General features: G+C 42.5%; 2 protein-coding genes across 3 annotated transcripts; one reads left to right on the top strand and one right to left on the bottom strand.

The window, feature by feature from the left end:
• Positions 1-29,200: 29,200 nt before the first annotated feature.
• On the bottom strand, positions 29,201-32,034 carry tmem74 (transmembrane protein 74). 2 transcript variants are annotated; one of them, XR_013772256.1, is made up of 3 exons: positions 31,996-32,034; positions 29,916-31,383; positions 29,201-29,710 (listed from the first exon to the last, which is right to left on the bottom strand). XR_013772256.1 is itself a non-coding variant. In XM_079275429.1 (2 exons), the coding sequence occupies exon 2, from the start codon at positions 31,314-31,316 to the stop codon at positions 30,474-30,476; it is 843 nt and encodes a 280-aa protein (XP_079131555.1). In that variant the 5' UTR covers positions 31,317-31,383; positions 31,996-32,034; the 3' UTR covers positions 29,201-30,473. The 2 variants fall into 2 exon arrangements, 1 of the variants encoding a protein (XP_079131555.1); XM_079275429.1 differs by having other exon boundaries at positions 29,201-31,383.
• Positions 32,035-39,390: 7,356 nt separating this feature from the next.
• Positions 39,391-45,297, top strand: trhra (thyrotropin-releasing hormone receptor a; the record flags this gene model as incomplete). Its single annotated transcript, XM_079276005.1, has 2 exons — positions 39,391-40,203; positions 44,854-45,297. The coding sequence occupies 2 exons, from the start codon at positions 39,391-39,393 to the stop codon at positions 45,295-45,297; spliced, it is 1,257 nt and encodes a 418-aa protein (XP_079132131.1).
• Between the last annotated feature and the right edge of the window lie 26,792 nt (positions 45,298-72,089).

Consider the following 72,089-nt stretch of genomic DNA (forward strand, 5'->3'; position numbering starts at 1 on the left):
AACATCAATGAAATCTTCATTTTCAAACTGGCATCAGTAGAATTTATGGATCCACTTTCCCTTTGCAAAAGTTTTTCTTCTCCCTGCTATTGCAGATGCCATGACCGCAGCACCGAGGTCATAAACTCAGCACATTTAAAAAGCATAGCAAACACATCACACACACACATTTTTATGTGCATTTCAAGTCAAACTGACGAAAGGAACTATGATGATACTGCAGCCAAAAAATGCTTTTGGGCATATTTGTGGAAAAAAGTATTTGAGCTTCAAGCCTCTGGGCGGGTGTTTCCCATTGCTAGGAGATGCCCCGTCAACTTATGCGACTTCTCACCATAGACTGTGTTTAAATAGATGTACGACTCGTCCACGTTTCCTCCCACTGTATCGAAGTGAAGCCAAAATATCTCTGATACGGGAGCTGCCATCTTGAGCTGCTGACGTCATTTGGAGCTAGAGTCTGCGCAGTAATAATCGGGCGGTGGAGCTCGGTATCGAAGTATATCAGATCTCGCCCCAATCACAAGCCGAGCACGGCCACAGCTTGTTAGTGAGAGAAAATCCCATCTGTGTGATGCCACACCCCTTTTTATTTTAAAGCGTCAAATAACCAATTGAAGCCAAACCTACGCCTGAACGTATATCAGTGTGATGGGTACTGCCTACAGTGACAGACAGACAGGGCCCATATCCCGTCCGTTAACATAGAGGGGCGTGGTCGATAACCTGTACTGCAGCCAGCCACCAGGGGGTGATCAATACGTATTGGCTTCACTTTAGGGGAGCTTTTGTATTACAGCATGAAAATAAGCTCTGCAGCAAATGACTGTTAATGATGTTTACGCATTTCGCTCAGCAAGATAATCTTCACAAACAAACACCACATTTGAATGATTTTCATCTGTGTAAATACAATCACCAGAAGTAAACAGCTGACGTTTGGCAATTAACAAACAACACCACGGTCGCATGACTTCACTTCCCCACCACGAAGCAGCCACTTTTTTTTAAGACACGTCAACGCTTCATACCTCACCAGTGAGACATTTACTGACGTAGTTTATATCGTAGAACAAAGCGTAACCAAAAGGCCATTCAAAAAAGACTGGTTCACCAGTGATCACCAGTCTGGACCAAAAATGCACCCCCCCCGGCTGGAACACCAATGTAGGAGGTGCTGTCACTGCACTAAATGAATACCTAGAACAAAAAGACTGTCTGTCTGCTTTTTGGTAAGTAAAATCTTGCACCAAATAAATACAGAAGTAGAAGCAAACACAAAGGAGCCGACTGATTTCTTAACACATGTGAACTTTATGAGAGCAATTTACAACATTCTGAAAATTTATATTGTAGCAAACAACTATTTAGAGATATGAAGTAATGTCTACCTGAGCAGGAAAGGAAGTCGCTCTCCCTGTTTGTTCTTACCCAACAGCCTCGCAGGCTTTTACTGAGTGTGCTTCATGTGAGTGTACAGGACTGTAAAATACATGTATAGGCATTTAGTTAGACATTAATAAAAAAAGACAACCTACTATTTGTGTATTATGTTATTTTCATTTATTTAGAAAATTCCTATACTTTATTGCACTTAAACTGAATTAATCCTATCTACTGAAATGATAGTTGACATGCTATCATACACTTTAGCCTGTAGTGTAGTTAGTGTTCTTCACTTCGATTGGCTTGGGTTGTCGTTCTGGTTTGGGTCAAGAGTGAGGAAGCAGAGAGATCTCCAGAACATCCTATACACGTGTGAGTCCTTGTCATTTTTCTCATGTGGGTAAACTGTTAAAACTTAATACATATTCGGTAAAATGTTATAAAAATGCAAACAGTTTAATTCATGAACAATCTGAGTAAAACTCAGTACAGCGGAATGAATGTGAAAAGCAGTTAAAGGTGTAATTTGTAAGAATTACCCACTCGTTTTAGCATGCCAATGTGTCACCTGGCTTGCAGTGCTAGCGCGTGTCAGCAAGATGGCCGGGGTTTTCTTTAGCTGGTTTTGCAGTCTCACAGTTTAGGATTTGACTTTTAGAAATGTAGCACGCAAACCCCGGTTTCCCCTCAGGTAAACACTGTTAGCTCTTTCAGCAGTTCTTTTGAACTATTAGCGCTGTTAGCACCGTTGGCTATGAGCGGCAGGCTGAGACGTCGCCATGTTGAGTCGTTGAGAGGTTATCGAAATGCTCCCAATCTCATATTATGCACCTTTAATTTCAGTTTGATTTAAGAGCTGAAACGATTGGCTGAAATGAATCAACACGGGAAATAATTGTTAGTTGCAGCACTATTAAGCAATTCGAAATATGCGAATCATTGCACAACTGAAGGTGGTGAGGGGAATTGCAAGCTAGGATTTGTGTAAAGTGTTATTCACTGTGAAATAATCCTGGTCACACATCTATCCACACTACACTGTAGCACGCTGTATCCTGTGATTATCATTTACCACTCATACATTTTTACTGTCTTTTTATATTGCCTGCATAACACCTGAAGTACTATAGTTTAATTATCTGGCAAGTGCCGGAGACTCCCTCGAAACTGATATCCTATACATTTCGTCATTCCTAGCTTCGACTTTTACGTCTCGCCCTCAACACTTTAGGATTTATGGAGGAGCCATTCTAACGTCCACGAGAGGTTTATGAACCCCAGTAAAATGTTATTTTGTTCAGTCTTCCAAATGGTTAGACCACAAACCATCCAATCGTGGCATTAACAGTCACTATTGACCTGTTTTTCTGCTGCGGCCTGCTCCCAATGGCACCCAGTCAAGACACTGAAGACAGGCCTCCAGCCCAAACCTTTGCTTGGATGGAGGGAGGAAACTGAGCCAAGCACCGCTTATTCTCCAATAGTCCAGAAATTTTGGATATCTTCCATCTTTTATTGGTTCAGGCCTTTTGGACCTTTGCCTTGATCACAGCATCAAACCTTAAAGTTTCTGGGATGTTTTCGTGTGAACCAAGGATCACACGAGGTCAGATACGTTCGAGCATTCCATGTGGTCCGTGCCATGTGTGTTGAGAGAAAATCTCTGTTCGACACGCTGTGTCAAAGGAATGTTTACTCTTGACTGAAGTGAATATGGACATAGGCAATATTGACCAACGTGCTGAATTTTATGATTTTAACATTCACCAGAATATTGAACTCTATAAAGTTCTCAGATTATCATATTTCTGTCAGTAATAACTTCGACATTGTCCATTATTTAATTTAAATGGAATTCTCCATCAGATTGTACACTTCAATAGAAATTATATATTTAACTTGTCAATTTGATGTCCTGCGTGAGTTTCATAGTTATTCATATTATGTTTGCCCATTATTATCATCTTACCGCTGCACTTTGGTTTGAAGCCATACAGAATCATATTTTTTTGCACAGTTCTGACTCTTACTTATGATTGAAAATGACATGAGTGGAGACAAACTATCAAAGTGTCTCCATTCGCATCAATTACAATCACAAGGGACAACCTGTATTGTAGATACACTTCCACGAGGTTATTTACAAGGACACACTTGGCGATATTCCTCCTCTTCAGATGATTGACAGGAGAGGTTTTTCTTCTACCTAACTCTGAGTGGACAAATGTTACATCGCAAATTCAGCTTTACTTATTTTTATCTTGGGAAAACCCCGGTCTATTTTTGTCCATCAACAGCATATGCACTGTTATCATTTCCAATGAGCGATAAATCCTACGTCGGTCCAACAGACAGAGTGTGGTCTCCTGAAATTTGGCAGAAAAAGCACAACATCTTAAACTGTACAAGTGAGAAATACATTTTCCCACCACAAAAGGATTACATGAAGGAGACATGACTAGAAACAGGCAGTGGTTTGACATAGAAATAGCACAGTGGAAAGTAAGGCCGTTGTGGTTGGGGTGGTGGAGGGCTATGCACTTTTTGCCTTAACTGCAGTGACCCAGGTTCAATTCTCAACTCATAACAAGAGAGCTTCTACTCTCTTAAATGTAATCCACTGGTTTTTATTATTATTTAACATTACAACCCAAACAATTTTTAGCTGCTTGACCTCGACCAAGTCATCTGTAATATCATTTTTATTTGCCTTAGCCTGATGTAACACTGACCTTAAAGCTGCTATAATCAACATTGCCGTATTGACAATGACTCAAATGATATAATGTGTCGTAGTGACAAACCCGCAGGGTATTACTACTCTGCTCTTCTCCTTTAGCTTTATGAAGCTTTTCAGTGTCTCTTAAGTTATTGTTTTTGTTTTACAGCCCACAACTTTAATGTTTTTAAGCTCTGATAAACCCACAGATGCTACCTGCTTGGCACCAAACAGAGAGAAAGTTAGCGACTATCGGGTGAACAAAGTGAAGAGTTTAGCTGCTAAAGAGCAGAGAGCTATTTCCCTCAGGAGTTGGTGGAGACCAAAGCAGAGGTAAAAGTGAATATTGGACTTGCATAACAATGGCGTTTGTTTGGCCTGTGTCATTCAAACAAACTGTGGCGTGATTGATCTGTTTGTGTGATGAATTTGTCAAGTGTTAATGTTGAACCAGAAGATACTGTAAAGCAACTGACAGAAAAGTTGGTTTCAACGTGATCTCATCCCTCCTCCTGTCATATTTTATCCCTTGGGCAGAAGCCCCCTGCGTCGGGTAGCCTGTTGCATAGTGTCTTGATGCTGAAGGTTATGCCTGGTTAACGTTGTGAAATGAGGGCGGTTAAGTTTAGGCAACAAAACTACTTCACAAAAAACATCCTGCTTTACCTGAATAAAGTACTCTTGTAACGTAATGTAATCTATGTGACTCAGTGAAGCGTCACGTCACAGAATATCACTGGACATAACGTGGTTTCACACGGGGCACAAACATTGGGTCGCCTGAGTAAAAGCCACCAGCTCTCCCTCCCGCCCTTAGCGGACATCTCGCACTTAATACCGCGTCTGTTACTCTGAATGTATAATGATGACGTGGATGGGTTTACGTTGGAGTCATTTGAAAGCATGTCGCCTCTCATCCAGACGCTAAGGAGTCGTCGTGCATCGGTCTCAAGATGCTACCCACGCCCTGGGAGTGACACCAGGCTGCTTCTTTATTATTTATAACAGATGTGTCTCAACTAACGCCCCAAACTATTTCAATATTATGTGTTTTCTAGTCAGACCACGATTAAAGATAAATAATCCCTTCCAACAGAGTTTAGTGCAACATGACGGACTGTTAGTTACCTGAATCATCTTCTCTAATTACAAAAGATGACAAAACTGGTGACTGAATGAGTTACCTGTCAGAGCCTCTGGTTGTTCTTCAACCAGAGTTCAGTCTTGGTTCTATCTTTGGAGAGCAACTTGGCAGGATGACGCTGGGTTGTCCAGTAATTACAAGGTTGGCGGTTCGACCCTTGGCTTTTCTGCCCAAGTATTCTTGAGCAAGGCATTGAACCCCAGTTGCTGCTGATTGTAAACGCGTGTTGTCCGATAAGGTAGAAAGGTGCTATGTGTAAACGGCGTTCACTTACTGCACATTAGTCTTTTGGGCATTTGCAGAAACTTGTGGAAGAGGAAAATAACATTTAAGCTGCATCATTGTATACCCATGGGCTATTTCCATGAATAATGTCAGTTATTAAACGGGAGAGCATGGTTTAATGGTGACAAATCATGATGAAGTGGTAGGGTGCCTGGTCAGAACTGATCCTGATATAATTGGAAAGCTACAAAATGCATTGACACAGGTGTCCATATGTGACTATGGATTGCTTACTTGCTCAGTCAGTTACATAGAAATAAGTTTCATTTCATTCAAACAAAGTAAGCAGAATCACAAAATATGAGCATTGTAAGAGTCGACCTCTTAATTTCCATGTTCCCCAATTTAAGGCACATTTGGTGCTGCATGGGTGAGTTTAGTCCTTGGAAACTGCTGCCATGGTCACACACACACTGTCACAAGTACATTTCCATGTGTTCTCTCCTCAAGGCAATGAATCAATCAAGCTTGCATGCTATAAAAGCAAAAAGGGTGTGTGATTATTATTGCACTAAATACGATGTTGTCAGAGAGCCATTTTTTTTTTTGCTCTGCTGCTTCTTTTACTTCTGGTCACAGATGAGTGTTTTATGGCCCCACGGCCCCTAGCGCATGGTCTTGATACAGTAATGGGGCCCCCTCACATTCCCGTAAGACTGCTTTTCAAAACAGACTGACATTGTAATTATGCCTGGCAAAGGGCTATGACGCAGCATGAAGCGGTGCGGCTATCTTCGTGCAGCCTGTGTAAAAACTCCCAGAAGTGTGGGGCCACATGGCTGCAAGAAAGACCTCTTCACCAGAGCTCGCACGACCCTCGCTGATGACTCGGCCAGTGAAAACCATCCCCCCTAAATTTTAAGTTCTGAAATAACAACGAAGAACAATGGAGGCGCCAGGCCGTAACCCACGCTAATCTGGACACACCTAGTGCAGTGTTCAACTGACGCTCGGCACCCTATAGTCCGAATAGCTGCAAGTCTGTGGTGTCAGTATTCAAAGAGCACGGGAAAGACACATGAAAAGAGTGTGTGCGAGTTATAGGGTGGCTTATTGGACCCCGTCTAGAGACCCTGGCCTGAGCAGAGGTCCAAGCTGTGAGGTCATCCAGACAGAGGGTAGAATTTTACAACGCTAGCGGGCGTCGCTCTGTGGGTGGTGCACAGCAAGGACGGGGGCCAGCTTATTTGCTGTCATACTTGTACCCACATATTGGATTCCTGTGAAATAATATTTGGGTTTCCTGGTGACTCCTCCTTCCCAGCTTGGCCCCAGAATCCAGGAAAAGCATGTGAAAATATCAAAGATAGGGTCGCAAAAACCGACGAGAATGTGTAACAATATAGGCCAAACGTGTTTCCCTCTATTTCATCCACTGAGTGTCTCTTGCAGCCTGACAGTTTGATTTATATGTAATTTATTCTGAAATGACATTCGGAAAATAATTTATCGTGTTTTCTCAGTGAAATAAACCATGTCAGGATGAAAATAAATGACTTTAATAACAAGTTACTTGGGAATAATATATGTCTGACTGCATTGCTACCATTGTGTAAACTTTCTGCAAGGCTCTTGTCACCTTTAGGAATTGTTTATGAGGAGAATAAAGTGTAAGCATGGCACTAAAGGTGATCTATGAGGAGACATCCTCTTAAGACGGAGGCAGTAATGGAAGAGATGGTTTGCCGTAAGTCTGTTACAGATGTGATCAGACAGCTTTGGGCATTCACGTCTCGTCTTGCAGCTTCTTAACACTTACTGGGTTGAGGAAGGGCAAGGGACATCACGTATGAAGTGAGTGTGCCCCTTTACTACGGTAACTCCCAAGAAGCCACAGAGCACACCCCAGGGTCCGTCTTCAGTCCTTTATATACACTTGCCTCTAAATCTCAGATCGTTTACCAAGTCCTGCTGAAGGAAATGTCAAGTTGTTGACGCTAGTGCAATCATTTTCCTAATTTTGCTATTTTTAAATTTGCACCCGCTAATCGTGCATTAAAAGTAAGCAAGTCGATACACTGAATTCTCAAACAATGAGTCAAGACTTTATTGGAACCAGGTCTTTATTTGAGACAGGCTGTTATTTTTAAAGTGTGGCCATTTTCTCATAAATCACCTATATTTATCAGTGTGTGTATGTATATATATGTATATATATATATATATATATATATATATATATATATATATATATATATATATATATATATATACATATATATATATATATATATATATACGTGTATATACATATATATATATATACACATATATATATATATATATATACGTGTATATATATATACATATATATATATATACATGTATATATATATACATATATATATACATATATATATATATATATACACATATATATATATATATACGTGTATATACATATATATACATATATATATACATGTATATATATATACATACACATATATATATATATATATATACGTGTATATACATATATATACATGTATATATATATACATATATGTATATATATATGTATGTATGTATATATATATATGTATATACATGTATGTATGTATGTATGTATGTATGTATGTATATATACGGTATATATGTATATATACGGTATATATATATATATATATATACGGTATATATGGGCCACTCTACCGAATTCGTTCAAAGTGCTGTCCCCCAACAAGAAAAACTATTTAACAAAACAATTAAGTATTCAGACAGATATTTACTCAGAATGTGTTGTGGTCTATTTAAACCCAAGGCATTAAATTAGATAGTGATAAGCTAAATATATACAAAATCATCATTTATAGGGTACTTTCTATTGGGAAGTAGCTGTCCCCAACCCTGACATCTACATTTCAATTTCTGTAAATAACACTTAAAACTATTTTTAGATTTTGTTCAATGGTGTTATTTGAAAGATCTTTATGATTTAAGTTTAAACAGAAGTTGTAAGATTTAGATTTATTTTGGGTTTAATTTTAAAATTAAAAAACTATAACCAAAAAATCATGCCCCCAGTTTTCATGTCACCACCGAAATATAAGAGTTTTAGTCCATTGGCTGAGCCTGGTTTTTAGCCACACCCCTGCATTTTTGACCAAGCAGTGACACTGCATCCCTGTCCCTCGTGGCTGAATGGTAAGCCATCCACTTGCTAGCATTCTTTAGTTATGCTCAAAGTTAGCTAGAATTTTCACTACCGAAACATATGGCAAAGTCTCTCTTTCCATTCATTCTCACTGGGCCATTTTCCGTTCTCATATTCCCATTCCCTTTGAATCAAACTTCATTTCATAGTCTTATAAGATTCAAATACAAGCAATACTTATCATATCTCGCCCAATGCCCTTTTATTTGATCCGTTATCTGTCTGCAGGTGCCCTTGATGTCAAAGTCATGCACAACATTAGGCGAAACCGCTTTTATTGACCCGACTAGAGGACAAGATCTGGTACACAGTGGACAAGGTCCTCACCTTAATCCCTCCACCAGAAAACATCACACAGAGGCATGTCCAGATCAGCCCAACGTCACACCACGATGGGCTGATCTGGACACTCTTGGGCTGTCCAGATCAGCTCAAGAGTGTTCACCGCAGTATGTGGAAAAACTAGATTTGTGAATGGATATGTGATGGTGTCTGACACTGAACCTCCTTAAACATACAGTACAACATAATATCAGTTATTAGTCAATGTTTTCTTGTTCTCTTTTACTGAACCCACTTGGGTCATTTTCCATTGATAAGTAATGTTTGTACTTTAAATGGTTCTGGATGAACAATTGTTATGTCTTCAAAAATCATTCTACTGACCACAAAACATTTGTGTTTGTAATATTTCCAACCTAAGGCATGTTATGAGTTAAGATTAAGCAATAAGGTTGAGGAAATATGATACAAGCTTGCAAACAAAATACTGTGGTCACAACCAAAACAGTGCAGTCATTGCCAAAACACTGGATGTTTTGTAAAAAATAAAGTATATTTAGTTATCAACTAAAATGTTATGATACTGATTGGTTTAATGTATGTTCAATTGTATCAATCATCAACTCTGGAATCAATATGATCAGTATTATGCATTTTACAAAGAAATATTGCATTTCGATTTTGACGAAGTGTATAAATTTAACTTAAAAATTTGGTACAAATCTCATTTTCATTGATTTAATTGTGAAAACCTTCAAGAAATATTTGTAAAAATACTCTTCAGAGAAGGGAAGGAAACACAATCTTAACAGGTTAATAATAATAATACCTTTTTACTGTAGTGTATTACTATGTTTCGGTGGTGACAATTTTTGGGAGAGGAAAAACATTCCAACAGTCTGAAAATACAATATAAAAATTGACTGTTCTTTTACTAGATATGTGTACTTTAGATATGGTACAATATACATACGGACAAAGTTTTGGGAATAAAACATAAAAAATAATAATAATAATTATAATAATCATAAATTATACAAATTGTCAATATTTGTGTTTTTGAACGATGTACCCAGTAATGTGTGTAAAATATGATATCTGCGCAAAATATATGCTTTGTGTGCTCGTCTGCTCGTGCTCTCTGTCTGTGTGCACGACACTCTGAGAACGCGCAGCTTGGGGGGCCTAATCGTTTTGGCCCAAAAGAGGCGGGTCTATGAAGCAGTTTAGCCAATTGCTGATTTAAGAACGATCTGGCCCATTGCTGCCCGTTCTCGTCAGGAGAAGTCTCTACGCGCGAGCACTCCTCCTCCAAGACCCATTTGAGAGGAGAACTTTGGCGGAGATTCTGCAGCCAAAGAGCTGATATCAGATCAGCCTGACCTCACAATCAGACAGCAGACTCGCGGGAAAGGGAAGCAGTACATGCGAAGCTTCTGTACTAGCTGTACACCAGACAGGTTTGGCTAGCTGGATGATGTTATGCTAATAATTTATTTAGCTTTTTAAAACAACGGGGACAGATCCAGCACGGACAGTTACGGGAGTGAGGGATGAGGAGGTAAGGAAACATGAGAACACCAGGGTAGGGAGTGAGGGATGAGGAGGTAAGGAAACATGAGAACACCAGGGTAGGGAGTGAGTGATGAGGAGGTAAGGAAACATGAGAACACCAGGACACACATGGAGAACTCTGTCAAGCTACATATTAGGCAAAGTGAACATCTTTTATTCTACATAGCTGTCCTCAGTCTCATCTGCTTAACTTGGTCATGGAGGCATCAACATGTAATAGAGATGTTAAATTAACAGTGAAAACTCATCATTGCTTAATTTAACATCAGTATTCATAATTACACTTCATGTTTACTTCTCCTGATCTTTACCTCCTATAACAAGGTCCATAGGGGCATCTCAATAAATAAACATGTTATATTATATTATATTATAGAAGTGTTATTCACTGATTGTTTTTCGTGTTGGAATACATATTAAATATTTAACTGCCAAGTAATAATGCGTGTTTGATACTTACATTTTTTTTGCATTAAATCATACTGGGATGTTTGCTGAAATTGATAGGATGGCGTTACCGAGAACATTTTCCACCAGCCGCCACTGATTGCAAGGAAACATTCCTGAAACATGGTCCTGATGTCACTCATTTGACGAAGCACCACAACACAGTAGATAGACCTCACACCGGAGCAGCAACAGTACAATGGGAACAACCACATTTCTGACTTTGAAAAGAGTCATCGTTCGCAGTCCTAACAGAACAATAGCAAACCTCCACAGTTGTAATTCAGCCTCGGAGGCACTGGCACGAAACACAGCCACTGAAGTTGCCTAAGAACGGAACACCGTCGAGGTCACAGTGCCACAATCCACTCAAGCACGTTGCTATGGGAAGTGGGAGATGTTGAACCAGATGTTTTTCATCTTGGTTTTGTGGTGTGGAGTTGATGCTCTGTTACATTCATGCAGCATGCTGTGCTGCTGTAGGAATCACATTCAATTTCATCGCTCCCCAATTACAAACGATAAGCTCTCACTCTCAGCTTAGATTTACGTGGATCCCTCTCAGGACCCGCACTGCCACCTTGAACCCTTTCAGAGCTAATATCGGTGTGTTTCAGTATCCTCCAAAGGTCCATTAAAAAGCCCCATTCAACAAAATCATTTAAACAATTTATATTTGGGGATCAAGCAAAAGCAGCATGCGTTTCATTTTTTGAACGGAACGTTTCCCACGAGAAATAGAAATAGAAATGGAAACCAAACACTGAAACCCCTCAAATGAATAGCTTTTTATGATTGACTTTATTGACCTGAACCGGAGGTGGGAATATTTAGGACTTTCCGACTATGGACCTGGTGGAAAACCCTTGATTGCCGCGATATTTTATGTTTGTCCTGCTGAGCCCTCGGTGCACCTGGCTTTTAAATAATGCTACGTTCATGACAGTAATGCATAATGAGCAGATCCAATCCAAAGTATGCACTCTCATGTGGATGGAGTTGACATTGTCCAGCTCTGTAAATTTGTGTATGCCCTCTGTCTCCTTTCTCTCCCTCCTTTCTCTTACACATAGTACATGCACACGCACACACACACACACACACACACACACACACACACACACACACACACACACACACGCATTGTGCTGTGCCAGCCAGCGGAGAAATGAAAATGGGCATGCAGTTAATGATATTAAAAGATGTCCAACATTGGCTGTCTCCATTGCCCTATACCTTTTGTCTCCCTCTGTGCTGTCCCTCAGTTTCAATGATAAAGTGGGTTGTTTCGCCTTTGCACCATTGCTTTCACTGCAGAAAGGTCATAGAACAGTCCCATCCATGTTCCAACTTTTACCTCAATCAGTGCAGAAGGGCACATATAATGACACTTTTTTTCTCAACCTGTATTCAAATGATCTGCTGCACAGGATTGCATTGATGCATTTTGATGTACTTTGTTGAGTTGAAATAGATAGTGGATAGTAAATAATTGTATTTATTCAGACATGACAGGGCTACCATGCAGTTGCTTTATTTGGTGTTTTGTGATTTATTAAAGGAACAGTTGAACCTTTGGGGAATACATTTATTCGCCTCCTTCAACCACCAGCAGTTGGTTAGCTTAGCTTAGCACAAAGACTGAAAACAGAGTAAACAGCTAGCCTGACTCTTTCAGTTGACGACATTCGCTTAAAGGCAGCTTTAATAAAAAAAATGTTTAACTGAATCCATACAACAACTGAAGTGTGTAAAAAATATTCTGTGTTTTTTACGGGGTCCTGGATGGGGTCATCACGATGTTCCAAAGATCCTCTGGTCTCTGGGTCCTGTGTTCCCCAGCTTTATACTGTGTAAAACCTTTTGGAAAGTTTACTTTACCCACATAATGTGCTAGAAAGGGGCCTGCACTTTTTGTGTTTGCAGGGAAAATTTGACCTTTAAAAAACAAATTCATCACAAAATCTACATTTACTTGTTTTGGCCAAAGGACACATTCGCCTTGCTGTTGAAAATCTCATCAAACCAAATCCTCAGATCAAAAAATAGGGTGAAATCTGACCCAAAGAGAACATTGGTTGTTAATAATATGGCATGCAGCAATAAAACATTCTGGGTATTTTCATGTGTCAAACTCTACCCAAACAAGACTTAAGTAAAAATGTATCCAGACGCTTTAATATTATATGCCGGGTCAGATTTGACCCGGAACCCCACAGATGTAAAAACATTTTTGGAGACCTTCAAAATCAGATAAAATGATAACCATTGGTTTTGTTTTGTTTAAATAGCTGTTTTAATGCCAAGTTGCAATAAAACAAACTGGATACTGTTTATGAAATATTTTAACTTGAAACGGGTCAAATTTGATCCGAATACAATTCGGTCATGCATGTTAACAGAAAACTGAACTGGGGGAATAGGACCCCTTAAGGATAGGATCCTGGTAACAGGGGATCTTGGGAACATGTGACCCTGCTAATATATGACTTTGGTAACATAGCACCCAGGGAACATAGCACCCACGGAACATAGCACCCAGGGAACATAGGACATATTCATTTGCCATCACATTGACATAGCAATGTGCATGTCTGAAAGAAGCTACTGACAGATTACTGGGAGGCGAGGTGATGAAGCAACAAAAATTGAGGTAAAATAAAGTAGCAGAATTCCACCAACCACTTTACCACAACACACACACACACAGAAACAAAGTAGAGGCGCAGTGGAAAATGTGCTGTCATTTGGTATAATTTTCTGAATGGCCAGTTTTTTTAATATGAGGCCAATGGAAACAAGGTGTACTCCGGACTCTCATCGATCCCAGTAATGCCCAAACTGGAACCAACCTATCCTATCTATACATAGTTATACATTATCTTTATCAAGTACATGTGCAGTGAGTATGAGTGACTCATCATTTTCACAGAGAGCATCCCCAGCGCACGTCAGAGCTCTCACCATCACCCTTTCACCCCAGAAGAGGGTTTATATTCCAGTTCAATGCAACACGCCAACAGCCCTCAAGCCACACAAATGCTTCTTATTTTCACTGCAACCTCTCCATGTCTCTTTTTTTGAGGGCTTTGCCGGAGCAGGACGGCTCTTTGGGTTTAGGAAAGAAAAGACCCGACAGCCGCCAAAAACGATTGGTGGTTGGGAAACAATGGCACGCCCTGTGTGATTCTCACTGCTCCTCGAACCCCAGACGTCGTCCTCGCTGTAATCCCCGGTTCCTTTTATTTGTCAGATCATGGTTGCCTCCTCCAATTGGTTGTGTCAGCTTTGGCCCGGGAACGCTGAGACGACCTGACCAACATGGTCGTGCCTCTTGCCAAAAGGACGGAGAAGAAAGGAAGCGGGAATGACAGAAATGCTTTAATTGCTTCAAGAATCTAGACAGTTTCGGAACACAACTTTGAGAAATGTGCGGGTAATAAGACAGAGGCGAGGCGAAAAAGTGATCCAGCAGACTCAAATTAGATGCGCTTCCACTTGCGACTTGCATGGCAGACACTCGGCTTGGACCGGGCCATGCTGGGACAACGTGAGGGTGGGGGTTATTTTTTCTTGTGTAACGTCACTTGATGAAGCGCTAGCTGTAGTTTGCAAGGAGTTATGAATCTTTGTAAGATATTTAGAATATTATTGATTCTTTTTCAGCCAGGGGTCGTGGATAAAGTTTTCATCCAGTAGCCACTAAGTCAGTCATTCTGGTGGAATACGTGCAGAAAGCTGCTTCAGCCTCGTTGCTTTGGGCTTACGCTGACAACTGTGAAAGTGATTACCGCTGCGTTTTTTTTCTGCATTTCAAACGTCTGCGGCAGTTTCATTCAATGTTCCATCACGACAGCAAATATTTGAATGAGGCACAAAATGTTGTCATCAAATACCTACACGCGCATTCACTCGGACCAAAGAGACGTTTACGTCCGTTTCAGTGAGTTTATTAGAAGGGACGCGTGGGGAGAACAAGATTAATGGCTTTAACTTTATCTTGGCAAATCAAATTCCAATAAAGCTCAAAGAATTTTTTAAAAATCTGGCCCGTTTGAGCGCTAAAATGTGACTTGATTGATGCGTGAGGGTAACGTAGTTTCAAAAGCATGCAGGTGATGTTTTCATACCCCCGATATCCAATTCAAACTGGAGGTTTTATTAGCGGGCGGTTGTTGATACAGGGATGCTCATTTCCGTAATCAAGTGCTGCTCACCTGGACGTGCTTGTCAAGAGGGAAAGATTTATAATCTTCTGGTTCAACATTTCAGTGAATAAACTCCTGGACATTTAATGAGAACTCATTCGTGCCGAAAACAAACCCAACAAGCTGGACTGAGGGTCATATTTAGAGCCCTCTTTTGTTGGCTGAATATCATCATGCATTCAGCAGAGACAATCTTGTTACTTGAGATTGAGTCATATATTCATACCGACTGTTTTTGAAGAAAATTAAACAATAACATATTCTAGATTCATGCAGCTGAAGTGATTAGTTGCTATTCCAAATCGCTTCTTTCCGTAAAGATTGAGCAGTTCAGTGATGTGTTTGGGATCTAATGTGTTGCTCAAACACACTTCAGCAGGGTGACTCTAAGGACACCAGCGTCAGACTGCTACCAGTCGTCGGTCTGACCAATCGTGTTTTTGTTCTGTGGAGTTACACTTTGCACAAAGAGAAGCCTTTGTTTGGATGACTCAGGCCTCTCTGGGTAGAGAAACCATCTCATGTCATTGTGTATAATCTCTAACTTTGAGGGCAATTCACCAACAGAAGAGTTATGACCATTTCACAATGAGTTCCTCTCTCTATCTTTATTACTGACTGGGACTTTTTCATTTTCTTCCCGCTCTCCCTTTCATTCCTGCTGTCCTCCTTGCATCAAGGCCGCCGAACATCTAACATTTGCATTTTGGAGAGTCATGCAGTGGGTTGAGTCTCCTCCGTCACTGCATAATGCCCTGCTGGCTGCGGGGTTCAGGACGAGGGCAAGCTATGATGGCCGCAGTCTTAGAGGTAATGATTGGCGAGGTCCGAGGGCAGGCGAGAGGGAGGCCTGATGGATGGAAACCATTACGGGTCTTGGGCCCCTTTAGGCCAGGGTCAAAGAAAGCCAACAGAGAACTAGACTAGATAAATAAGGATGACCTGACAGGAAAACATGATGGTAACCTCTTTCACCCCACTGAGGCCTTGGACCAATTTGTAAACTGAGTGGCTTTTCTGTGTAATACAAGTCGATTGACACAGTAAAATACAAGATACCTGAACATGCATGTATAAATACTGGAACACAAACACTCCTGTCAAGGAAAACAACATTTTCATCAGCATACCAGCCAGCCCCATGTCTACGCTGATGCCCATTTTTGGGCTTTTATATCTTATGCAGCACTTCAGGGTTAGTGCCTGTTAACACCAGTGTGGGGGCCTGGGGCAGGACCAGGGGGCCGTGTGGAGCTGACGATGAAGTGGATGCCAGTGTGGTGGCCTGTGGTCGGGAGCCAGTCAGACCATCATCGGGAGAAGGCCATCCCCGCGAGAGGAGATATCACCATAGCCTGGTTGGCTGACAGCGTCAGGGCCCTTATTGAAAAATCAATGTCCATTTGTGCGTCCAGCTCACCTGGCCGTCTGCCAGCTCGGCTGAAGTCACCTAATGAAGCCTGATCCCGTTACCTGATTCCTGATTCACTGAGTCAAAGTCACTTTGCAGCTGAAGTCATCCACCCATCGGGGGACCTCAGGGGCGAGTTCAACATGAGCCATGCAGCATGTTGTTGTTGTTGTTTCTGTTGTTGTTTCACTTTGCCTTCTTCTGCTGTTTTCAGTGTCTGGTCGAGTCCTGAAATGCAGCTCTGCAGGTCTCGGTGATGACATGCAGTCATGGTGAAAGTCGTAGCTTCTAGGTTAATGATTGTTAGAGCTCATTGTAGATTGAATAGATACTTTTTTTTAGTAAATTCATATCTGTTTCTATTTTACTCACTGTTCATGTACAGACATGAAAACGATTTCATACATTATAATGGTCCATAAAACGTAATGCTTGTTAAAAAAAAAAGTAAATTGAATTCATTAAACGCGCTCATGTTTTTGGGGAACGATGAATTGAACACATCCGTTTGCAGCTAATGAACGTGAGCAGTGTTTTCAGCAATCAAGGATTCACGGGACCTGGCATGCCAGCACGTGCCTGTTTTTTTGGGTGTGCGAATTTTGAGGCTAAATAACTAAGCATCTGATGAAATGAACGTGAACTCTGAAATGCAGAATTCAAAACTGTGAACTATGAAGGTGAACTAGATCCTTTAAATCTGTGTGAATTGAACTTTAAGCTCGCCCTTGTGTTAACTTTCAGTGCTCTGCAATGCAACCAACTTGAGTTGTCTCATGACAGAATGATCGTGGGCATTTTCCAAACCTTTAAAATCGATCCCATATGACATGAACACGGCTTAATACGCAGTACATCACTTAAATATTGTTACCTCATCAAATTCCTCTCATTCCTGCTTGCTCATTGGCCAGGAATTCTGCCTCATCATAACTCACCCACTGGCTACCCTAACACCAAGCAGGCCTCCTGGCCAATGAAATAACCTGCAGGCACAGCAGGTAATTCACCAGTATGTGACCAGAAGTGTTTGGGGCATAATGAGCAAGGATACCTACATTTGCATTGTAGTTTCAGTGACAAAAGTTGAATATGAAATAACATTTCTAATTGTCCCTTTAAAGTTGATGAGATGAATCACATTGTTGCAATCACTGTGTTGTTTGAACATTGGAAGACGTGTGTAACCCCTCCGTCTAATGCCATACTGTAACTGACTCATACCAGGATGAATTGCTAGAACCAAAATGCAGCCTGTATCCTCGACTATACACTGTGCAGTAGATTGTAGCTGTGGTCATCTTTCCAAGCTTTGCGGATAAACCTCGGTAATATCACAGCTGAGACTGAGGCTTTTCTTCCAGTCACTCCACTCACAGTTTCCCATTAGATGGATAGAGGGACTACAGTATGGCATTGTGTATTGTGATTCATTTTTAGCCCATGCGAGGACTGCGGTCTAATTGCGTCCGGGAAACCTTTCCCGTTTGTAAACGCTCGGCCCATCCGACTAATCATTATGTCGAATGTCAGCTGGCTTTAAAGTTGTGGCTGAGGCAGCTGAGCAGCAAAGCCACCCTTCTTCGGTGGATTACTGCTCTCTGCGAAGTTTCATCCGTCCACGCAAGCTGATCCAGCGGCTGGTGATTACTACAGCACATGCCGCAGATATACTCTCCCCCTCCGTCCATCCGGCTGGCTGCTGCTCTCCCCTCCAGCGTCGGAGACGAAAAAGAGGTTTTGATGATGAAGTATTCAGAAGAGCATTCCTGATGTACCTTCACTAAAGGGTGAGTCATATTGGGTGGATTTGGGGGGGGGGGGGGGCTGAGGTCAGTGAGGATGAGGAAGAGAGAATGATGAGGAGGAAGTTGCTGGAGGAAGAGGAGGAGGAAGGCACCGGCGAGGGCATTGCTCACGATGAGAGACACCATCGTCCAGGAGGGAGAGTGCGCTGCCTTTTAAAGCGGCCGATGCTCTAACAGTTGAGCTGGCATTCATTAGCAGAATGACGTAAGTCCGTCTGTACACCTTGTCTGTCCGCAGTCTGACCCTGAACTCATACTTCCTCTCACTGAAGGGGAACCAGAGGAGGAGCGATGTGGAGTATGGCCTGTTCGGTATAGAAATTCCTCATCATACATGCAAAATAATTGCTTGTCTCCAAAAATCCTCTTGATATTGGGAATGCCCCCCTTGGTGGTTCCAGCCCCCCCACACCAACAGCTCAGACTCTCCTGCCCCCCCCCCCCCCCCGCCACCAACAGCTCAGACTCTCCTGCCCCCCCCCCCCACCCACCCCCCTCGTGGAGCATCACAGAGAAGTCAGTGTGTAATGCAATTTGGTTGATTAAAAGAAAACATTAAAGCACTACCTTATTGAGTTTGACGGCACGTACGGAGCCGGATCTCACCGGCCACTCTGTTTTATTGGCCAGGATGAAGGGGATCACGTCATTCCCCATCGCCCCCCACCTTCACATCACCCTCCCCACCCAGCGGCCCGCCTCCCTCCATCCCTCCCAGCCCTAGACAAACCTTGGCAGGAGGACGTCCTGGACGGGGATTTGTTTAGACCCCCCCCCTGCTCTCTCTCTTTTCCGACTCCCCGCCCTTTTTCATTGCGCCTCTCTAACCTTGGCCAACACAACAGAGAGAGAGGGGGACAGAGTGGCCGAGCGAGAGACATTATACAGGGATGCAAAGAGGGAGAGAGAGAGAAAGCCCTGGCATAAGTAAAGAGGAGTCGTTTTTGTTTGTGTCAATAAACAGGCTGATAGGTCATCAATCTCATGAGCGGATGGGTTAGAGGTAGTAACCTCCGTCATCGTCTGTCCAAGATGACTCATCCGTTGTTCTTAACGGGATACAAGTCTCGTAGTCTTTAATTTAGACTCAGATGGGGCTTTTTGGGGGGACTGAGAGACAGGGGGGGGGGAGCCTTCAGTGAATATCAAACAGCTGCCAATCTCCTCAGCGAAAGGCCAAGTACGCTCTCAGCTCGCCATATCCAGTCCATTTATTAGAGTTATGGTGATGGGGCCGGTTGTGTATACGGCAGCAACAAGACAACTACTGAATGGAAGTCCTGTGTTTAGATGACATCATCTGTGGCTGCTTCAATTACACTGCAAGAAATGAGCAGCACACAAGGGCTGACGTAATGTATCGGCACTATGTCGAGCCACTGAATGTAGACTTTTAATCCTGATTGGCCTCGGTGCATTGTTGACTCCGGCGACGACATAACATCATCTGCAGTCACAGTGATAAGAGAAAGAAGGTTTTTTGTGTCTGCAGAAGGAGTGACCTCGGACTAACTTGTAGGGTTGAAGTTCACATGGAATCATGATGATCAACATGTTTTTGTGCGTTTGAACCAAAGTGCTCGTTGGATAGCCAAAAAAAGTGTCTGTTACGCTCTGTCAGCTTGTTTGCTGTCTTACTGGGAGTTGGATAGGAGGGTTGATATTCATTTTTTCTGCTCAGTGACTGGACCAAGACTCAACGCTAAGGAATCAGCTTCAACTGACGTGGTTTTCAGATGAACAAACAGCATCGGAAACGCTTACCCCCTGCATCTTTCCGACAGAATTGGAGGGGAGGCGTTCGACAAGTCCCGCCAACTTTCCAAAACCCCCAAGCCAATGAGCGTGTCCACCTAACGCACTGATTGGTCAGCTGATGCGGAGTCAAGAAAGAGTGCTGGATTTTGTCACCTTTGAGGGTGGCCATGTGACATTGCAGTTTCTGTAAAATACTTTTTTCCCTATGGGTTGGCGTTGTTGCCGAAACTCCTAACTCGGAGACCGAGTTCATCAGGTCCCTTACCTGAGACTAATTTGACTTAAGTTGACCCGGCTGGGAGCTAAAATGCTAACGGCTATGTTAGCTGTTGATGGACAGTAAATACCTCTAAACTGTAAGCTGGTTGCTGGTAAAACAAACATGTCTTATTTTCTATTTCGACAGAATAAACATAGAAGATAATGTTTGGGGGTGGAGCAGGGAAAGAGAAACCGAAAGTAAGGTTACTAATTGCTTCGACTGTTGAGGAATTAATAATGTAAGGCCAATGCTTATTTTCAGTAAATACTGAATATTTGATTTCATGTTTCATGTAACTTTCCCAGAAGTGTTGATAGCGGAGTTAGTCATTATGCTAATCAGCAAAACAACATTACCAACATACAGTAACTCTCTGTTCATAAACAGTCAGAACAGCTTCCCATGAATGCCCTCTTTACATGCACGAATTAAAATAACTCTTCATTTTGAGGTATTCAACATGAAACGGCCAGTGAGGTATTTTCTTTTCTATAAAAGAAGCCTAACAGCGGTTCCTGAGCAAACCGACATGTTTTTGCATTGTCAAGGGGAAGAATGGGATACAGCATCAATTAGCAAAGGAGGATAGCTTCATATAGGCGTGATTCCAAAATCCCCAGCAGTGCAGAGACAGCCCAACACTTAAATCCCCCGCCTGACAGATTTATTTGCAACACGGATGTCTTTTCACGTCAAGTAAATACCTGCATTGCATGATTTCAATTCCTCGCTGTCACTTTTCCCACCTGATTTTCCTCTGCATCAAAGCAACGTGGAGCATGAGTTAGTCGAATATACAAGAGGGGAAAAGGAAACATGAGAGGAGAGAAGAGTTCCAGAAAGAGGGGGAAGGTGAGGAGGAGGAGGAGGAAAGCAAATTTGAGGGTTCGGATGATGAGAATGCACTGCCTCGCATCGGTTGGGCTGTGCCACTGGGGAAACTTGAGACGTGAGCAGATACGAGTGGATGCTAGAGTTTCCCGCAAAGAGCCCCCTTCACGGCAGAGCATCGAGGGAAGGGGTGGGGAGGGAGGTTATCAGGGTGGTGAGGTATTATTGCATTAAGACATCAGATACAGGGCATCATCATCTGTATATCAGTTGCATAACACTTTGGGTGCCAGGGCACAAAGGTGGAAAAAAGAGAGACAAGGACGGTGGAGGGAGGATCAGAGTGAGGGAGAGAAGACGGAGGTTAGGAGAAGAGAAAGCCAGGGAGAAAGTAGAAGGTCTTTGGAGGTAGAGGAGTGTTTTATAACCTCTCATCATCCCAGACTCCTGGTGCTTTGAGGAGGCCCAGATGAATTATTCAGTTTCTGGCTGGTTGATCTCCTGCGGGACCACCACTCGCTCTCCTCGAACGTTAGAGCACCACTTGACGGTAAATGCTCACTGGGACAAACAAGAGGTCCTTAAAAAAGACCTGTGCACTTAACTCACACTATAACCCCCAGCACACACACACACACACACACACACACACACACACACACACACACACACACACACACACACACACACACACACACACACACACACACACACACACACACGCTCCCTCGTCCTGACCAAGATCAATACACAGCCGGAGCTGATGTTGCACAATACCACACTGGGGAAGAGGAAGGTTTCTAAGAGGAAACCTCCAGAGGAAGTTGTGTGCCTGCATTTATAAATGTACTCATGGACATGCCAATAGAATGTAGGGGAGTGAATACATTGAAGTGAGAGGCTTGCTTGAAACTTTCTTTGTTTTAACCAGTGCTTTACAGAGCTCAGCGCTGTGATACGGGGATTTCACGCAGCCGGTTTCTCAGAGCATCACTGTCTCGCTGCTGACAGGGCAGATGCTTTCGGGTTCAGGCTGCACGTCGCATTGTGAGGTCTGATGCTGCCATCTTCAGGTTGTCCTCGGCTATTAAAGGGGCACAAAACTGTGGATGGAAGCAGAAAACGACTGCATCTTGGTGATTGTAATCCAAGCACAGGGGTTATTATCACTGTATATGTAACTGATATTTGCTCTGAGGACTCTGAGTCCGTTCATGAAGAAGAAAGTTCTCTCTGCTGCAGCTGGCCCCCTGCCTTCCCTCATCTTAATCTACAACAAGCACGATGGGGATTCTAGGTAAATGAACCGTCTCCATCATTTCTAATCAGCACTACTTCTGATCCTTACAGGTTGGACGAGGTTTTCACGGTCTCCACAAAGGGTTTCCACAAAGTCTCTCACTGGTTTCTCCCTCATCTCCTGTTTTCGCCTGTCTGTCTCTGTTTGTCATTACTGATTACAGCTCATTCACCTCACCTGTCCAGTCTGCACAGCTGCCTTCCATCTACTCATCAACTCCACAGTATATCTTTCCAATTTCTCCAGCCACTCACTGCCACGTCATAGCTTCAGCTGCTGTGGTAGATTCAAGTCTCAGGCCTTCTTGAGTGTTTCTTCTTGTGTTGTTGTTGTTGTTGTTGTGCTCTGCCACTTCACTGTTTCTCCTGTGTCTTATGACCACTGCCTTCCCGTCTGACTTAGCTGCCAAACACCCACCTCGCCTCACCCTTCACTCCAGTCAAGCCACGCTCCGGCATTCCTCCGTTACCTATCATTCCTCCATCTCCATCTTCCAACCTCAGCAATGAATCCCATTCTCTTAAAACCTAAATCCCTGTATTCGCTTTTGGGTTCGCACTCACTGATCACAACACAAAGTGTTATAGTCCACGCAGAATGCTGCTGGCAGAACAAGTTCTAAGTTCTAAAGTTTCAACTTAGTTCAGGTTTTTTGGGACTTGACCCCGACTTAGGTGATGCGAAGATACAGTACAAAAAACCCAAACAATGCAAAAACCATCGCTGAAGGTTTTTGGTTTAGTTTTTTTGCCAATCTTTTATCGAATACAATTGCTGTCATTACTGTTACTATGTTTTTGGTGTTTTTTATTATTCCATTGTCTCTCATAATGCATTTCAAATTGTGAGCTGTCAACTTTTCTTGGAAAATATTTCAACCTCCATTTTGTGTGTGGAAGGTGCTATGTAATTAAAGTTGTTTTTATCACTATTACCATTATTAATGCAGTTATGGAACTGCCATTTGTATTGTACAAACCCATAACGGTGGAAGGTGAAAAACGTTTTGAATGCAGGACTTACCTTCGCGGTGTATTTTTACATTACAACGTTGGTACTTCAATAGCCTCAGTAAATGATTCGAATAGCTCCTCTAACACTGCTATTCTACTTTTTTGTATTGTAGATTTGTTTCTTTATCTGGACTCCATCCCTTTGCAATTAGTTGCCCACAGCGATCGATAAAATGAATCCCATCTTATCTTGAGAAGATAATACCACTGCACTGTGTGTCAGCGTGCATGCATGCAACTATATGTGCACGTGTCTGACTGTGTGTGTGTGTGTGTGTGTGTGCATGCGTGAGAGTGTGCGAGTGTGTCCCGTGTGTGTTCACCCTGTCAACATTCCCCCCTCTCCACATCCTGTTGGGTATCTCCACCAGCCAGTATCATCTCTCAGCAGTGCAATGTTCACTGGTAACACAACACTGGAGGCAAATGAAATGCAGCGCAGACAGTCGGCTCTGCAGCGCCTGCTTTTGGTCTGGGCCTCAGACCCAACACCGCCGCTGATTGCGTACCAGAGCCGATCCTCTATCTGCTGCCCGGCTCTGAGTCTAAACACAGCAGACACAAGCAGATTGCACATGCAGTTCAAAGCACATTTTTGTGGAGGTAGAAATCATCTCATTGGTTGAGTTAAGCCCCAGTGGCTGGAGTCACCGCGCTACAGTTTTTGTCTGAGCACAAGCTGGATAAATGTCAAACCTGAATGACAAGGAGCTCTTGTTATGAATATAAATTCAATTATAATGGCAGTGGCATTTTTCTCATGGCTGTATGACTGTGATATTCATGATCTTGTAAAGGGCAGCACCGGGGACAATATGGCTATTTATTTTGGGCAGATTTTGCCCATGCTCGTAACATGGCTCTAGGGATGGGACAGGCAGGCAGTCAGTCGGTTGACCACTTTGGTCCACACTGAAATATCTTAACAGTTGGATGGATGGCCCTGAAGTTGTGCACATACATTCATAGTCCCCTGAGGAAGAAGCCGACTAACATTGGTGATCCTCTGTTGTTTGCTCTAGCGCCAACATGACGTCCATTTTGTGTTTTTATTGAGTTGTCTGCATTTACTGGATGGATTTACTTGGTACAGACATCTAAGGTCTGAATGACTTACAAATGTAAACATGCTAACTACAGCTCGCAGGACAGAGAAACAAAAGGTGGACGATGAATGAAGGAGACACAGTGGAAAAAGGACTAGTGTGGAGTTACAACCAATGATACGACATGACAGCTGTTGTAGTTAAAGTCTGGAGGCGAGGCTGTGATATTGCATCGTATCATACATCAGAGAGCTTGAGTTAAAACTATCAATCAAATCCTTTCCTGTCGGCATTAGATGCACAATACGGGGACGCAACCCACCAGTACGATGTGCGCTGCCAAGTCCTGAGACAATTGTCTTGACAATTGTATTTGCTGAATTCTGAAATTGACCGTTTTCTTTGGCAGAAAAGGGTCACATCCTTGTCGAACTGAGCAACCCTGAATGGTTGGCAGAACCCGCTTGTTGTAGTCGATCTTACTGGCCGTCTGATTACACTGAAGAACAGCTTCCAGAGAAAACCTGGGCTTGTGTCGCAAATGTTTGCACACATAAAATCATCTGTCATGGTAACGCTGCACACTTCTGAACTCTGCTTCGTTGTCCCCAATTACAGCTTCCCAGTCCTAGTTTATCTATGTCTTCAGCTCAATTGAGGTTGAACTCAACCTATGAGGCAGTTGTCTTTGAAGAAATATCTGTAGAAATGCAAAAAACCCACGGACACTCTACATATAGTACTTTTGCATTAAATGTCTCAGACTCCTCAGCATGCCTTTCCATTGCGTTCAGATGTTGTAGGAGGAGATGAACAAGTTGTTTTCTTGGCTCGCTGATGTCTTTCTAAAGGCCACACTCTAGCCCACTTACAGTATTTACTGCAGCGAACTAGCAAGCAATCATTATTTACTGTAATTAGAGGTAAATGCATAGGCATAATGGGGGAAACAAGCTCCACGGGAGGCCATGCATGACGAATAACTGGATTAGCAATTTGATACAAATTAAATCAATGGAGCCCAGCAAGACTGTGTGATTTACAACAGAAGGGACTGAACAGTGAGGTGATCAAGAGGTGAACCAAGCTCGTGTTTTGTTTGTGCAATATAGTCTACATTACCCGATCCGGCTAAGCTGAGGAGGCATTCAGCTCATTGAAGATATGATGGTAATGTTATTGCGAGAGCAGCCACTGTGCAACCGCAGCACCGGCACGGCCTCTGCCTTCGCAAACAGCCCGTTTTTAAAATGTACTGATCAGAGAGGCTGAGGGAGATGTAACCTGTATTGCCTTACTGCCGTGGTTAAGTGGTTTTACAGCGAGATTGATCCAACCGATCACCTCATTTCCTCTCCCTCATCAACCGTAGCAAGCCAAAGCGCTGATAGTTTATCCGTCTGAGAAAGGGGATTTGGAAGTGCCAAGTGCAACACAGGAAATTATTCTGCAAAAGTCTGGTTGTGGCAGGCCTGATTGCCGGCATCAGCGAGGTTGACCAGCGAGCGAGCGACGAAGCGATTCTGAAGGACTGTTTCGGTGTCGGCCAACCAGGGACGTAAATGGATTCGACACAGAGCAGTGGTTGTGGTCCCTTCTTGTAAGTCGAGGGATTTCGATTCATCTCACGGCGCGGAACAGGAAACTGCTGATTGTTGGGGGTTTCCAAATGGTATGGCACAAGAGAAAGGACAACAAGGTGCTAACGAGGAGCCGGCATCGAACGATAAACCCAGTCGATGAAAACACACGCTTGTATTTGAAATGTCATGTGAAAATGAGACCACAGTATAGGGCTTGGACGGAGCTGAACAAGGATGTTCTTGCAGGCAAGATGTAAAACAGCCCGGCTAAGTGCATTCTGAACGCTGAGCATTGTGGACAACACAATGAGCTTTCCAAAAATTCAATATGCACATTGACTAAAAATATCTTGTCTGAGCATGGCAGTGGAGGGGAGCGACCAAGAATGAAGTCATTTCCCTGAGGACTTTGGCTTTAGTCTCCCCCATCCAAAGCAATCAATCGAAGTGGAAATCTTTTCTTTTTTTGGCCCCACTCTCCACTGATAGATGAAGGGCAAGGTCACCACAGATATGAGTGTGTATCTGAAACGTGTGACGAAAGAAAGGCAGTTCTTTCTACTTTTAGCCTAAAAGCCAGAGTGCACACTGGACACTGCTAAAGGAACGGTTTGGCATTTTGAGAGAGATGCTTATTCACTCTCTTGCTGAGAGTCGGACGACAAGATCGATGCGTCTTTCATGTCTGTATGCTCAATATAAGGCTACAGCTTAGCTTAGCATAAAGACTGGACCGGAGAACGCGTCATGTATATCCTATAGGTTTATGTTATGAGCACCGGTTTCAACGTCCTTTTTGAGAAATCATGTTGTTATCCATCATTTAGGTATCTAAATACTACAGTTACATGCTAAATATATGCCACACACCTTAGCTGCTGAATCCATCCAAAATCTACCCAGAATTTAAAAGTGAATTCATTTAAGATGCAGATTGTATTGTGATATTTCTTTGTTTTTTTATGCTGCTGATTGAACGGGATACTTTCATGCTCATCCAAATAGTGCTCAAACAATGAGTCACGTAACATTGTCCATGGGGGGGAAACGAATGGGACTTTTACTTCTGGAACCAAGGGCGCCCAAAATAGCTTCTCCCACTTTGCAACTCCATCAGTGAACTTAAGGAGGGTGATTGTGTAACCTTCAATAGAGCCAAGCTAGCTGTTTCCAGTGTTTATGCTAATCAAAGCTAAGCTGGTGGCTGTAGTTTCATATTGAACTTTCGGAAAGACAGCGAATTAGCACATTTCCCAAAACTATTCCTTTTACTCCTTCTTCATATCTCAATGTCATTTCACTACCTCTTGCTCTGCTTGTCTGCATTTTCCAAATACTCTTTATTCTTCCCAGGGTGGAAAAAAAAGCGTATTTCAACCGTCTTTGGAGACTAAATGTCTCTGCAGAACGACATTTTTAGGGTCAGCAGCTTTCTAATCTGAGGTGACACACACAACCTGTGAAAGGTCATACAAATACTCACATGCCCGCTCAGAGCATTAGCATCGACGAGGTGGAGGAGTGTAATAACACCTCATGGGAAATTAGCTGATGGCAGCAGCTATAAGCTGCTCCCCGGCCTTACCTAAAGGGGCCGACTTATACCAAATATCATAAGGGTGGTTGAGCTGTGCACTGCTCACGGATAAAGAGCTTATGCATGAGACCTCTAGAAGCACACTTGAGCTCGGCATGTAAAATGCTGTCGCTTCAAGCAAATCCCTGATTAAATCCCCCCCCCCCCCCCCCCCAAACACATTTTAGTTGGCTGTGTGAGGGGAAGCCTGGTGTTGACTTTGAGGCACGGCCTAAACCTCGGAGGACAGAAAGAGAGCGCGAGGAAGGGGGTAGTATAGGTTGAGCGCTTTACATGCTGCAGATGAGTCAGTTTGAAGTCTCCCCTCAGGCCTGTATGATCCTCTGTGTGCTACAGGAGTGACACTCTCACAGATGATGCACCTCTGAACATGACCCTGGCACCGTATTGGAAAGCACCGATGCACTGCATCTGCAATGTAGTCGTAGCATTGCTGCAGTTTGAATTAATTGCTCAATATTATCATACAGATATATATATTTTTTTTTTTGGGCGTTGTAGCATTGCTGTTGGCTGCCTTTTACGTGTCGAGCAAGTTTAATTTGACATGAATACATTGGCGAGAAGGGAAAGAAAAAAAGGAAGCGGTGAGAAAAGGAGTGTCCGGCGCCGCACCTCGTTTCCACGGCCAGCGACACCAGGCCCAGCTCGCTAAATGAAATATCACTTTAACATCTGCGATGCTGGTTGCGGATTTACAGCTTCTGCAAAGAGAACAGGACAACATTGCCTCATATGCATCATTCATTTTTATTACCTCTCCTGGAAATCGGTTCATTTGGCATTTTATTGCCATTTCAGGACGTTATTGCTGTTTTTTTTCAGAGATGCGCACGCACTCATGGGCTCTGTGGTCACAGACTCTGAGGATGGAAGGCTGCAGCAACTCAAACTTGCATTAGTTCATTCTTGCAACAAATGTTTTATTTTTTATTTTTTTAACGATAATACCTCGTTAGACTCCAGCCGTCCATTCTTTTCACTTGCAACACATCGGTTCATCCGCATGCCTGCACTGAACTTACAACACATATGCTGTGACAGCACAGAGGCAACGCAACCGAATGTAAGCACAACAACCGGCATGGCCTCGGTCTCTGCCTATGTGTCTCATTAATAGAGGCTGACTCATGTCGTTTTTTAATGCTACCGTCGAAATAGGGTCACACAGCCCGAGAAATGAAAGGAGAGGAAACCAAGGTAACAGACTGCACAAGAATCATTAGCACTTGTCTTGCGGAATGCAACGTTTGGCTGTGTATATAAATATATGCAAATATGAATTCATTCTCGTGCTTCGTGCATGATTCATGAGACTCACAGGGAAGCATACGCACACAAAAAAAATGTCTTGAAGAGAATTGCTTTCTTTATTCTTTTTCTGCAGGTCTGTTCAGACAGCAACAATGCAATAACCTCCAGAGAGAAAGCACTGAGCAAAGACAAAAAATAAAATCTTACCCCACCCAGAAAAGGAAGTTGCTTTCTGACTTGCCTGAACATCTTTATCAAGTCTGCACGCGGTGAACCTCTTTGCCTAAGCGTTGTTTTGTTTGTTTGCGTCATCAGCAATATTTTAGACAGCAGATCACTATGATAACATCAAATATAACCTTTTTACAAAGGAACCATACCTCACTTTGGATATGTGATTCGCTCTTTGAGTGAAGGCTTACGGTTTTGGAAGTAGGGCAACTCTTTCATGTGCCATTAGGCGCTCTTAAGTCCGTCCTCGTGCAGAGAGAATGACAGAATGAGAGGAGGAAAGGTGAGGGAAGGCTCATCAACCTTGGAAATGTTACAGGCACTTGGCTGTGGTCGTCCAGGACCCTTTCCACACGCCTTTGGTGTGAATGTATACAGTGTTCACAGGTCAAGGAGAGGAGAGCGCTGAAAAGCTGGAGAAAGAAAAGTCTCATGTGGGAGAGAGAAGGTGAAAGAAGGAAGGAAGGAGAAGAAGAAGGGCAGAGAGGATCAAGCCAGTGCAGAGCAGGGCAAACATGTTGTGTGTCAGCGCTGTCGAACGCAGTCAAATGTCTCACTACAATCAGGGCGACGCGGAGCTTTGGCTCGGACGCACAGAGCCGGGCCTTACTGGCTTACCTCAGCACTGCACCAGAGCGACTGTCACCAGATATTACCACGTGGACCACTGACCCGAATCTCCCACATTGCGGTGGACAGGGGCCGCTTTACATCCCTTCCTTACTCCCACTCTCCTGCCCTGCGGACACACACACTTCCCTTAGCTTCCTGAAATGTGTCTGTTGGAGACATTCACATTAAATATGAATGGCCTCAATAATAAATGGAGCCTCTCAGAGATTGCATCCTGGGTACAAAACAGAAAAACAAAAAAAAGCGATCCAGTGCTTGTGACACAAAGCTCATTCTGCCTTGTCACTTGTATGCCATTTTAAATCATTTGGGCACAATGTGTTACAACATAATGCTTTTTTTTCCTAGCATTTCCTCACTTTGCATTTGACTGCTTTTCTTCTCCTTCCTGTGTGCCACGTGGATATACAATGAGTTATTTCTACAGCACAGTACACTTGTATGAATGTATGAATACAGTTTCAGGCTACACTTTGTTAGATGATGTGTGTGAATGGCATTAATTCCTGTTATACACAAAAGGTTTATACACAGAGCAGCATTTTAAGCCAAAGTCTCCATTTCCTCCTCCAGGGACAAGTGCGCAGAGGAGTGGCTGGGACTGGATCTCGTTTTCAGGCTGATAGAGCCGTACAGTTTGGCTGAACGCTTGGAATAAGCGACGACCTTCCTCCTGTACATCTCCCCCTTCCACATGGAGATCATCAGCAGCGTGGAGAGCACCACGCCGCCCAGCGTGAGCAGGCACAGTCCCGCTATGACGCACCGGTCCAGGTGGGCGCCTATCCGGGCGCCCTCCATCTCCAGCTTCTCCATCTCCCTCGCCGACACGCTGTCACTGTCCACCTCCACGTCCCGTGGCACGGCGTAGGAGATGATCACCAAGGAGATCCCGGTCACCAAGAACGTGACTGCACTGATAAAACCGTAATCTATTGAGGTCCCGGGGCCCTCCCCAAAGGAGAGATCGTCCTCGGACATGAAGGAAAGCTCCGGCAATGTCTCAGAGCAAGGCTCGCCGTTGCGCACGGGTCTGTGAGTACTTTTACAACTCGTGTCCGGGCTGGCCACTTGCAGGTTAACATTCTCGTCAATATAGGTGAAAGATGTCTCTAATTCCTCGTCGCAACAAATCTGGACTTTCTCCTCGCCGAGGTGAGCGAGTTTAACCTCTGCGCCTCCCCTGCGCGGCGCCGTCCTTGGTGCTGAATGACACCGGCCATGGCCGCTGCGGGCCGGGTTACAGCCACTCTCCCCCGGGAGCGCTCCTCCTGTTGATCCGCCCGTCTTGCGGACGTGCAACGTGCTGGAAACCCGGTCAAGGACGTCGGGAAGATCGGGCTGTTTGCCTCTCTCATCTGCGGGAAGCAGCACCGGAGAAGCCATTCGTGTTTCACCACCCGCTGGTTCACTCTGAGCCTTCCTCCCACGATGCTTTCACTCCACAGCATCCCTGATGAGAGGACACACACCACATCTAAGTTAAATGGTGCATCTTAAATATATTATTGTAAAGCCTGAAACCTTGCGCAAACACTTGTGCGTAATTTGGAAGCGCAAAATGCACATGCCTCAATAGTTAAACTGCACCGAAAGCATCAACACTTTAAAGTTGAGAGGATCGTTTAAGAAAAATCCGTGTATCCTTCTCGAAAGGCGCTTATAGTGGCTGTGATCAGCCAAATGCCTCCGTATCCAATGAGGAAAACAACCCACGCATTAACCCAGATTATGCAATTGTCTAATTCTGTTTTAGAATAAACACAGCCTAAATGCACAAGATAACCTGGGCTAAACCCAAATCACACGTCAAATGCACAGTTTACGTGTACATTACAGTCTGCATCGGAGAAAAGCATCATGAAATGATTTCCCACCGCAGCTTTTAGCACGGAATGCATCCAACAGTGGCATACTCCTGCACACTTTATTTGAATTCAGCAGAGGAGGTGAGGTGCTCCCCTGCATAAAGGGTGGACCAGTCGTGCACAACGCGGCTTTATCTGTCTCTAATCCCCAACAAAACACCTCCTCAGACTGCACAAGGAGGAAGAAATAAACTCACCGTGTTACTCCAGCATTACCGCCGCCTTCTCTTCAGCGGGTGACGGCGCATAACGGTGACAGATAAAAGGAAAAAGCCTCTCTCTCTCTCTCTCTCTCTCTCTCTCTCTCTCTCTCTCTCTCTCTCTCTCTCTCTCTCTCTCTCTCTCTCTCTCTCTCTCTCTCTCTCTCTCTCTCTCTCTCTCTCTCTCTCTCTCTCTCTCTCTCTCTCATCTCTCTCTCTCTCTCTCTCTCTCTCTCTCTCTCTCGCTCGCTCGCTCGGCGGGCTGCACTGACTGGAGCTCTCCGTTAGTCCCTCCCACACACAGAGCCTCGGCTTGCCCGCGCTGAAAGGCGCCTCGCTATCTGTGAGCCGATTGAGATCACAGGCAGCCTGTCAACACACAAACCATCAGTGCTCTCCCCCCAGGGAAACATTTATTGATGTCAGAGTACAACTGTAAAAGCAGGTTAGTAGGCCATAGCAGATGAGAAAAAAAGTCTACAGCAGAATATACAGGAGCTCAAGTGCCATGAAGTTTCATAAGGTTGCTGTAAAGTCAGTGCTGTACACCAAGACAAATAGCATGATGTTTGTTTTGCCACACCGTTGAAGATCTGTCATCATAACATCATAACAATACAAAAAAAACCCAAATCTGTCATCACATCAGAAAAATCCATCCAGTGGCACTGAGCCACTGAGATTACTGCTCACTGCGCCAAAGCCATTCTAATCCATGTTTAATCTAGAGATCAAATAGGTCGTCTGATCTGTGACCCCATGTACACTTGGTAAAGTGCGGGCCACCATCTACGAGCTTAATCCCGCGTTAAACTGAATATTTATACTGAATACTGAATACCTTATTTTAGCGCAACCGGGCAGCAGCTATAAATATAGCTCCACTGGAGTCCCAGTGGCTGGGTGAACGGCTTTGGCTCATTTCCCAACAAGGGCTCCATTTAACAGATGAGTAAAGAGAAAAGGGAGAGTGAGGGAGAGAGGACAACAGAGAGGGAGTCAGAGACAGACAAAGATTTACTCCACCATCTTTGTTCCAGAAATGAGTTTGCAGAGGTGGGATGAAAGATACTCCCGGGTCATTGACTGATGGATCATAATAATTGATGGTGTGTTTGGTCAGATTGTGGTCAACTTTAGTCGGACTCATGCAGAGCAATAGAGAGAGGAGGCTGAAATCTGAAACAGCAGCCAACTATCAGATGCTATCTGTCTGCAACAGTGCACCACTTTTCCTGCTGGCAGGGACACCAGGCTTGGAAGGGGAGGGGCGGCCGAGGACTCGGTGCTTCTAAAGGCTATAAATCCTCACAGTGTGTCTCCCGCCACAGGCATGGACCCACACCCAGAATAGACATTATGAACCACTGACGCAGCACTGCTTTTTTTCTTTCAGCAGCAGATATCAGAAGGTGATGCGGGGGGGAGTGGTGTCTCTAAATACAGCAGTAGGAGGGAGAAGAGGAGTGTGGAAGTGCATGTGTGGGAGTGTGAATTATGAAGTGAATTCTATAGATGAGGGAGTGACTAGGTTCACTTCACCTCCAGCTGCTGCGGGAGCTGCTGAAGCTGGTCAGTGTCCCACATTAGCAGACTCTGTGAATGAGAATGAGAACAACTGAGAATGAGAAACAGGAAAAAAAAGCCCGTAGGCCCGTTGCACCAGCTCGTCTTCGGTTCAAATGCTTAACACCACACAAACAAGCTCCTGAGATGAGTTGTTCCTAATTATTTAAACCCAATAACCGCCATCAGCTGTAATGCAGTTATGTTCGCGTTATTTTGGAGTAATCGTAACTACAAGATGGAGACCTGTAAATAGCGTTGAAGTCAATATCCAAGTCACAAATAATTAAACCACATTCACGGCGATAATCATGAGCAATCAAGTTGGAACATCCCTTTACGTCAACCTCAACCACTTAACCTAAAGGGAGAGATTTCAGGAATTTTTCTCTACGAAAGTGAAAACAAAGTGTTGACAAAATGACTGCAGAGCCCCGGTCACTGGCACTTACATCAAATCACAATTGAGTGTTAATATTAATGCCGTTGATTCAGCGAATTTAACAGCTTATTTTGGATCTGGTTTTCACATAACTCGGCCTACCAACTGTTTTGTGTTGTCTGATGACATATGAAGACTCGTGAGTCGCACATATGGGAATCTTTCCCATTTATCCCAACTATCCCGTATAACATGAACACCCCATTACTGAACTTAATATATGACACGTTTAGATAAATGAGTACAAATTAATTATGTTCTGCATACCTGACCTGACCACTAAATTACAGAATCAACAATCACGACAGTCAAGATTTAAAAATTCCATTTAATAAAAACACAATGTAGCTCAATTTACCAAATGACTAGATCGGTTAGCGCAAGGGACATTAGCATAACCACATTTCACCCTCTTAGCTGAACGGTGAGTCTACAGCTAACTCTGAAACACACGTTTGGTACAGAAGGTTTAGCAAAACCCTTCAGTAGCTCCTAAAAAGCCTCGCAGAGAGCAGAGTGCATGCAGACAGCAGGATGTCAAGGGGATGAAGAGAAAGGCAGCCTGATGTTGGTGTTGTTTCTTCTTCGTCTTCGTCTTCGTCTTCTTGACAGGATGGCTGGCGGCGGTGGCGGCAGACACTTGTGAAATATTTAGCACTCGGATCCTCAAGTTAATTTACAGTGACTTCACTAATTGAAGTGGTGTGGCTGGCCTCATGCAGACACTGTGGGTGTGGGGTAATGGAAGTATGATAATGGCCTTCTTAGTGGCGTGTGTGTGTAGGAAAAGATTTATGCTTCAAGCAAAGATAAAACCTCACAGAAAGAGGGGGAAAAAAGCCTTTTGGTGATTAAGCAAGCCGACTGGGATGATTGATTCCACCATCTCTTCGACCCGTCTTCTCTTTATCGTCTCTTTATCGTCTCTTTGTCATATTTAATGTGATGTTACCCCCTCACGCTACAGCTGCTTTTGAATTATAACGCTCTCAATAGCTCGCGATGATAATGGTCTGTCCCTGTCTCCCGCCTCTCTGTCTTCACCTGGCGCGCTGGCTGTCTCCTACAGCCACTCTGATGTGCCCAGTCATAATGGCTTCCTAATTACAACACAACAAACACATTGTTTTTAGCGGCTCCCATTTGTTTTGATAAACACACAGTCAAGTTCAGTTTAGCTCGGTGTATCCCGGTGCTCGCTGAATGGTCGGCGAAATCAGAGCTGCTGCTTAGTATGGACAAGGCAAACGTTTTAGACGGGATGACTTTCATTCATTAGGGTAAATGAGGAAGTCTTGAGTTCAGGCCAAAGACGTCATTTATATTTGGTGACTTCAGCGAGCCAATCACTGAAGTAGTCTGCTGGCACTGCTGCCATTGGTGGACTTTTGCTTCTGTATCTCTTTTGGGATGTTTACCTTGAGATTTCAATTCAGAACAAAAGGACCTCTTTCTTAAAAGCTGCTGTGGATGAATAATGCATTATATATTAACACTGAAGTCACGGTTGAGAATTTGTGAATGTGTCCAACAACACTTCTTTATTTTCGCTGGCACAAATAAACAGGGACTATTCGCATTACAACTACAGATGGCTGCCTCTCCATCACGGTCAAATATCAGCCTGAAGGAAGTCATTTGAATAAATGCATGAAATGAATTTGGAAGCAAAGGAAAGAGAACATCTTCCACATACCTCCAGGAAAGAGTTCAACAGCAGAAATACATAACAGATATTAAATCGAAGTAACTTTAGATTTTCAAAGCTCAGTAACATTTTGAAAGGCCAAAGCATTCATTTGGCTTCATTCCAGTAGACCAGTGCACGGCTCATAATTATGGTTTTGCAAAAAAAGGTTCAAACACAGCTATGTGGCAGCTGCTTGAGAAGCTGTTAGTGCTCACACCTGTAAGCATTTGCAATGTAAGAACAGGGTTATGCATTTGACCGTGAGATCACACAGACACATTGCTTCTTTTTCATAATGTGCCATGGTAACCTGGCTCCACACTCTTGTTTTATTGTCTCAGTAGCAGTGCTTGACCATGAGGTGGCAGTGAAGACCCACCGTCAGTGTTGTATGGGACAAGAACAGCAGCAGAATCAGGAGCTGGGGAGAAAATCATGTCATTTTAGTGGTACCAATCTTTTCCGCTACCTCTCAGCAAAAACAGCAAATAACTGCTTTTGTTAAAAAATTTTGAAAGATTTTTGACACTACCTCAACTTAAACCTGCGATAACTGATCATTTTGGCCAGTTGGCATGGCGGTTGTGAACACAACATATTATCACCTCTTAAAGGAGATGGCGAACCTGTTGGGAAACAGTTGCATATTTATTTATCCAGCAGTTCCGGAGCAACATTATCATTCATTTGGAGTCGTGTTTCTGGCCACCTGGTGAATAGAACTTCCATATTCACACATGAGGGGAGCTGCAGATCATGGGGATAATTCTCTCTTTAGGTTCACCACTACAAGTGACCCCTTTCACATTGTCATTTGATATTTTGTTTTCAGGCCAATACAAGTATTGATGATTTATTCTTTGAGTAAAGATCTGAATACCTCTTCCACCACTGGCACTGATGTGAACTGGCAGTTAAGTTTATAATCCAGTGGGATGGATCAATTCAATTAAATGAGGCCGTTCATCAGTCTCTAATTGAATGGTTTTGCACTATATGATCATAAAGTACATACTTAGAATAATGACGCCAGCATTCAGTGTGCTTGGTTCATAGATTCGTACGCCCTAACCTGTAACAAACAAACACATAGACTTTCGGTACTTGTTATTGCGTCAGTCATGAATCATAGCAAGCATAACCATAATGCATTATCATAATCAATGTTCATTTAAAAGGACTTGGCAAGCCCGCTGTGTCTGACATCTCCGGTGGATGCATACGACCTGCTTCACTGGCAGCAATAACAAAATGTCATCTTTTGAATTGTGGGATCTCTTGACTCGCCGGCTGTGAGGAGTGATGGTGACCTGTCACGGTCTCCCACCGCAACACTTCAGTCAGCCCTCCTCTGACTCGGCGTAATAACCTCAGAGAGTGGGGTGGGGGGGTCGATACAGAGGTGACAGTGAATTAATACCACGTGGTAAATTAGGTGTACACACTGATATGAAAGTGGGAGGATTGTGGGGTTTACAGCACCAGCGAGATTTAACGAGATAATAAGACAGGAACACACGAAACCATGATCTGACTTCTACAAACACTGCCAATAATAGTCAGGTAATCTTACCGTTTATCCACACAGTCTGTAGTTAATCTGTCCACAGTCCAAAAAGCAGTTTTCCTGCAGACTGCTGAGCTCTCATTGCTCAATCAGCCTCCCGGGAAGGTTGGCTCTAACGCCACCATGTGTTGTGATATGTAGCTCCTAACACCTCACCCCTCTGAAAAGCAATGCTGGAGTCCAACTGAACAGCGGGAAGCTTCATTTCCGTTCCTGGTCGATGAGGCGTGAGACGTCATCTGGATGCAGGTAGACAACATGAAGAGAGAGAGAAAACTGAGACCCATTACGTTTACGATGCAGGATATAGACGTAAAAAAGATTTACAATTTCCCTGGTACATTTAACACATGGTTCACATGCGAGTCAGACAATTGAAATGGTGGCATACTGTGTATATAGCACTAAATTACAGACACCGATTGAACAAAAAGAAAGTGTTATGTCTCTCATGCTGCGAGCGTATTGGCATCCCCACATGAAATGACACCTCAGCACAGTGTTGCACTAAAAAGTGATGTTAAAGTGACCTTGTCCTTCTTTTTGACATTTATATCTGCTTCCATTGCTGTAATAGTCATGTAATAGGGTAACTATAGGGTAACTGCTTGCCTGTGGGAAGCAATAAAAAGTTTAGAATGATCTTATGATGATTTATGGGATCATGTTTTATCTCTTCTTATATCCCAACACCTCTGACTTTCTAGCTTATAGCAGGGACCTTAGTGGGATTTTAACTCTTACTTTATTAATGCAGTAATATTCCTGGAGGTACACGTCCTGTATATGACTGTGTTCATAAGATCTAAAGTAGCAGTATAACAGTGTAAATACTCCATTACAAGATCACGTACTGTATTCAAAATCTTAAGTAAAAGTAAAGAACTGTTATCAGCTTAACATACTCAAAATGCGACATGCAAAAACACTGCAGACAAATGCTCCCTGTGACTGATATGTCATATATCATTTTATTAATTCTTATTATTGCATTCATGTTCAAGCAGAATTTTGATGGTGAAGCTAATTGTAACATTTGTATTGGGTAGTTTAATCCCTCACAATGCAATTACAATTAATTAACACTTATTTTGTACACAGATCGTATACTATCGTATTCTGCATGGTTACTTGAAGCTACAGCTCTCAAATGTAGGTATGGGGTAAAAACGTATTTCCCTCTGAAGTAGCATAAAACATTATTCCAATCTCCAGAACTGCATTCTAAAGACACCAAATGTGTCTGGCTACATTTTTGGCAAAATGTGTATAAAATGATGCAAACATCTATACTATATTGATGACAATATAATATGGGTTTCTAATAGTTCAATTAGTATCATATACAGCAGCTTCAATGGCGCGTTGATACAGAATATATACAGCCAGAAATATAGCAGTGTAATTGGTTAATTTACATCAATTAATAAAAGAAGAAAAAAAATACTCGATAATATCAGGTGTCTTGTATTGGTCTATTACTCCTCTTATGAAGCATGGCGTATATGAACACCTTATAAGTATAGGCTACATAATACATTTTCACAAGTTTGGAGAAATGTATAAACCCATTTGTATACCGTTGAATGATGTGTGTACTCCTTTATCATATGAAAAAACAACCACTGTACATTGATCAAGCACGTCAGTTGTAGCTACTTGTACACTCGAAAAAAAAAAGTCTGCAACCCATGTGAGCTCCCTCAGCCCTGAGGAGAGGAGTCGTGTGCGGGTCCCGGTGGGAGCCGGTGACCTCACAGAGAGGTTCTGCAGGAAGCTGTCAGTCATGACTGCGTGAGCAGAGAAACGGTGAGCAGGGCGCAGAGCTGCCAGCGACACCTTCTCGAACCATCTCTTCAAACTTCCACCGGCGACCGAGCCTCAATCTGCTTTCTGGTCTATGCGCGCGTGTGCGTGTGCGTGTGGGAAAGAGGGTATTTGCGGTATCAGAAACTGTATGTGGTGGAGAAGAAAACGGGGCTAGTTTGACCGGATTAAATGAGGGTGGAATGAAGTTTTATTTGGAAAGATTTGGTGCTCGTTGGACTTCTGGTGCCAAGGGGGCCCTATTATTGCAATGAGTTGTTGTGATTTAGTTTGACCCGCCTGGTGTGCATTTTCTTCGTGATGGCAAACCTCATGATCAACGTGACTGTGGAGAACGGCACGGCGGTGCAGGACAATCAAACCCTGGGTGTATGGACCGACTACACGGTCGAATACAAAGTGGCCAGCGTGTTCCTGGTGTCCCTCATATGCGGCTTGGGGATCGTGGGCAACGTGATGGTCATACTGGTGGTCCTGACCACCAAGCACATGCGGACCCCCACCAACTGCTACCTGGTGAGCCTGGCCGTGGCTGACCTGATGGTGCTGACGGCCGCCGGGCTGCCCAACATCACCGACGCCCTGCACGGCCAGTGGGTGTACGGCTACGCGGGCTGCCTGGGCATCACCTACTTCCAGTACCTGGGGATAAACGCGTCCTCGTGCTCCATCACCGCCTTCACCGTGGAGCGCTACATCGCCATCTGCCACCCCATCAAGGCGCAGTTCCTGTGCACCCTGTCCAGGGCGAAGAAGATCATCATGGTGGTGTGGAGTCTCACCTCCGTGTACTGCGTAATGTGGCTCTTTCTGTCCGACACCAAGACGTCGGCGTACGACAACGTGGTGCTTCTCAGCTGCGCCTACAAGGTGTCCAGGACTTACTACCTGCCCATTTACTTCACGGACTTCGCGGTGTTTTACGTGCTGCCCCTCATGCTCGCCACGGTCCTGTACGGACTGATCGCGCGGATACTTTTCCTCAACCCGCTGCCTTCGGATCCCAAAGCCGCCGGCGGCGGCACCAAGAAGTGGAAGAAGGAAACGGGCCAGGGGGGGAGGATGATCGGCAGCTGCTCCTCCAGCAGCACCACGGCTGCCTCCCGCAGACAGGTGGGTTGTGTGTGTGTGTGTGTGTGGGGGGGGACCTTTCGATCGTTCACGGGTTATCACTTAATGTTGTGATTGTGTTTGTCTTTGTGCGCAAGCGTGCGTGTGTGTGTGTGTGTGTGTGTGCGTGTGCGTGAGTGTGAGAGTAGGGGAGAACGGACCACAGGTCGGTTCGATCCCCTCCAATCAGACACGAGTTTGAGCATTGCACTCGCGCTAAAGTTGCTTTAATAAAAGCCAATATCAAAGTCAGAGAGAGCCACAAAAAAATGTTATCAAGAAAAGTGTATTAATGCACCACCGACTCTGCACACTGGGGCACATTTAATACACATACTGATCCAGTGGCGGCTGGTCAATAGAGGGCCACCATGAGCCACCATGAGCCACACCAAAAAAAAAAAATTATAATAATCAAATTATACAAATTGTCAATATTTGTGTTTTTGAACTGTGGAATGTACCCAGTAATGTGTGTAAAATATATCTGCGCAAAATATATGCTTTTCCTGCTCGTCCTCTCTGTCTGTGTGCACCACTCTGAGAACGCGCAGCTTGGGGGGCCTGATCGTTTTGGCCCAAAAGAGACGGGTCTATGAAGCAGTTTAGCCAATTGCTGATTCAAGATATAAATGAGTGACATACTGAGAACTCTGTCAAGCTACATATTATGCAAAGTGAACATCTTTTCTTCTACATAGCTGTCCTCAGTCTCATCTGCTTAACTTGGTCATGGAGGCATCAACATGTAATAGAGATGTTAAATTAACATTAAAGCAACTCATCATTGCTTAATTTAACATCAGTATTCATAATTACACTTCATGTTTACTTATCCTGATCTTTACCTCCTATAACAAGGTCCATAGGGACATCTCAATAAATAAACATGTTATATTATATTATATTATAGAAGTGTTATTTACTGATTGTTTTCGTGTTGGAATACATGTTAAATATTTAACTGCCAAGTAATAATGCGTGTTTGATACTTACATTTTTTTTGCATTAAATCATACTGGGATGTTTGCTGAAATTGATAAGATGGCCCTACCTAGAACATGTTCCACCAGCCGCCACTGTACTGATCCCACTAAACATAAGGAATTTTTGTGTTTCACTTTATTATTATTCTGGGTCTCACTGATCCACTGCTATCTGCAAAGGTAATTATTATTATTGCCAAATCAACACAGTACTTTGTTTCTTTGCCTTTCTTGTCATTGAACCCAATATGACAAGCAATACATTGACACTCCCCTTTGCCAAGTATTGTTGAAACAGAACATATTTCTGCATGTTAGAGGTTACTGGATGGGCTGTAAGGATGAACAGATTAATTAATTTAGCTGAAAAGTCATTGAAATTACGTCACTCATGTTTGGGGTCAATTGGAGCCAAAGGTTTAACTCGATAGCTGTGACACTATAATAACAGACATCTTCATAGACTGATTTGAGATTTACCAGACTTCTGATGCCGAAAAAGTACAGTACATGCCTAGTTTATGATCAACTTTCATAAGACCATGAGTCATGAGGTATGACGGTGATAAAACATTGTTAAGTATGTTTTTTTGTTGAGCTGTTAGAGAACCTTGGATCTCCAGGAGCCCAAACAGAGCAAAAGGGTCAACTGACACATGATAGAAATATGCACTCTATTCAAATCTGTTCGCTATCTTTTTTATATTCTTTGAAAATGATCCAGCTGACAAGCTCCACTTTTTGATGTGCAGTGCATCAAAGTGCTGCCAGCTCTCATTCACTTTCAGATTTAGTCTAATGAAGTGCACCTGGAAGCCGTTTTATTTCAGTGGAACAGAGCAGACTTTCTTTTCTTTTAAACCCTGAAGCACAAACTCATCCAGCGGCTCGTAGAAAACAACTGACAAAAGTGATAAGACAGAAAGGGTTTTACAGTAAGAGCTCGGGGTGGAGCCACCTTTAGAATTACATTGCTCAGTGAGTGTCTATGTGCATGCTTGAGAAATACACTTTTCTTGTCAACAGTAAAGCACTCTGGCTCATCACATGTGCACTAAACCAAGACATTGTTTTATCCTCATCTTCCTTCTGTTAAAAAAACGAAACAAACGCCCGGCAAAGAGTTTCCACTTTGTTGAAAATAGAACAGAATTCTCTAAAGCCACAGACACACAGGTAGATAGTAGGGAGAGACGTTTGTTTGTCAGATCACAGGCAGAGGCCTTGGAATGACAGCGGGTGTGGTACCCTGAGGGAGCTACATGCTCTATTGGATTTTCTAATCAGTTAACTCCAACTCAAATAGGATTTTGGATTTTTCTCCATCAGTACAAATCTTTGACTGATGCACACCCACAAACACACAATCACGTGTGTTTCTGTGGACACCATTCTTGCAATCTACCATGTACTTTACTGCATTACCTAAAGGTCACGACGTAATGAGGATGCAGGATTGGATATTTCTCTCTCTGATGACACTGGCAGCGCCCCCATCCAATCTAATTATCCTCACCTGACTGCAGCCGAGATGAGACGACACAACATGCATATGGAGAAGATTTAGTGTCATTCAATTTAATTACCGGATTATCACCTGGTAATTATATTAGCAAATCCAGGTTTTGTTAAATTGCCTGATCAGTCGTCCTTGTTGGAAATTGATTAACAACATCTGAATAATGAATGAGTGTTTTATGATATCTACATGGTTTCTAAGTATTTGCCGAGGAACAGCTTGGTGTGTTCATGGTCACATTGTCCAACCTACAAACATTAATCTCCTGCCTGACAACTCCTTCGCAGTTATCTTTCATAAACTTCGTTCATGCTGCGTCAATCTACAAGTTGTGAAGTTGTAACGCTGCTCTCTTTTGAAAGACTGTTCAACTGCACATGATCTTACATTCACTGACCTAGGGCATCCCATTTATATGAATTAAGATGCAAAAGATTTACTACGAATTTAAATACAATTCTGAGTTCGGATAATTGTGGATATTTTGGGATGGTATGTTTTGGTATGGGAACTTTACACAAAAACTCTGTAATCTGACATGTTTGTTTTCTCCAAAACAAAATTGTGGGGGAAAAACAGGCTGTGACAAAGGACTGACACATCTATGGGGTTAAATTTCTCAGTGAACAAAAACACAACGAAATGTGAGACCGCATATGTGCTTTAAGTCCATACTTCAATGATGGATTAGGTTGTCTGGAGGTGCCGTCTAACACAACCCATTCACCACCTGCCACCTATTTGGTTGAGGTTTGTGAGCCCACAGCATGCAATTTATTATGTGTACCCTCAATTTTTTAACAGATGTTTTTTTGAATGAGCACATTTTTTTCTTTGAAGATTTTTTAAGCGTTACATATATGATTCTATTTTGATTGTTTTCTAATGTGAATTTGCTAAATTGATGACTGTTGCCACTAATATGTCATCAATATGTTTATTTTAGATCAGAAGGGATTGCATTAATCATTGCAGACTGAATCAGTTTCCGTTTCTTAGAAATCTGTAGACAGGATTGATTTCTGTAATTAAAGTAAGTCAAATTAAGAAGTTCTCACAGGAAAGTAATCAGCAGGAGTAAGTGAGGAGTCAAAATATATATACACTATATACTGTCCAACAGTTGTGACAGTTTTTATTTGACTTTTCAATTAATATTGTATTTGTAGTTTTTGTACCATTGTTCTTGGGTTGGTTGGCCTGTATGATCCGGGTTAGAGCACTTTGTTGCTCTTGAACGCAGCCCACTGAGGACACATGGTGAAAAGTCTTCCTGCTGAAGCTGATTGTATGACATGTCCTTTAAAAAAGGAACTCATGTTCAGATGAATGTGTGACATCAGCAGGTCCTTCTAAATAAAATGACCACAAAATAATCAAGACATTCGTGTGTTGCCCTTTTTTTCAGGAGCACCAAACTGAACATTCAGCACTTCTGAATTTCTCTGGCAGTTAATCCACAACCAGAATTCCAGTCACACCATCAATATTTGATCAGGAGCATGGCTGCTCCATGTTAATCTCATTAAACCTACTCAAGTTGACTCAAGACGTCCATGTGGAGATGCAGCTGTGTTCACAGACAACATACTGTATCAGTCATTAAATACTCCTCTGCCCCAGTGGAGAGAGGCTTGGTGAAAATTACTTTATTTTCTTGGGCATGACGGCTCCCCTTGTGCACCGACCCAAAAGTTGCAATCCTTAAGATTTCAGTCCTGGTTGATCCTGCGGTTACCGGTGCAGATTGGTTCAATACTTCAGGTCCCAGAATTCACTTGTTGTGTTGTGTTGCTACTTTGTCAGAAATACAACGGTGGAACAAATTAATTCCTCTGAATACTTTGTACGTGGGTAGATGATTTGAATTGGTGATGGTGGACTCCACCACCAACAAATGACAAATTTTATTCCAACTAGCTGGTTTATTTTCTGGCTCCTGGTATTGTGCATGCTAGCTCACTGTTGTACATTTGAATATACAAAGCCATTGTTAATACCATTAAACACCTGGTCCGCTGTGGTGAAAGGCCTCATAGTGTATAGACTCCACGTGCATGAAAAACCCTCAAAGTTCAATTAATTGTCCAATTTCATCTGATTTCATTTTGTTGTGGCATTTCTTAACGCATGATTGACTTTCATTAGGTGACGAAGATGCTGGCTGTGGTGGTGGTCCTCTTCGCCTTACTTTGGATGCCCTACCGCACCTTAGTGGTGGTCAACTCCTTCCTGGACAATGCCTACCTGGACACCTGGTTCCTGCTCTTCTGCCGTCTCTGCATCTACCTGAACAGCGCCATCAACCCGGTCATCTACAACGCCATGTCCCAGAAGTTCCGCGCCGCTTTCAAGAAGCTGTGTCACTACGGCCCCCAGCGCATGGAGAAGCCGGCCTCTTACAGCGTGGCGCTGACCTACAGTGTCATCAAGGAGACGTCCAACGGGGAAAGTCCCGACCACTTCGCTACAGAAATGGATGACGAGCTAAACGCGCCGACAGAGCGGTACTTACCCGCCAGCAGCCTGCCAAGTGCCAAGAAGAGACCGTTTGCAGAGCCTTCCCTGTCAGGTGGTGATGTCAAAGCCTGACTGAAAACAATCTTTCCACCTGGGAGGATAACAGAGAGAGAGCTGCAGAATAGGTTCAGTCACCAATGGGAGATTTCAGAGAAGTTTTAAATACCCCAACCTTCCCCTTTCAATTCAAGTTGCCAAAAGCAAATTAGGATGCCATTTGATGAGCTGACTGTTAGCATTTCAAAAAATATAGTTAAAAAATGCAGGGAACTTTCATGAATCTTTCAAAAATACAGTTCATTCATAAACTGATAAAGCAAACTGAAACTAAATTGAAGCAAACTGCTTCCATCCACTTCCCTCTTCTTCTCCCCTATAAACAGATTCAGACTCTCCAAAATGTCACGCTAAACAGAGAGAAGCTTCAGTAATGGATATCACGGGGCCGAGTGGTATATGGCAAAACATTTAGTCACGATATTTATATTGGTATTTATCAAGAATTATGAAGTTTTTGTTGAGCTCAAGATTCACTTGTAGGATGCTGAAGAGAAAATAAATGAATGAAGAATCATCTAATGTGCAGACGTAATAGACGTAAAAGTTAAGTGATTCAATTATACTAAAATAAACATGAAATGTTCAGTCCTGTCAGTCTATACCTCTGAATCCCGCTGTGTGAAATGTTTACAGCCATGGAGCGTATATCTTGGGTCAGTTACGGTCGTCAGTGTAATAATGTTAGTTTGTTGAGGGTCCTGCCGGCGGCTCTAATTACTGGTGAGAGAACTAGCGTCTGTGTGTTATCAGAGGGTGATGCTGCAGGTTTAAATTAGCATCTGTCTTCCTGGTAACAGTACACATCACCTATCAGTTTCGTGTCAGACCTTACATTACATCTGACTAACCCTGTGTGGGACAGTTTCATCAACGTGGTGGTCTAAAGCCTCATTTCCACTGCATGATAAATAACAGGTACCCCCTCGTGGGGTAAAACTCAAACTGCCGTGACATCACCTTCAACGTGCAACTCCTGTCAACCAAACAGAGGAACGTCTGGACTTCGTCAATTGTCGTAGTTTTGCGGGCTGCCATTTTTTTATATCTTTGGCGAGTGAATACAAAAATCGCGGTCGCTATTGACAATAGCTTGGCTATTTAAAAACGATGGGTTTGTGCATGATGCCTGGTGTTGTGCTAGTTCTGATTCTCTCCGACCAATCAGTGGTCTGCAGTATTTTAACCTCACCTTCTAGTATCGGCTTGGCTGGCTTGGAACCTTGACGGAGGTGGTACCAAAAAAAGTTTACCAGGTCGTATTCACAACTCCTGCTAATGGACCCCCCGACCCCCCAAAAAAACCCACCAAATGCTTCTAAGCAAGTTGAGTTGAGTCGTGTTGTACCATGCAGTGGAAATTCGGTAGTCAAAGCAATGCCACACCACAGATCATTCCCCGTTTATCCACAGCAGCTCTTTACCATTAAAGGTTTTTGTGGCTTATCGCTTTCTGTGTCAATACAAAAAAAGTTTCCCCATGGAAGTGGAGGCTTCAAAGTCGTAAAGTCATTGATGGACAGGGCCGAGTAAGGATGGAAAGGAACGGGTAACATAATTCACTCTAATTACTTTTGTCGTTGAGTAGTAAAGTATTGTGATTCAAATTAATAATATCCAATGTGTAAATTATGTCATTTTTCACGCAACATATGACCGGTTAGAAATAGTTTTGTTTCTGTCTTGGGATTGGGTGGTATGCCATAGCAGGCTGTCAAGCAATCTTAGTTCATCTACACCAGGGGTCTTCAACGTGTTTCAGGCCAAGGACCCCCAAACTGATAGAGAGATGGAGCAGGGACCCCCAACTATATATATTGTATAAAATTGTGTTTTATATTAAATGGGCCTCGTACCGTGTATACCTCTTTACTGTGCATTCAATACTAAGCTATTCAAATAATACACAGGTTCATATATTCATGTTTTTATTTTAAACATGTGCAAGGTACAGTGAGTAGGGAGGCCGTGCCACTGACATTTACATACCTTGTCAGCTGATAACAATGCCAATATCAACATTGTCTGTCAATTGCATGATAATCATGCAAACATGCTTTTCAAATTGACGTTTTTATTTTAAACATAAATGTGGAGACTAAAATTATTAAAATTTAATTACTAAAATTACTAAAAATAGGCAGTGGCCTATAGTGCCACTGCCTATGCAGAAAAACATACCTGTTATCTCGCATACAATACTGAACTATTACAAGAATGGACGGATTCATGTTTAGAGAAAAAATAAATACATTTTTTTTTTTTGTTAATTGTCTAATCATCCAAAAATATTTCGCGGACCCCCTGCAGTACCTCCGCGGACCCCCTGTTGAAGACCTCTGATCTACACTATATCAAAGTCTCTAATTCTCCATGAATGGACATTTTCTATCACAATCTGTGTTTTATCGCCCAGCCCTAGGATACCGTCTCAGTGGTACCCAGGTTTCACTTGTAGCAGTGGTCTTTCCTCTTTGTTCATGAACCTCTCCCCACCAGAAACCATGTCATTCACATGAATCCAAATGCACAAAACCGTGAAATTTGAATCCCGCTCCCGAGAGAAAGCACAGACACGGAATTATATGACCTTTTGAGAAGGTCCCAGTCAAGAAAAGGACAGATAATACAGACAATCACTTAAACCTGCTGTGTCATCGAAAAAAACTTCCTGAGCTCTAATGATGTCTGCTGGGACTTTAGTCTTAACAGGGATAGACACACCAAAGCCTTTTATTGCTTTTGGTCACTGTGAAGAAGACCACTGGGGGACTCCGTGAGGAGCCTGCAAAGGTCAGTGGCCGGTGTATAATTATGAGGGGGTAACTGTGCAGACGGAGAGGCTGTTCGTCAAAGGCTCAGATAACTGTCGTGGCGATAATTCACTGATATTGCCAGAGACTGCAGAGCGCAGTGCTTTTCTGATCTATCTGCTCCGCAAAAGCCCACAGAGCAATGATGGACCGTGTAAATAGAGTGCGACCAAGTGCCGCTCTCGAGCTGGTGCAGTCCACAGTATGTATATAGCTCACCCTGCTATTAAAAGAGGAATTATCTGCTGTTAGTTTGAGCTAGGTACATGTATAAATCGAAGAGCACTCAGAGGGGAATGAATACTGAGTAAATGAAATGAAAGACACCTGCTTCATACTGAGCAGTGGGCTCTTCTGTCTACACGGTAAAGTTGCTTGAAATTGATTGTGCAGTGCTATGTGAAATTAATTCAACATTGTGTTTTTCAAATGTGTGCCACCAGCAAGTGCATTTAAAAAAAAAACCTTGTTTTGATCTATTGTTCCATCAGCGTGCTTTCTACAATTTCAAACCAGCCGGTAGAAGCTAATGGGCCTCGAAGTTGAATATGTGAGAAAATAGAAAAGTAAAAAAAGGTTTGAAGTCTGTAGTTTATATTGTAAAGTGACTCCTTAGTGCCCTTGTATTCATTTCTCCCTTTGTTCTCTGTCGAAAGTCATTTTGTTTTGGGGAAAAATCAACAAGCAGTTGTGATGGAGATGTTTTCAGTTCTGCACGGCACTCAGATTGCAGCATGAACGCGCTGCTTTTGTGAGGTGAAGATGACAAAAATGTGATGTATTTACATTTACTTGCTTTGTTTGGCGTTACCTTTCTGTCTCGAGGTGGCTTTTCTTTCTTCTGCTCTTGCTGTTTGATGGATTGTTTTGTATTTTGTATCGTTCTTTGGCCACAATAAACACAGCCGATGATCGCAGCGCCTCGTGGATGCTGCATTGTTGTTACATTTTCCTGTCTCGTAACATTATCTCTCTTTTTACCTCCAACTCCCTGCACCGCCGCTTCGACTGATCTATTGCCGGCAGCGACTAAAGAAACGGCCTCATCCACAAACGCCATGAATCAGGCACATATAGCTTCTGTAGGAGCTACGACCACACCGGGGACATCAGTCAGAGCGGCTGATGGCTTCGTTTTTTGAAGTCACTCAGCGTGTGGTGGCGCGCTTTGACACAGATTCATCTCACTGAAGCTGCCAGAGGCCAACTGTGGTGTTATCACAAACAATATGACACCCCCGCACAATTTATGTTCCGCTAAAGCAATATCTGACTCATCGAACCTGCCTCGATTTGGTTAGACGTTAAGGCCAGAGAATATATTACAGTAAATATCCATGTGGTGCTGTAGAGCTTAATGTGCTGGGAGACAACGCCCTTGGAACACAGAGGCACTAATTGACGACGGCTGTAACATTTCAACTGCAGCGTGTCCTCCAGCTGTAAATTATTATGACACACACACACACACATTTTATTTTCAGGGGTAGAACCTGTTTATATGACAGAAAAATACTTAGAATTCCCTCCGCATGTGTTGCTGATAGGACATTGGTATTTCTTACACAATCAGTGTACAGCGTAATTCCCCCCCATTCATAGTATAATTGTTTTGTACTAACAGCTACCGAGGTACAAGGGAACAAGACGTTAAGGAATAAGTGGGTAACAATCTGGGGACTTAAAGTGATTTATACTTCTGGTATTTTAAACCAATGGATACCTATTCTAAGACAGTATGATGTTTGTGCAAAAAAGTAAATTGGGAAGCGTGACAATTGTCTTTAATACAAACATTAAAATGTCCTCACACATTACATAAAGAGGCACCCAGGCCATTTTACACTCGGTAATATCGTGATCGGCACAGTATTTGGATAATGACATCTGACTCACAGGCCTTTGCAAATGGTATTATTAAACGTTCTCGTTATCTCTACTCTAGTGCTCGGATGTTGATGTGAACATCAGTTTGGCGGGGATGGCGTACTTGTTAGCAAACAATGTTAGCTGTCCCAGGCCAAGGTTTAGTGATTTATGCCTGTGTGATCCGACACACTGACTATCGCAAGAGACAAAACTATTGTACAGTCTGGCCCTGGCTTAAGCAGTGGACTCCTATCTGCCGCGTACATCAAAATAAAAGAAATCACACTCCACAAGGTCAGAATTAAACGACAACCTTTCCCACTCTTATTTTCATCTTTCCATATTCATGGAGTTCAAATGTGATTAAAATCTCTACTTTGCTGTTGAGTTATAGTGACTCAAATGGCTCTGCAATGGGTCCTACTATTCAGAAAAAGTATTTGTCCTCAAACAGCAGATATATCCTCAACCTCTTGTGTGTGAGACCTTTAAAGACCCATCAGATGTGGTTCGCACTGCACTCTGCGTGGAAACATGATTGATCCGTTAGAGAAACAGGTGAGCAGGACCTTTCAGTGGGTGGAAATATTATGTGCCAAATGGACACTGTTTCTGGTGGGTGTAGCATCCCGGCTGAATAATGGTCTGTAGTCTTGAACTGATGGTCCATAAGACTTTAATGAATCACTCCTTGAACACACCTTGAACACACCGTAATAACTTGTGCCTATATCGGCCAGGTGCTAAAACAATAAAACCGTATCCATCTTCCTTGTTAAATTACTTTTTCCGTCCTTTCAGTGACTTTTCTAACGGCTTTTTAACGGCTTTCCAGCGGCCTCTTACTTCCGTTTTTTATACCTTCAGAATAAAAGCGCAACAGGAAATGCACCGACTGCAGTGACAAAACGTCCAAAAATAAAAGACATAAAAAAGGAACAATCTATTTAAATACACTACACATTCTCAGAGGTCCTTTACACTCCCACCAAATCATGAGTGGTTTTAAGAATAAAATGGAATATAAAAGCACAAATGATTACTAAACTCAAAATGACCTCTAAAGGCTCAGTAAATACCACATATAACTTTGGCAAATGTCCACATTTAAACTCTTCATACAGTAAGGGACACAGTTGTGAAGTTAAACAGTCTCTAGGAGTAGAATCAGCTTCTGAACAGGACGTTCAATGATGGATGGCTTGCCAGAACGCTGTCCTTCCTTTCCCAATCTCTGATCTCCGAACCGAATTTTCACTCTCCTTACAAGTCCATCCTTACCACTGACAGTCTCTAAGACCCTTGCGAGTCTCCATTCACCTCTGGGCAACAGTTCATCAATGTCCATCACTATATCACCGACACACAGATTTCTCCTCGGTGTGTGCCAGCTCTGCCTTGCGATGATGTTGTGAAGATATTCACGTTTCCACCGACTCCAGAACTGCTCGGCCAGATACTGCACGCGACGCCATCTTTTCACTCCATACAAGTCCTCTCTGGGGAACGTTCCAGGTGGCGGAAGAGCTGTTCCAGATTTCATGTTGATCAGATGATTGGGGGTGAGTGGTTCCAAGCTGTCTGGACTGTTTAAGTTATCCACAGTGAGGGGTCGGCTGTTGACTATGGCCATAGCTTCATAGAGTAGAGTTCGTAGTGAAGCATCGTTGAGTCTGCTATGGGGAAGTGCTAGAGTGGAATTCAGCACACTCCTGACAGTCTTTACTTGGCGCTGCCATACGCCACCTGCATGACTGGAGTGGGGCGCGTTCATGACAAAGTCACACTGCTTCTGTGACAGAAATGTAATGAGTCTCTGTGTGTTAAGCTCTTGTAAAGCTGCCTTGAATTCATTCTTTGCACCAACAAAGTTAGTGCCTTGGTCACACTGGATTTTACGGACTGCACCGCGAACTGCAATGAAACATTGCAAGCCGTTGATGAAAGCATCCGTGGACAAATCTTCCAACATCTCGATGTCAATGGCCCGTGAGCAGTTGGAAGTAAGCAGCTCATTTACAGTTTTTCCTCTGGATGCGCCGTCTGCTGGATTTTCATTCATGGGGACGTAAAACCATTGTTGGGGGCTTGTGTTATGTCGGATCTTTTCTAAGTTGGCAAAGTCTTGACGCCAGCTCTCCCACCGTGGCTTCCGTATCTCTGGCAGGGGGTCATCCCAGTCAGTACCTTGGTGACATATTTTCTTTACGTCGCACCTGAGAGCAATAGGGTGCTGTATGAACCGCATGAGGACACCTGTTAGGTTGTTCATTGTGTCTGGTCCTGGTAGAAGGTGTTTGTTTAGGTTTGTGCCGCTGTACCTTGCAGAACAGTCAAACACAACAGTTAGTTTTTCAGACCTTTTATGGTGGTAGATGCCATGATGGGGAATGTACCATCGTTCACCAGGAGATCCATCTTTGTTTACTTCTTCGACATCACCTCTCTCAATGACTTCTTTCATGTATGCTGTGTAGTCCTTCTTATATTTCTCATCCCTGTGGAACCTCCGTCGTAAATGGCTGAGCCTGTTTTCAGCGAGTTTTTTGTTATCAGGCAAGTGTGGCAGTTGCTTAAAGGGCAGAGGCATCTCGTAATGTCCCTGTTAATTTTTCCTTATGCCTTCTTTGAGTTTGTTCAGGAAAACGAGATCCTCTTGTGAGACAGTCTTGTCATCTCCTTTGGTGTCCTTAAAGTCTGATTCCAGGGCCCTAATCACATCCATCGGCGTGACTATTGGGAGTTCCTTTACAGTGACTCTGTGACACAGGCTTGATTCTGTTTCATCGAGGCACGGTGTTGAGCAGCCTACAATGCTCCATCCTAAGTCCATAAGGATGGCATAGGGCTCGTTGTCTTTTCCTGTTACTACTTGTCTAGGTGTCAGTGTTCTGGGACAGTTATACCCAATCAAGAGTCCTACATCACAGCTGAGAAGAGGTGGCATCTTATCTGCGATCGCTGTTAAGTGAGGCCATTGTTTTGTAGTTTCGTGAGTGGGAATATGATCACGATTCACAGGAATGCAGTCCTTGGTGTAAGAAGGAGGAAGGTTGATGTGAACATGTGAATTGTAACCTCTCACACGTAGTCCAGATACCCTTTCACTTTTCACAATCATGTTCTCTCCAAGCATAGTGGTAAGTTTCAGTTTCACAGGGTAGGCGTCTGCTTGTAGCTCATTGCTTGTCTCCTTGTTGATGAAGGTGCTGTCACTTTGAGTGTCTAGTAATGCGTAGACAAGCTGTTCCTTGGATGGGTTTTCAGCAGAGGACACCCACACAGGAACGATCATGGAAGTGCTGCCTGACTGACTACCTCCAGTGACGCTGAGTGCTGTGGCTGCCATGGTTTCATTTACAGTGTTTGGAGCTGTGTTAGCAAAGAATACAGACCTTTCTCTACCATCACGTCTTCTGTAGTTCTCTATCGTGGAGACAGGTAGGGTGCCTTCCCTTACATATATCACAAGAATGGCGGTGACGACATTCCTTGGCACTGTGACCTGGTTTCACACATCTATAACACAGCTTGTTATCCTTCACGTATGCTCGTCGATCCTCAAGGGACTTTTCTTTGAAGTCAGGGCACTTGGGAAGTTGATGCTTGTCATCTTTGCACCACATACAGGGGGACCTTGGTTTTCCATTGTTTAATGTTGACTTGTCACACTGTTCATGGCAGTTTGAGTGATGAAAACATTGGCTTTGTTTCCCTTTGTTTCCTTTATGTATCCTTTGTCATAAGATGAGTTGGATGAGTGAAGAGCATATAGGGATGTGACTGGGTTGCATGCTATCTCTGCTTCTAAAGACACAAAGTTAGTGAAATCCTCAAAAGTGGGAAACTCTTTTCCTTCCATGAAGGCTATTTTAACCCGACGATTCCAACTTGATGCTAACCAGTCAGGAACCTTTTGTATTAGCTTTACATTTTCTTCGCAGTCACTGAATATTTCTAAACCCTTCACATGGGGCGTGGCTTGGAAACAGGCACTTAGGAAGTCCGAGAATGTTCTTAACCCTTCAGCATCCTTGAGCTGAAGTTTTGGCCATTTTGACAGCTTGTCCCTGAAAGCTCTTTGGATGACAAAGGGCTGACCGTAGAGTTGGTTGAGCTTATTCCATGCATCTCTATATGCCTCATCATCATTGCGATAGAATATGCCTTCGAGACATTCATGAGCAGGGCCACTGACGTATTTCTTTAAGTAATACAGTTTATCAGCTGAAGAAATACCCTTTCGGTCAACAAGTGACATGAACGAAGCCCTCCATTCAATGTACAGGATTGGGTCTCCACTAAACACTGTGGGCGTTGGCACTGGGAGTCTGTTTATGGCTATGCTGTCTTGGATTGCTTGGGCTAGACAGGACATGTCATTAGCGGGCACTGGTGTCACAACGTGAGGGTTTTGATGGCATATAGCAGGGTTGAAAGGAATGTTGGGGGAATCTGTTGTTCTGCTGAATGGACTGTCTATCAGTTTCTTGTCTGATTTCTCTGTCTTAGATCTCCAGTCTAGCACGAGCAACCTCCATATCTCTTTCTACTTGTAGACGCTCTAATTCAGACGTCTGCATTTCTAATTCCTTCCTATGGTTTTCCTCCATTATCCTTATTTTTTCCTTTTGCTTTCTTTCTTCTCGCAGTATTTTATACTGAGCCTGCAGCGAGCTCTGCGGCTGCATCAGCCCTTTTTGCAGCTATGATCATTGACTCAGAGTGGTGACTGTCACTTGACTGAGAAGCAGTGCCATATACAGAGTAAGCATAGTCGTGGGCATATCACTGATGGAGACGGTGCCTTTCACGTACTACATCATAATCGCCATCTACTGTTGATAAGCGTTCATGGACTATCTTCATAACGTCTTTAGTCACAGCCTCACATGCATCAATCTTGCGTCTCAACTCAGTGGATGGTGTGGCACGCTCTCTTATTTCACTGTAAGCTCTCATGACATCATCCATTCCCTCTTCAATGTTGTCTGCTATTGTAGACAATTCAGTGACTGATATGTCTTTCTTTAAATTTTCTTTGGATGTTCTGATTTTGATTTTCCATTGATCATTGAGGTTTATGAGTCTTTTTTCCCTTTTACTCAGTTCCTCCTGTTGGTAAGCATGCATTTTCTCTGTTTGCACACTATGACGTTCTGATCGCCGTGGTAACGTTAACACATTAGCATCATCCATTTCAAGTTGAAGCTCAGCTAGTTGTTTTTCCTTACATTCAATTTCTTCCTTCAATTCTTGCTTCGACATGACTTCATAACCATCCAGATGTAGTATCCAGATGTAGTAAGCCTCTAATTCCTTGTATTTCCGTTTGTAGCTTATATATCTGATCCTTTATGGCATCCATATTGAACGTAGTTTTCCTTAGCGTGATGGTCAACAGAAGCGGTAAGTGCTGCAGCTCGCCGTTCTGTGGCCGTGCCGTCTTTGTTCCACAAGTAGCGGAGTGTAGCAGGTGAAGGTGAAGTTCTTACTGTAGCATCCCGGCTGAATAATGGTCTGTAGTCTTGAACTGATGGTCCATAAGTCTTTAATGAATCACTCCTTGAACACACCGTAAGAATTTGTGCCTATATCGGCCAGGTGCTAAAACAATAAAACCGTATCCATCTTCCTTGTTAAATTACTTTTTCCGTCCTTTCAGTGAGTTTTCTAACGGCTTTTTAACGGCTTTCCAGCGGCCTCTTACTTCCGGTTTTTATATCTTCAGCATAAAAGCGCAACAGGAAATGCACCGACTGCAGTGACAAAACGTCCAAAATAAGACATAAAAAAGGAACAATCTATTTAAATACACTACACATTCTCAGAGGTCCTTTACAGTGGGTCTGATTCAAGGTTGCTGAAACGCAGCAGGCGATGATTACACTCCACTAAATGGGATAATGCCACACTGAGGTACCAGTTACACTAGTTTCGCTCAGTATTAAACCATGTATATCCGGCCCTTTTAACAAATCCATCCCGTTATCCTGTGGAAGGCGGTGGTACGAAGAAAACATTTACTGGCCAGAGATCCAGAGGTTATAAATGAGACACTGAGCAGGGCTGAAGTGAGCGAGAGGGTGAGCCATCAGAATAATAGCCTCGGCGGTGGGCAGCTGCTCCAATGAAATGGCCCTGACTCTATCAACCTTATTTATTTGCCCGCCTCTGCCTTTCAGCCCTGTTACCTTTGGAGTGCTGAACATTTTTGACATCGAGGAGCAAGTGGAGGAGTGATGCCATCAGCAGAACGCAGACCAATTTTCACGAGAAAAGAATATCACTGCGTTGATGGAACACTTTTCCTCTCGTGCCAACCATTCGCTCCCACTGAATCATGGCTCTTTTTCCCTTCTCTGCAGTAGTTCATTGACATGCTTTTCGATTTATGCAGCCATTATCCTCCATGTATGTGCATGCAAATAGTTGTTTGCTGCTTTGTTGATACTTTACCTTTAATGATAGCTGTATGTCAACCAGGTCGGACTATGATGTGCATACATATGAGGAGCGCTGTGAGGGCTCTCATCTGACCATTCCCTCAACCTCAGTCAGTCGATACTGATTGTCTTCGCTGAGCTCAGTGAGAAACATTCTGCAGTCCAACAAGAAGCCCTTGTTAAAGAAGAACGTACGCTTGACTTCATCGAGTCTCGCATCAGCACACAATCGTTACATTAGGATGAGCTATTGAGCCACTGTATGCCGGAGCGAAAAAACAAAGGAAACAACATGTTTCCTGTTCATCAGGTCTGCTTCCGTTCTACAAGGCAATGCTCATTGACGACACAATGGATGCACGGGATCAGAGGTGGCTGCTTTTATGCTAGCAATATTACTGTCACGCCAAACACCCCTGAAAGAGTGCAACAACGACATCATTAAAATATTAATGGTAGGGGAGAGAATTATTGAAGCGCATTATATTGATCAGCAGAGATAAATGTGTTTCCATTCTGACATAATTATTTCAGACGTAGGAGCTCTTTTCTCAGAAAAATTTATATAATCACTTCAGTTCTCATAACACGAGTATTTAAGATTTCAGAATTCTCAACACACATTGGGCTTTTTAAAAAGGACCAAACAGAAAGCCAAAGTGAAACTGGAGCCACACATTTTTGTTTGGAAAAATGTAAATCACAAAAAAATTCAGCCATGAGCTAACTCACCAGTATGCCATGTGGTTTACTCAGTATGTCTAAATAAGGAGGACGCAATCGAATTTGTTTACTCAATACTTCCGTTATTTAGCGGCCTTTAACAAACACCATTTCCCATAAGTCCACATCCCTCATGGCATAATTGTGACCATGTTGACAACCTCTTCAGACATGCGTGTAATGAAAAGGGCACTCAGCAAGAATAGTGCTAGACTACCAGTTAGATTATCACTAATTGATACATTTTAGTTTGGAAAGCTATCATTGGTTCTCACCTTGAGCTAGTTTAGGTATGATTAAACAACCAGTCAGAGACACAGTGCATTGATATATTCACAGGTTGCATTTGACTGTAAGTCTGATTCTCAGTTACTCAGTGTTGATAAATATCTGATGCTGCTGGTGTCACTTCAACATGCTTCTCATTTGCAGACTAGAAACAGATGCTCCTCGGCATTTGAAGAAAACAATTGAACGGCACCGTTTTATAAATATTATGTAGCAGAAGCATTGGTTTATGGCCTCACACAAGATTTCAAGGCCAAAAAGATAAAAATGTTGATTTATACGGGGCTGAATCACTATAACTTACACAGCAGACAATCACAGGGAGGTCAAGGCCATGGACGAATTGCTGGTGTTCTCTCACAAAGCGCACCAGTGTCAGTTACTATCTACCTGCTGATTGGCTGAAAAGAAGAGACCTCGTGGGATTATGGGGTTGACCATTTGTCTGACACCCTGCAATTGCTTCCCTTCGAGTCTGACGATCATGTGGGATTTAGGAGTATACCTTTAGTCTTAGTTTTTGTTTGTGTGCAGTTTCTCACTTCTTCTTTCTCACTTGTTTCCTCGACATTTAGCCTATTTAAACATCCACCTTCTTGATTTGGACATAAGGTCAAATTTGACAGAATGACTAAACAGGGTTTAGGTTGTTGCCTGAAAATGAAAAACGTTTTTTTGAAACCACGTAATCAAATTGCATCCTCTCACTGGTGTGACCACACGTAGGTGGGAGGGGCAAGCACCAAACAGGAAGTTGACCCTGCAATGCATGAGGTGAGCAAACTGACATAACTCTTAGCTGGTTTTCATCAAAAGGTCAAACAATTGTCACAGCTAGTGATGGCGAGATGAAGCCTCATGAGGCATCGAACCACTTCAGCCAATTGGTTCGAGAAAGGGTTCATTTCTCGAAGCTTCATGTGCACACGATACCACCTACTGGCCAAGTGTATAATCACAGGCAGCTGTATCTGAATCACATAATGTGATGCATTGAATTTTTGTGTCTGTTATGGCTGTTGGGAATGACTATGAATTACAAAAATGTATGACCAAATAATTTCTGTACATAAATGATCACATATGTGCATAATAAAATATTTTTTGAATGTATTCTGTGTGTGTCAATTTTCCCAAAATGGTAGTATCATATGATTTGGCAGGTTGTGTAATAATGTTATTATGTCACTTTAGGAAAATGGCATGGGCTTAAGCAGGCAGAGGACAGTGAAAGTGCTTGTGGAACTAGGAAGAGGGGACTGAATATGCTTGTGGAACTTGGACAGTGATGTACAGGACACGGGACATTTTATTCATTTTTATTCCGAAATAACAGTTTCGCAACAGTTTTTGGTTTTAAACAATTCCTTTTTTTTGACACAACCCCTCCGGCCTTTGAAAACACCCTGTGACAGGCTACAGAAGATGCTGGCGTGCACAAAAACACAAGAGCAACTCTATATACATTTTCATATGGAATTTTTGCCTCTCCCAGTACTCCAGAGGCTTTTCCAGCCTGCTTATATTTGGCTCGGAAAGGTAGCGCTGGACCTCCACAGTGGCATCTGCTGTTACATTTTGAGTCTTCCGTGCCTCCATGACGCTGGTGTCTAAACGATGCCACAGTTTGCTACCTAAGAGGAAACCACAGATCACGTTACTAAGTGTTCTCATCGGAATAATTGATCTCAAAATGTAAAATAATAGATTACCTCCTGTGACATCATGAGCGGTGGAAGCCTGGGGGATTTCCTCTCTGCTTTGTTTTGACCGTATAATGGTGGCACACTCGGAGGTCAGTCGTTTTATTGCTTCGGTGGCTTTTGTTTGGCTGAAAAGTCCTATTACTTTAAATCGGGATCCAGTTTGGACACAAACGCCCTGAATGGCGAGATGAAGCCTCATGAGCCTCATCATCCACAATACTGAAGGGCTGTGTGTCCTTCACTATCATGGAGACGAGGGCTTCATCCAGCTCTTGTTTTCTGGTGGCTGGTTAAAAGAGAATAAATACAGTGTCTGTTACCTGTCTTTATTTGCACAATAAACAAAAGTGAACAGGGAAAAATTGTGATGGTGCATTTGTAATATTGTAATGACTTACAATGGCTGGGTGAAGCTCCAGTTTCCTCCATATTCTCATGCAAGGCACGGTAATGCCTTAGCATGGATGAGGTGTTGTTATTGTACCCCAACTCCTTGGAGCACAATAAACACCTCACCTTTGAATAAAATAAGAAACTGTGAAAAATACAGTTCTTGATAAGCAAACCTAATGTGTCTGAAATAGAGTTAGATGTAGCTTACCTTATTAGGAGTTATCAAATCAAAGTGTTCCCACACAGGGGAAATCCTCCTCTTCCTAGCTGGCTCCATCTTATCACCTATCCTTCTCTCCTCACTCTCCAAACTATCTCTCTCTCTCTAAACTCTCCAAACTATATAAACGCTATCCAAACTATCCAAACTCTCAACTGACCGCAACTCTCCACCAACAACCCACATTTTGAATGGAGCCTGAGGGGTTTATATTGCTGTCAAACCTCCCGGCAAAATCTGAACCACTTCCCGAAGCAGTCACGTGGTACAGCCGGGCAGCGAGGCTTCGGACGTCATCATTTGTGGCTCCTCCCCTAAATGAAGCAAGCCTCGATACGCGCTTCGAGGAAACGCCCCCTCCATTACTCGACACACGCTTCGAATCGTCGGCACATCTCGTAACATCACTAGTCACAGCTAAGATATTGAACAAACCATCTATGGGAAAATTTTTTGGAATTAGGTTGCTTTTCCTTTGTCCCATTTGATTGTGGGTGATTGGGGCAGGGCTTAGAGTGGGATAAAGGTGGTTGTTTTGACGGTAACGAAAGGCAGTTATATCAGTTTTGATCAAGTTGAGACTCCATCAGTGACTCAAAACACTGCAAAAAATACATAAAACAAGTCACAAGTATAACACTAGAACAAGAATAAATGTAATTTCTGACTAACTCTGTATTTTAGCATTTTTTGATATCTGCTTAGAGTGCGTTTGAATGTCTTCAAGGCTCAGCAGAAAACAAATCCATCCAAGTTTCAAAGTCTAAGTTTTAATAACTTCCAAAAAGAACCACGCTGTATGAATGATGATGAATGAAACTTCAGCCAAGAGTGGGAGAGCCATTTTTCTGTACGTTGAAGTAGAACAAAAGCTTTTAGTTTAATTCATAATACCGCACTAAAATAAAAACGAGAGATTAGTCTCACGTGAGAGTCTCTGTGCAGTAACACTCAAGCTCCTGTGTGATTTGTTTGTCATTAAAAGGCACATCAATCCTGCATGATCATCAATCAAGTCAATCTGCAGAAACAGCTCGAAGACAAAAGCTGTACGTAACACAGACGGTGCTCCAAGTGAAGCATGAAGAAACCTGACTGGGGAAAATAAAGCCATGCAGGCTAATGTTTCCATCCCCTCAGCCAACCAAATTGGGAACAGAAAGAGAAAGGCCGTGGCATGAAAGAAGCAGTATAATTACAGCTTGTTTCTCAGGCGCCCCAGGAAATCTCTTACAGGAGTGCAGCCTTTCTGAAACATGTCAGTGGTCGATAAAGCTGGAGGGGAGGAAGCTGAAACCAATTTTTGTCAGATGAGTCAGTCAGCTATAGAGGCAGGCTTTGTTGAGAGGATCACTGCAAGAGTATCATTTATGCAGCACGGTTACATGAATCTGTGAAATTAGCACTGAACTACAGGTAATATTGCAGTCTCCAACAATAAACTGGACTACGAGACAGTAGCTGAGCAATGTGTTCAATATACAGCGCTACTTTAAGGGAGAATTCCACTGTCATTTCATAAGTTGCTCACCTTTTACATTCTCCTTTTTACTTTAACAGGTTGTGCCAAAGCTCATTCCTCAGTCACTCATATTCAATCTGACGTTCTTAGAAAACAAATGTGAGACAAATTATAAGTCAGTCACTCCATCACTGTGAAGAGAAAGGTGATCACGTCGTGCTAAATGTAATTTTGCACACAGCTTTGTAATTCTTAACGTTTTTGGAGAAGTTTCTGTGAGAGCATTACAGTAATTCTCTCATTTCTCCCTTTCCTCTTAAAACTTTGACCAAAAACCTTCTCTGCAGTTACTTTAGGACCCAGGAAATCTATTACAATGCATCCAAAGCAGCCAGCAAATGGAAGCTGCATCTCGACTGTACACCATTATGGCTTACAAATGCTCTCCTCTTCTATTGGGCACCCAGTATATTTAAATTTTTAAGTATTTTTCAAAACAACTTATTCATGAATAACCCTACAAAGATAAGATGTTTACATGATAATGAATGGGAACTGAATGGAATAAATAACTAACAAGTACCTTACCAATAGGGGAATGCAGACAGTGAGTAAAAATCGTGACACATTGGCACACGAACACAGAAAATCACTCACAGTTTGGGCAACTAAAACAAAGACGGTTTTAACTAAGTTTTTATGAAATGTCTTTAGTGCAAGGAAGGTAGATTGTATTTTATGATATTCTGCACATTTAACAAAACAAACTAACTGCAGTCATCAATGCTAACGTCAGCATGAAAACATGCTCACAATGGCAATGCTGTGCTATTGTTTAGCAGGTACAAAGTTTCCCATGTTCACCATCTTAGCTTTATCTATTAGCACTCTAATGCTAAAACATAAAGTACAACTGAGGATATTTGATTCTGGACCAAAGTGCCGTGCTGACCAATCGACAGACAACCCCAGCCATCCAGAGCAGCGCCATAATAAAAACAGTAAGTGTGCAAATGAGTAATTAATCACACAGAGTCATCCTCACCAGCAACACATTGTATTTTACAAATTAGACATGTAGCAATTGTATCCAGACCAATTTCAAATAAGTGGGTGTTCAACTATCAGCAGGGTAATTATTCACGACTGAGGTATTTCAGAGTACTATAAACACAGTGAGATTAATCAAGACGGTTATAAAAGCAGCAGCAGCAGACACCTGCGGGTTGCACTGTTTTGTAACAGTTTTCTCTCTCTGTGAGGAGCTGCAGCACAAGGAGGGCCTCTGTGTTTCCTCAGCTGGTGCTCTAGATTCTGTTCCTCACATGTGAAAAGTGTCATATGGATGTGTATTGAGCTGCAGGTCATTTAGCTGCTATCTGCGAGGATGCTTTCAGGTTGTGCCGTTCAAACACCACATACCCGCTCTTTATGACCATAATGATTTGGGGCTTTTTTGCTTGTGACTGTTTGTGTTAGCTGCGTGTTGACAGGCAGTGGTTTGGATGGAAAGTTTCCAATCCTCTTGTAGGTATGAAACAAAGTGAAGCAGTTGATGACAGTACGATACTAACTTCACTAGCGATCAGCGTCATTCATAATAGTGCAGGCACTATTATGAATAAAATAGTAGCATAATTACACAGGGATGAAAGGACAATCGAGACATTATCACGCTATTTAAATATTAGCATATCTGCTGAATAGGTGTATTGCTTCCAAGCCAAAACGTTGATAAGGAACACACAAATGAAGCAGCTCTATCAGAGGCTGAGCTGTGTACAGTCCCTATCGACTTGATGGGAGCAGTGTCAGGTGTGTGCACAGCGCGGCACATTTCATTTCCAGCTCACATGCTCGTCATATTGCTGACGGGGGTGAGCTGCTAAGAGCCTCGCTGACCTTTGCCCTTACTTTCACCTTTTGACAGATGAAAAAATGTTGCTGAGCAACAGCTATAGCTGTGCCTGCCAGCCAGAGAATTAGTTTCACCCGCTGCCCGTTCCAGGAACATAAATGACCATTTCTTTAACTTTTTAATTCTATCTTCGAGACTATATTAATGACAGTATATTTCAATATGGCTAATATCTTGATGGATCGCGTGGCTTGGTGACTAAACAATGAGGGGTTCGTCCAGTCTCATTTCTTTATGAACGTTGCAATTATTCGTAAGGTTAATCGATCTCGTTTTCAAAGCAGTTTCCTGTATTAAGGAGCTAACAGTGAATGGCAGATGACCCTCGGGCGTTTCACAGAAGATCAAGCCAAATTTCCACTCATGATGTCCATCTCAAACTCGTTCTCTTTTCATTGTCATTCATCAGTGTACAGTTGCATATCAGAAGCATGGCTGGAGCAGGAACTGTTGTAAAGTACTCCTGGTAACATATTTTCTAAGGGACTGTATGACAATGAGAAAAGGGGGTTGGGTTATGTTTGCCATAAATATATTGTCTTGAGCCCCTTAATTTTTTGATCTGACAAATAAAAGCAGGGTAGCAGTGGAGAGCCTCTTTCATTTAGTCGACCAATAATAGTTAGATGAGTATTACCTTAGTCAGATCTCTACACAGTCTCCCTCAAGGCCAAATACCAGGTTGAATAAACCTTTGGCCAAGGACTCAGACAAAAATGTTGCAAACATTTCAGCCTGAACCGATGTTGTTTGGCTCGTTTGTGGAACAGAAGGACATTTTCATGGTGGTTCATGGTGGTCTTTTTGTTTGTTGATTAGTTAGAGGTCATTTTGTGGTCCCAGCTGGGTGAAATATCACTTTGCATCAAGATGGTATTTCCAAAGTCATTTGTGTTAAATAACCATGATCTCAATATTGACCAAAAATAATCATGATTATGATTTTTTGCCATAACCATGCAGCCCTACTCGTGTTACCTTTTCAGTTTTGCAAAATGCATGTTGTGACCGTTCTGTCCTCTCGAGTTCACCTCCATCGGTGACAAATGGGAACGATTTGTTGTTTTACAGTACTTTCGCAAGGCTGTGACATCATAGAAACTCTTACATGTGTACAAGACCACAACGCTAACAGTAATCTGTCAAAATTACTTTCCCGGACAAAAGCAAGACATGTTGTCTCAATAATCTGGTCCGGCCTGCAGGTTAGTTAATTCTTCATCAAAAAGGTCAGAGAGTGGAGCCGGCCTCAGGCCTCGACATGCTGAATCCCCTTCCGACACAGACTAAGCCTGACAGACATACCTTCCGTAGCATATACGCTGAATTGACAGATAATTGCAGTATGAGTGAGAGTCAGGCGGGTGGCATCTCATCGGCAGTAAAACAAATGGTATTGGCAAACTTGTCTGTCTGGATTGCTTGAAAATAATTCTTTGGCTGTTTGACCTCAATGAACTGTTGTACTGTACTGCAGTTTGTCACCGGATGTGAATGTATGTATGATTTGATGAGCCTGATCTAGTTGTGTGTTGTCATAGCAGTTCTCCCTGCAGAGAGACTAAGCAGCAGATAAATACAAGTTAATGTAAAGAAAACACACTTTAAGCCTTGAGTAAGACCAAACTTATTAAACACTAACATGAGAGATTGACCACTGTAACTGGTGGGATTCCGGGCCAAAAAGTACTTTTCCAACATTACCTCTGACTGAATATAAATGGCTTTTTTTTGCATTGAATTAGATTGATTACCTTAAGAGTTGGAGCACTGTAGGCTGTAGAGGGATTCCCTGCTTCCACGGACAATATATTATCTTATTATACTGCAGGGGTCTGGAAGTATGATGAAATGGTGGTTGATTTGTGAGCCTTGTTACAGATAACCAACCTCAGTTGGCCAGGAGCTTCTGTAATTGCCATTGATAGCAATTGCAGCTGAGCGGAGAACTGGCTGTGCTCATGAATCACAAAGATGATGTGTATAATTGCATTTGTTGTTAATACATACTGTATAACGTCTGGCCCAGCAACAATAACTATAATATCTATTTAAGAAACCCTTTTTTAAAAAGTGAAGCCAACATGGTAGTGACTTAAACCTGCATTCTTTCAAATGGCCATCAGGGGGAGACTCTGCAAAAAGAAGTCTGATTGTATAGAAGTCTATGAGAAAATGGCCCTACTTCTCATTTTATTTATTATCTCATGAGTTCATGATCTCAATCGTTAGTTTTAAGTCTTCTTCATGATGTTAATTTAGTAAGTTATGATCTCATTTCGATTAAAATAGACGATACAAAGTAAATGTTGTGCTTTAGGGCATGGCTACCTTTTGATTGACATGTCGCTACCACAACCTTTTCTAGTGTGGGAGTTGTCTGTGTTGTTGTCTTAGAACTTTAACCCCTTCACAGTGTGTTCTAAGGTCATGAAAGTTGAAAAATTCTTGTTGGCGTTCAGCTTTACTTAGCTCCACCCATTAACGTCACTCCTGTTTGCAAAAAGCTAAGATGGCGACCGGCAAAAACCAAGATGGCGACGGTCAAAATGCCGAACTCAAGGCTTCAAAATGGCAGTCCACAAAACAAAGGGTGACGTTACAGTGGCTAGGTCCACTTGTCATACACAGTTTATGCTTAGGCAGCTTTGTCATGTATGTGCATACTAGACAGTATGGGCTTTGTTCACCACATATCTATTTGATGATCAAATGGATGATTAATACAACTTTGAAAAGAGCAGCCTTATCAGTGGTAAGGTCGACCTAATCATTTTGTAATCAGCAGACATAACATCTAACACAATTATATCTATTGTACTGGGTCTTGTGAAAGATGCTTGACTGATAATTTGATAATAAACTGATAATCATAACTTGTTATGCAATGTTTCTTCTTTACATTAAAGTGTGAGTATGAGACTCTAGACGTGAAGAGTTGGTGCAAGCAACCTTTGTGTCCTCTGTTTTTTTAATTTTGCAAATTGAAAAGGTAATTTATTTAATGATACTCATCTCCAAGGCAACACCTGGGGACAACAGTTAGTTCACTACCACCGAGTATGTTATTGTTAACACTAAATACATGGAAGGCTTAGCTGAGACCCAACCAAGACAATATTCTGAAACACATAGTAGTCAGCAACAACTACGACAACTTCACACAAGAGCAGGACTGCCCAAGGGGCCGTTAACATGTAATTGACATCTAAAAACATGTGGAAAACGTCAGCCGGGCCACTTTCATCCTTTTATCCAAGATGCTTGGGAGTTTGCGCTCCAGTTGTGGCCACAGTTAACCAAAACATGTGCACTGCAATGACGATGAAGTTGCGGTAATTTAGCAGTAAGCCTTCCTGCATTTCCAGACATGGATTTACATGTATTGTGACGTCCTTGGACAGAAAGGGTGAAGCAAGCAAAATAGCCTGTGGGACCGATTGTAAAGCTTTAGTTCACCCTGAAAGGATTAACATCTCAATGCATTTAGGTTTCACGTAAAAACCTAAAAGATAATCTGCCAGCTGTGGTTGTTCTCTCACATGAAATGTGGTGCGTGCTGCCATGTTCCAAAAGTTGAACTGTTTATATCTTCCTTGTGTCTTCATCGACAACAATGGTGATGATGATTTAAAGTAACGAACTATTTCACTCACTTAGATTTTGCTGTCCACCTCTCATGTACACCATTGTAATCCTCGATCCTCGTGGTGAAATAAAGGGTGAGGACGATTGAATCAGTTCATGCACTCATCTTGTGTTCGTCCTCAGTTTGTGATTTACCATATGAGATTATACATTAATGCTCTTATCTCGCTGCGAAACATTGACAGTTTGAGGGAAGAGTTCTCTTTTTGATAAATGAAGCACCCACACATTTTTTTACTGAACTTCGTTCAAAATGATTAAGACCTTGTCAGACTGGTAAAACGCAATACTTTCAATTTAAGGATTCAGCCACTGCATCGCTGCTTCTCTCCCCATTCCAGCTTCCCAGAGGAGTTGCCTGTCAACTGGGCTGCACTGGCTGTTTTTCAGAATCTGGAGGGAGCACTGCGAGGCAACACCACCTAATTGGCTTTTGTGACAAGAAAGTTACTTGTAATCGGAGCTTGTAGAAGAGTTCTTAAAACCGCAGAGCCAAACTGAAGACATTAAACACGTGTAAGGGGCTGAGGGGCAGGGTATTCAGAGGCACCATACATTCCTGACAGAGGGCTCCACCCAGTCCCAGAGGAGTGCATTGGGATCAGGTGTGGGAAGAGTGACACCTGGAGCTGATCTCATCAAGGAGGTAAAGGAAGGACAATTAGAGACGCTGATCTTGTGACATGCTGAGAGAGGAGGGGAGTCTCTTCTCCTCAGGATCTTGGATATAGTTGGAACCGGTAAATCGGTTCGCGGCCAGGCAGACGGTTTAGATTTTTCTAGTTTTATGATACAGCTCTTGGCTGAGCTAGATTTTCTGTTTTGTTTGTGGGACTTGTTTAATTAAAGACCCTGGTAACAGCTGCTCTGACTCGGTCTTCGATTGCTGTTGTAACCCACCTGTGAGGTAAGTACTCACTGGACCAGTATGTCGATTCATAACGAGAGGTAATGAACAATAATAGGACACCACAATGAGTAAACAGAACGCAGAGTTAAGTTTAGAGCAAGATGATTGCAATAACATACATTTAGTCTAACAACTTTAGCACTGCCGGCATTCAACCTTTTTCTGTATGAAATGTCTTTTAAACTGGGTGCACCCTAAATGAAATAAAATGTTTCTCCTCCCAAAGGAAAAATAATTGTTCTCTGAGGCCTCTCCACTCAGTCCTACTGATCGCAGGGCAGGTGAAGAATTTCAAGGGTCCTTTAATCCAGTTGTTCACATGGGTGGCTCGCCATCCCCCTCGTCAGGGAGAAAATCCAATCCAGTGAGGAGTCCAAAATCTAATCCAGGATTCAGGGGCATCCAAAAACCTAGCCGAGAAAAGAATAAAACGAGGGTCCAGTGTTCTCAGGGTCTTTCAACATCTGACTGAACTATGACTTACTCAATTAGTTTTAACATAAAACACAAGTAACGTGTAGTATGTAATTTCAGTGTCTCCGACGTCGTTCTCCGTACTTTGCTTGACCTCAGGTCAGACTGCGTCTTTCTCTATTCTGAGCGAAGGAGGCGGGACTTACGCCGTTTTGCACCTATGGCAATCACTTATTCAGTCTTGAACCAATAACTTTGGCTGTTAAAGTTTCTTCCAATAGAACCCTTACAATGCAAAATTTGACCTCTGAGCTTAAACTAAATAATAAATGAAATATCGAATAAAAGATGTGCTCATTTTTTCCAATTAACATAATGATCAGTGAATGGAGATAATCCGAAATATTTTAGTAACTATTTTCCAATGGGTTACACTGTGCTGCCACTATTTTCCTTGACCTGTGTGCAATCCTGTTACATGGTTAAGTCTTGGTCTGCAACAGAAACTCCCAATTTCTCTTCTGCGGCTTTCTTTAACAGTTAGGTAAAGTTAGAAAGATATTGACACACTGTAAGAAAAGTCAGTGCATTTTACGGTGATAAACTGTTAAATCACAACAGTAAGATACCATAAATTGTAAATTGGTTATATTCAGTTTATCTGACAGTGAAACACCGTAAATACATATATCAGCCAAAACAATCATTTATTTCTTGTATAGAATACATTTTGTCACTGTTAAATGTACTAAACATTGTACTGGTAATGAAAATACACCATAATATGAACAAAAATCCATACCGTGATTTTTGCATTCATTACTTTTAAAAAATACATTGTGTTACTGTTAAATGTATGGACCATTGCACTGCCAATGGCGTTAAAACGCATCATACATTCAATAGCCGGTCCCGTATTGTTTTCATTTATTTTTCGTAAAATATTCAGTTTGTCACTGTTAAATGTTGTAATGTATCATACAGTTGTACTGTGTTTTTTTTACTGAGAAAAACTAATTAGCATCACAATATAGTTGCGGTTTATAAAGTTATTTACTGTAAACACATTTATAACATGGCTGTTATTTCTAAAGCAAATTACCGTTAACAGGTTTTTTTTATAGGAATTTACCATAAACAAAAAACTGTTTTCAACTGTGACATTTACGGTTGCAAAAATATATACCGTGATATATTATACATTCTCACTTTATTTTTTACGGTGAAGTTCTGGCAACCACAGCTGCCGGTAATTTACCGTATATTACACAGAATTTTTTTAAAGTGCAGATTGGGACTTCCCGGTTCAATAAATCGTTAACCAAACATTGCTAAAATAAACAGGGATGGGTTAAATGCAGAGACAAATTTCCCCCTTAAAGGGATGACTATAGTATCATAAAAAAAATACTTTTGTATATATATATATATATATGTATGTATATATATATATATATATATATATATATATATATGTATATATATATATATATATATATAAATAAATAAAAGGTAATATGCTGGCCTTTTGTGTTTAATACCCAAATTTCAAAGTAAGGAATATTGAGTTTTGTAAAACAGAGTTATTTTGTTGTAATTGCTTTTTAGCTCTTCGTTTAGTTATTGATATGTTTAAATACTGCATTATGTTTGAAGTACCAACTGTTACTTTACCTATTGGGCCACCTTTTTTGGTTGTAATACCAAAACGGTTTACTTCAAAACCCCCTTTATCTTGATAAAATATTCTAGCTTTGTCTGTCCCCCTTTCTGTAGGTTAGAGGCCTTTTGAAGACAATGGGAAGATTAAAAAAAGGAAACAGAGCTCAGAGGAAAGACTTATTTGCAATGTCTGGTGGAATGACAGCCTTGGTCAAAACAATGAAGAGTGCAAACATTACAAGTTACTCCTCAGAAATCTGGTCCGAGCTTTCTATAACTCTATTTGGTCAAGATAATAAAACAAAGTCATTGGCTGTGGGTCATATCGACCAAAAATCGAAATGGAGTGAGGGATTTGATTAGTAATCCACAGGAAAAGTCATTGGAGAATAAAGACGCTCAGGTAATGGAAAGAAAAGCATCTGATGGTGAGACGAAGAAACCGTCAGTCACTGCAGGATGAAGGCCAAGCAGAAGAACAAGACAGGGAGACAGAGGAGAAAGAGGCAAAGGACGTAGTCAAAGGACGTTCACTTTGAAGACAAGGACCAAAATATGTCACTGCAAAAAGGAGCCCAACCTGAACAAGGAAAGAAATGGAACAAAAAACAATGGAGAAAGTTGCCATTGGTATCAAAGTGGTTCACAATTACAGTGACTAGAAAGAAATGGCAATTTTTCCACGGCACGGTTCAACAAAACGGAGGAAATCATGGACCAATGTGCTGTACAACAGTTTCCGAAAGAAGAATCCCTGTTGTACCCTTGCCTTCAAGAGCCAGCATATCAAAACTCCTCACCGCCGTAAAACTAACAGTCCATATTTAAACATCACTGCAGTTTGTACATTCCCTTCCTGTAGTGAAACATACTTCTTCAAAAAGAAAAGGGAGCCAGTGGGAGAGACACTGGTTAAGATCTGTTTTACAAAGAGGAAAAATGGCACGCACAAAAAGTGAAAGAAAATTCAGACCAGCAACAAACACAAGAGGGAGAAAGTAAAGGAGTAAGTAAACTCTTCTATGGTAAACTAAAAAAAACTCCCATTGCTGAGTTGATTTCAGGAAACCTAACCCGAAGTCTGAACAAAAATGTTCTCAAAGTCATCAGTTCAGAGGTTAGAAAAAGAATCCATGATGTTTTTATGGAGATGTACCTCACTCAAAATATCATGAAGGAATGTGATGTCAAATTTCATAAGATGCCTGGGTACATACAGCACTTTCAAGTTGACCCCTTTGGTGTACATATGTACACTGAAAGAGGAATAAGCATAGTTGTGCAACACTTGAGAAAGAAGACCCCACTGACCTTATACCTACACTGAAAAAAAAGACTTTTTGGCCCTGTGTTGAGAAAATTATTTCTTTTAAGGTGTAATAGTTTACACCTGCTACTGCTTCGCAGTTAGTATGGATAAAATAGCTTTATAGCAGCAGCTTTAATAGTCACTAAGCTTTATAGCAGCTTTAAATAGTCTTAGCTTTAATAGTTACTCAGGCAATACTCATATGAGACAGTAGGGCGAGAGAGCAGCAGGGGAAGAGTACTGGCAGATCACTGGCTTAACTGCGTCACAAGAGCCAAGAGTAGGCCCAACAGCCTCGGGCTGTATTAAACCAGTCCCCCCCAGCAGTCGACAACATTTCATACGCACTGACAGATGACCACGCCTTCTGGGAGGGGCCAATGTGAACGGACGTTCAGGCCTCCACCCAGGCTGTATACATGTACAAACATGCTCCGCCTGCTACTTTGACTTTGGCCAATGGGCCTCAAGGGGAGGAACCCTATATTAAGCTTCACACTGCCGTGTCCAAGTGTGTCTCATGGTGAATCTCTGAGAGTGCAACCATTAGAACCCATGCATGTTTAATTGTTTGGGCTGAATAACTCTGTTGATAATAAATCTATTGCTTTGATATAACTAAACGTCTCTGAGAGCTTTCGTTGTATTCTTAAATCCGCCCTAAGTGTGGAAGATAGCTTTATTTTTCACAACAAAGTGGTGGAGAATGTGGGCAATTTGATTCAGGGCTTATCGGATTGGAATACTGACGGACCTCTCTATCTGTGATTTCAGAACCAAAAGGTCTCCCCTTTTTCTTACCTCGATTATTTTTGTAAATTTTACAAGAAATTATCATTCCAGTGCTTTTACTTTAAAATATCACCTTTTATTTAATGTGTTACTTGGTGTTTGTTTGTAATTATGTGTCCTCATTTTTACAAGTACATTGTAATCATTCACACTGAGTAATATCTACTAAACTACTGTATTGAATGCACTACCTGACACAACAAAGTAAATTGTACTTGGGTAATACAAGTGAAA

The sequence above is a fragment of the Melanostigma gelatinosum genome (assembly GCF_949748355.1).
Source record: "Melanostigma gelatinosum genome assembly, chromosome: 9".
In the NCBI taxonomy this organism is placed as follows: Eukaryota; Metazoa; Chordata; class Actinopteri; order Perciformes; family Zoarcidae; genus Melanostigma; species Melanostigma gelatinosum.

What these genes read in the sequence shown, in the direction of transcription:
- tmem74 (XM_079275429.1), bottom strand. Translation starts at nt 31,316, where the DNA reads ATGGCTTCTCCGGTGCTGCTTCCCGCAGATGAGAGAGGCAAACAGCCC.